The sequence below is a fragment of the Balaenoptera borealis genome (assembly GCF_965194805.1).
Source record: "Balaenoptera borealis genome assembly, chromosome: 7".
Classification (NCBI taxonomy): Eukaryota; Metazoa; Chordata; class Mammalia; order Artiodactyla; family Balaenopteridae; genus Balaenoptera; species Balaenoptera borealis.
The window spans coordinates 12,529,106-12,599,884 of NC_138864.1; the positions used below are offsets into that span (position 1 = coordinate 12,529,106).

A 70,779-nucleotide genomic window follows, 5' to 3' on the forward strand; every position below is an offset into this window, starting at 1 on the left:
CGTGTTAAAGGGCCCCTTGTGGGGAGCTTCCTGCCAACAGGAGCCAGTGGACCACCTGGAATCAGAGCTTCCTCTCCTGGCAGCGCCACAGTGGCCGATAGATGCTGGTACTCTGTCTCCTCCACCCCGGCTTTCTGGGGGACGACCCCCCCTTCTGCTGTGATGACAGAACAGCGACTTTAGTTGTGATGCAAACCCACGGATAAAAGCTGGTATTCCTTGCCTTCAAGAGCCTTTATGAGCCTGGCTAGCTGTGGCATTTGGTCTTTTCCTAAGGATACACCCTGTTCACCTTGATTGGACTCCAGAAAACACTGCCTTCTCCATTACTCTTTCACAAACTGTCCCCCAGTGTGGGCCCCTGGGGAGGGATGCACCCACCATTCTGTAATCTTTCTCAGGAGTAGTTAGATTCCTCAGGACCCTTTTAGCTCCAAGTAGCACAAATTCAACTCAAACCGGCTTACACAAAATGACAAAGAAGAGTTACTGCTTCACGCTGAGGTGTGGACTTCAGGAGCTGCTGGATCCAGGGAACCAAACTCAACCAGGCTTTGGTCTTTCTCTCTCCAACCTTTGTTTTGCCAACTTCTTCTCTGGTTTCAACCCAGACTCCAAGCTCCATCAGCTCAAAGTTTCTAAACCAGAAAGGACCCCAAGGGGCCTACGTGCCTTCTGGGTTCGAAGAAACTCAAGCGGCCTGCGTGCCCCCAAAATCAAAAGTAAACACACCTGCTCTCGCCTGGCCCAGGGGACCTCAGGGATGCCTATCGGCCAAGGACCCACTGTCAAAAACTTCTGACCTTAGCAAAGTTTCGAGCCTTACACATGCCCTGTTTCAACCTGCAGAATTTTACAAGAGTAAAAAGCAGCTTCCTCTTCTGCCGGTCCGAGAGCTCCTGAGACCCTGTTTGGACGCAGTTTGGACAGGGCACTTGAGCATAAGGCCTGTCAGGGCTGCTCCTCCAGGTTCGGACCCAGCCATGGAGTGGGGAGAGGGGAAAAGAGGGCTTTCACACCAAGAACAGCTCCACTCAGGGGCGCACGCGTGTGGCCACTCCTGCTTTTAACTTGATCCTTTGACTCTGGGAGGCTCGTTTCCGAAACGTCTGGGAAGCGTTCAGGGTTTACACCTGCTGACCAGTGAGGGCTGATGCGTGTATCCCAAGCCCCCCTATCCCCAACCCACCTCTGCAGCCCCAGCCCTTCCCTCGCAACCCCTCACAGTGCCGGGAAGATGCACGTCCGCACGGCCGACGGGAGGTCACCCCAGGGCCCGCCAGCGTCCCTGCCAAGAGCTCAGGCTCCAAATGCTCTGGGACTGAGGGGACAGTGCCACGCTTGGGGGCCGTCTCACCTCCACAGCTGAGCCTCCTGCCCTCAGCCAGCCCTGAGCAGCCTTCCCCCCACCCTTGCTCTGCCTAGCCGGTCCCTCTGCCCTGAGGGTCACCCCAGTGTTTTCCAGAACCCGGGCCATGTGATGGGAAACCAGAGGTCCTTGTTTAAGGCATCCGGGCGTGCAGGCCCACCCTCCAGCTCTGTGATGGCGTGGCCCTGTTTCTGCTGCCCAGACTCCGCCTCTATGCTGGCTTACGGATCCTTCTGGCCTTTCAGCTGTGCAGCTGGCTTCATGCCACCCTCTGGCTGGTGCCAGAGCAGCTTATTATGTGCAAGGATGGGGGGGAGGAAGAGCAGCAAAAGGGGCCAGCTCCCCAGGTCCTTGTGCAAGGTGGTGCTGAGACGAGGGGGCCAGAGGACAGACAAGGCAGTGAGTGATGGGATACCTTGGCACGCGACAGAGAAGCAGTTCTGTCATCTAAAGGGAGGCGAGTAGAAGGCCTCACACATCCTCAAAATCCAGGAGGCAAATGAGAAAACACTTGTGATAGCCTTCTTGATCCAGTGAAGCGACTGAGAGATGGCAGCCCCTCACAATTGATCCCGGGGTCTGGGAGGACCACAAGACGTTCTGAAAAGACTTGTGTCCAGCCATAGCTCCAGCCTTGCCCCATGGCCTGTGTGGACACCTGAGGTCACCAGGGTCCCATGGAGGAGATAGCCGTCTTTCAGGGGAGAAGGTTCTGGGTGGAGGGGGGTGGACAGGGGTGGTGAAAGGCAAGACTGAATGGTGAGAGCTTTGTTCAGGGCCTGGGATTTCTTCCAAAGGGCATCGGGAGCCCTCAGGACTTGAAGCAAAATAATCACCTAATCAAGATGGCACTGTTTGTCTGTTATTTTTCCTGAAAGCAGAAAACTCTTTGAATATGCAAATCATCCTTAATAGGGAGGGCAGATTTTTTGGTTAAATAATATGAAATAGCAACAGATATTAAATTTGGCTCTCTGTAAAGTCTAAACTCCATTACTCAAGAAACTAAGAAAAACATTTTTTAAGATTTTCTTACCGGATTATGATTTTTCCCAGACTGCATTGGACTTCCTAAGTTCTTCAGAGTTTATTTTATGAGAGACCAGCTTTTTAGCAAGTATTCCAAAGAAGGGCCTTCCTGCAGGGGAAAGGTTTGGGATGCTATTAACATAGATTTTAGAAAAGGTTGAAGTTTTAGCAGGAAAGATAGCATCAGCTTTGTTAATATTTATTTAGTATTGCAAAGTCAGGTCTGACTTTGGAAGTAACAGTCCTGGAAAGGATGCTATTCTTAGAACTTCTCCTGGGACCTCTGCCCCTGAGGCCAGGAGCCCAGGAGCCCTGAGGCACCAAGAAGGCCAGTCCTGGGCGGGGATGGTGTCTGTCCGTTTATTACATGCAAGGATGGGGGAGGAAGGTCACCTGCCCTGCGGGGGAGGAGAGCCAGCTGGAGGCCCACTGTGAGGGTTACTAGGTGGGGACCAGGGTTGCCTCTAACCGCGCTGCCCCAGGGCCTGGCCGGAGCAGAGGCAGGTGTAGCTGAAATAAATGAAGAAGCAGCTTCTATAAGCCATCCCTTCTTCCGATGCGAAAACGAGGCTCAAAGAAGTAGGCTGTGCCGTGTGGACAGGCCGTTATGCTCTGGTCTGATCCCCCAGCGCATGGCCAGCAGCCTGTGAACAGGGCAGCTGCTCTGAAGCCCCACCTCCTCACCACAGCCCCATTTGGTCCCTGACCTGCTTCCCCCTCATGGGCGGGTTCTGCCAGGTCTGGCTCAGCCGGCACAGTGTTGGACCACCCCCCCGAACCACACTGGACAGCTGCAGACTGCCGGTCAAGGACTTACACTGCAGCGCCAGTCACTCTTTTGTAAATAAAATCTCCCTGGAGCCATTCCTGGCAAATGACACCTGGACAGCTGGAGTCTGTGTGGTTTCCTTTTCAGAGATTTCCTGATTGCTGGTGGTGGACAGCCAAGGCAAAATCCAAATTCCCATAATTTAGACACATGAGCCTTGTGTCTGTGTGAAGCTGATGGGACTGAATCCTTGAGTTCCTATCAAAGGGTGTGACTGGGCTTATCTTTGTCAATCAATCAAGAACAACTCACACGTGAAACAGGGGGCTTGCGGGTAACAGCTCAGAGACACACACCCCCAGCCTGGGGAGGGGATGCCTCCTCATTGCTTGCTTTTCCCAAGGTCACGGTCACTAGTTGTTTTCAAAAAATATACTTCATAGACTCCTTTCTTGTAAAACAGCAAAGAGGTAGGGGGATTCTTTTTCTTCTTTTTTTTTAGCAACGGCTAATGACTCAACATGACAACAGCGTTTCAGCCAGCATAGTTCTGTTTTCCTGATGAATCTTCTTGGTTTCATGAAATCGAGATTCATAATGTCAGGAAGGAACATGTAAAAGCTGTGAAATACATGTACTGAAAATGGACCCAGCTGAATGCCTGCATTTTGGGGTGGTTCTTTCACAGACCATTTGTGAGGATCAACTGCCCAGATCCTCCGATGAGCCCTTGTGGACCAGGTATGTGTGTGTGTCCCGGCTTCTCTCTAGGAGCACCTGCAGAGCTTGACAGACCCAGGCCAGTGACTCAGGGGGCCCTAGAGGACGTGAGGGGCCCACCCAGGCTCCTCCATCCTCCCTGGGTACATCTCCTTCCAAGCAAACTCACCTCAGTTCTGTATTTGAACGTGCTGAGTTGTTTCCTGCCTCAGGGCCTTTGCACGAGCTCTTGTCCTGCCTTCAGTGCCTTCCTTTGTTCTTTCCACGGCTGACCCCTCACATTGTTCAGTCTTAAATCGAGTGCCATTCTTCCGACAGTCCCTCCCATCCTCTCTATCACTCTGCCTTCATTTATCACAACCTAAAGTCACCTTGGCCATTTTGGTTTGGTCATTGCATCTCTCCACTCCACCCACATTAGAAAGCAAATTGGTTGAGGATGCAGGGCCTTCTCCTTCTTCCTGCCTCCTTCCTGCAGTTCATTCAGCAAACAAGCATTGAGTGCTTACTCTGTGCTGGTCCATGTCCCGGAACTGAGTGAGCCGGACCCTGCTCCCTGGAGCCTGTGTTCTGGGTGCTGTGGAGACCGGGGCAGGGCGGGGCAGCAGCTTTAGAAGGGGATGGGAGAGGCTGCTTTAGCGGGTGGTCAGGAAAGTTCTCTCCGGGAGCCCAGGTGTTGAGAAGCAGCCACAAGACCTGAGGGAGCTATCAAGGGGCAGAGGGAAGCCCTCGGGTCTTGAACCTCGGTACCTCCAGCACCCCCCCCGCCCCCCCCCCCAGTGGAGCCCGGCACGCGCCTGCATCACTCTCCAGGGTCCTGAGCCAAACTGTCCATTGGTACCGGGTCAGCTGGGCAAAGGTGGGGGCTGAGATGGACACAGAAAGAGTAGAGGCTTCAGGGGCTTAGATTTAGGCTTCAATCCCAGCTATTTCATAGCTGTGACCTTGGATAGTCCTTAATCCTTATACAATGGGGCCAACAGACCTACCTTGAAGGTTGCTGTGAGGCTAAAGTAAGGCGTCGACACAAAGTACACGAGGTACAGCCGCAGAGCCTCGTTCGCTATTACTGTCCCGGAAGAGCTGACTGTTGAGGCAGGAGGGAAGGTGAACACCAGCACAGCACCCAGCATTTTGCAGTCAGAAGGGCTCTTCGGGGTTATCTGGCTGCCTACCCGCCCGAGGCTTGAGTCCCACCATGGGCAAGAGCTACCCATCTCTCCCAGGCGGCACCAGAGTGTGGGGAGATGCTGCCATTAGGGCAGAACAGCACTTATTTGGGGTGGAATGTTTTCCTTAGATGAGCCAGTCTCTCTCCTTGCAACTTCTCCATCCTGGTCTTAATTCTACGTGCCCGTGACCACAGAAAAGCAGACAATGCCCTTTCTCAAGGTGTCTTCAGAGACTCTCCAGGCAGCTCCCATTGTCCCATGACCCGGAGGGTGACCGGTGTATATCACCCCCACCACCAGCCCCAAGGAGGGAGCCCAGGGACACTGGGCCGCCCCAGGGGTCACGGGAAGCACTGGGTGTTTGGGGGTGAGTGATGTTGGCAGGACAGGGAGGTGGCTGGAGACAAGGGACTGAGGCTCAGAGCTTCTTCAAGGTCCCTGAGAGTGATTCCCACGCCCCGTGCATGTCCATGACATCAGCTCCGCACTTCCCCTCCCGGGACCTTAATTCTCATCAGTTAAATGTGGCTGCATTAGCCCTCCTGAAACCCCATCCACCTGGGAGCCCGATGACATCATGCTCCTACGGGGCCTCCCCTACCCTGCCAGCATCTGCTGCACCTGCCCCTGGGCTGAATTACCCTGTGTTATTAAGCTCCTCACACAATGGAATGAGGAACAGCTGGTGCTGCGGTCCAGACCCCGGGGCATTGAGTTTCTGCGAACCCTGCCCCCAGCCCCCCCCCCCCCCCCCCCCGTGCCCCCAGCCTGTCTCCAGCCTCCGCCTGGGAACAGGAAGCCCCCTTTGGGAATATGCTGCTCTCTGCGACCCCACCCCCAAGGCCCAGACTCAGACATGCTAGAAATTCAGGCTCAGAACCTGGACACAGCCACGGGTGCCCACCAGATCCCCAGCCCGAGCCTCCCATGGGAGATGGTGGGGTCACGGCACCGGGCCTGCCTACTCGGAACACTTTCCTGGGGCACCCATGGAGCCTGGCGCTCTGAGGCTGGGCGCCCCTCACAGAGCTCTCTGGGCATCCCCAGTGCCCGGTCCTGCTGGGCTCTGGTGGGTGCTGCACTCCACACTGGTGGTCCAGGAGAAGAGAGAGACGGGGCGAGTGGGGAGCCCCAGAGGTGTCTTGAGATGAACCTCAGGTTTCAGATTCCTCGTGGCCAATCTCACTTTACACTTCCTCCAATGTTCATAAACCCTGACAAGGGCCTGAATACTGCCCCCTCACCACCAAAGGGCTCACACTTCCCTCCCCCATGGGCCTCATCCAAACCCATCCTCCGAAGATGTCTGGTAGCGGAGAGCGAGGCAGTGAGAGGGGAGACCCAGGGCAGGGAGGAGGCGGCCTGGCCCCCGAGGGCCTGGGGCACAGCCCAGCACTTCTCTGCCCCTCTGTGAGCTGTGGGCCTCTTGGCCGGGCCCTTGGGGTCTCAGCGCCTGCGGGAAGTACAGGTGGCAATGGACTGCCTCTCTGCCTTATTGGGGGTCTAGAGGCAAGGCCCGTGCATCCCACTGGCCCTTGGAAGCTCAGTGCCCCAGGGATGGGGGGGTGTGGGCCCTCCTGTAACAGGGAAGAGCCAAATCTGACTACATGCTGGATCTGTTTCTTTTACTTTAACCTTTGCTTTCTGCTGCTTTTGTTCACTGAAAGGATCCTGTCTCTACCTAATGGCCTGCCTCGGGGAACCCCACCCCCCTGCCTGAATGTTAAACCAAAGTGCCTTTGTTCAGGCAAACATCCGGACCCTGTCCCCCTGTGGATGGCTGCAAGAAAGAAGAAATTAACACATCCCCTCCCCGAGGCTGGCCAATCCTAGGGGATATTTGCAAGACTTGCCTTTTTACTTTACTTCCTCATCTCCTCCCCATCTCTGTGCTATAAGAGAAACTGGCATCCAGACCCCGATAAAATGGTTATTTTGAGTAACCTGCCATCTTCTCGGTCTGCCAGCTTTCTGAATAAAGTCGTATTCCCTGCCTCAACACCCGTCTCCGATTCATTGGCCTGTCGTGTGGCAAGCAGAGCGAGCTTGGACTCGGTAACCTTCCTGCAGGGTGGGGACCCTTTGGTGCTGTGGTCCCTGTGTGTCACAGAGCACACTCGATTTGGGACAGAGTTTTCACACCAATGGTCTACAGTGGCCGACCCGTCCCACCACCCCCCGACTAAAACATCAGTCCCTGAGGAGAAGGACCCCTCCTGCAAAAGGGGAGTCAGGCACCGAGGAGAAAGGCAGGTCCTGGGGGCCCCGACAGCTCTGAACCCCAGCTCTGCCATCCACTCGCTTAGCTGTGTGTCTGCAGAAATGGAACTGAATCTCTCTGAGCGTCAGCCTCTTTGTCTCTAAAAATGAGATAATGCCCACTTCAAAGGATGACTTTGAGAATGAGAATGCATAATGCAGGCTTGGAGCCCTTGGATGATGCCAGAAGGTGGTGAATCTGGATCCCAGGCACCACATTGTTTCTGGGAGAGATCAGTACCCTCGGCTCTGACAGCCGTAGCCGTGTGACCCGGATCCCTGTCTCTAGAGTAGCCGGGAAGCTCTAGGATCTCCGGCCGCCGCACAAGGCGCCCACAGAGCCCGCACTTTCCCCCCGGGCAGTGGCACCTAGTGGTCAGCCTGAGGCCCCATGTGACCCACAGCTCACACCGTGCCCTCCCCACGCACATGTCTTCAGGGCTCCACAGGGACAGCTGAGGTTCCCTCCTGTCAGCACAGAGGAGGCCCTGGAAAGCTGCAGAAATTCGCTGTCCTTTCCTGAAGGAAGATGGCAGGCTCTGCCCAGGCACACTGGGTTCCAGATTTAATTTCTGGCTCCTGGCTCCCCAGGCAGAATTGATGCCCCATCAGAACTTGGGGAGAAGGGACTTGTCCAAAGGTCACCTCCAGGTTGCCCCCAGCCCCTTTGGGCGCCCCCCCCCAACATTGATCACAACTGACAGTGCAGGCCAGGTGGTGACAAGAGGGTTCTGCACATGTGCAGGCAGAGAACCAGGGTGTCTTAGAGAGCTTGGGCCCCAGAACTAAGTCCCACAGGGTGGGCAGCCTCAGCATTGATTGCTCAGGGTTCTGAAGGTGGGAAGTCTGAGATTAGGGTGAGAGCATGGTTGGGTTCTGGTTAGAACTCCCTTCTTGGTTTGCAGACAGCCATCTTCACACTCTGCCCTCAAGTGGCAGAGGGGAGAGCGGGAAAGTGGGAGAGAGAAGAGGAAGCTTTCTGGTGTCTCTTCTTAGAAGGACACTAATCTGATCATGGGGGCCCCATCCTCACAACCTCATCTGACCCTCATCACCTCCCAAAGGCCCCACATCCAAATACCATCCCATTGGGGTTAGGGCTTCAACACATGGATTTGGGGGATAGGAATATTCAGCCCACAGCACAGGGTTTTAGGACACCACCTGTTAAGGGAACCCAGGACAGGGGTGCCTGTTGATACTAGGCATGGGGTGCAGTCCCCATGTGTTTTGCAATTCCCCTTTCACGACACAGGGCACCATGCCATGGGCACCACAGGCCCTGGCCCTCAGGAACTGCTGGCTGTTTTTATTCCCGTCTGGTTGAGACCCGAGGTTTGGTTCTGGGATGTATAGTGTGACAATAGGCTCCTAACTCCTCCGGGTCTCCCTGATGATAATAACAGAACCCACCTCAAGATGCTGCAGTCCAAGTGAAACAAGACACTGCAGCATTACGTTTCCTTCATAGTAAATAGTCTAAAGCATGACATTCACCTTACATAAAAAGACATATTACTGGGTAGAATAAAAAGTATGCACACACTTTTAAGGTAGACTGTGAACATTTGAGCTCTGTGCCCACTTCCCCAGGGTATGCGGGGGGGAGGGGGCATTCGAGAACATTCTGTGCACAGCTCAGGCCTCTGTGAGGTTAGTGAGCTGCTGGGGTCGGGGAGCCCAGGACCACAGGTGCTGCAGCCGTGTCTCAAGGCTCCTGCCTGGAGCCCTGCCTTCGGACCTGTGCTCTTTCCTGAATGGAGAAGGTGTGACTGCAGGAGTTGGGCAGAGCCAGAGTGGAAGTTTCAGAAAGTAACTGAGTTCCTTCCTCTTCCTCACCCCTCCTCATGTCCTCATCCTGGGTCTCTCCTCTGAATCAGCTCTGGGTCCCCTCCTCGGGGAATGACCCTGGCCTGGGTGTCCCCCCCAGTTCTCTTGCAGACGTTGACGGAGGCCCCAGCAGCACCCCAGTCTCCTCCTCCACAAGTCTCACCCCACACCCGGGGACCTTGTGACCAAACGCAAAGTGTCGACACCCTCACCTGCCCCCACGGCTCCTTGGGGCCCCACTATCCAATGACTACCACCCACGTTGGTCTGCTGAAGCCCACTCCCTGCATCAAGGACTTGTACTGTCCTAGGTGGGTGCTGTGACCTCGCACCCCACAGCCCAGCTGCAAAGCCCTCTACTCTGCTCGCTGGGTGTCCCCAGCTGTGTGCCGTCACCGTCCTTCCACTGAGGTCCTCCACATCCAGGGCTGGTCCAAGGGGATGGACTTCCTCGGGCTCTCAGTGTCCAGCCTACTGGTCCAACTGCACAGGAAGAGACAAAGGTGATATCCTCCATTGGGAAGGTTACAGATGAGGCTGAAGTTGATAAATCAGAGAGCAGGTGTGTCGGGGGCAGGAGGGACACAAATCAAGCGTCCAGAGGGCTTTTCCTAAAACTGGGTCTTTGGCCTGGGACCTGTGGAAGACTCAGCTTCGAGGTCCCAGGCCCAACCCAGCTCTCAACACCTCCTGGGCCCAGATGTTATGTGTCCCTCTGTTCCCAGTTCCAGGTCAGTGCCCCCAATTTTACTACATTTAACCTACCCTTTGGGGCAGTGAAATGTGGGCATGATGAAAAAGAGACAGCTTCTGGAGCTCTAGGGGGACACACGAGAAGGCGCTGGGAGAGTCAGAGCCAAGTCACTTCAGGGACAGCAGGATCCAGGGGGACCCACCCATCCCACACTCACTTGTGTTCATTCGGCAGCTTCTGTGCCCACCCTGGGGGACCAGTAGCCGGTGGGTCCCGGACAGGTGGGCTCTCACAGCACTGACCTCCTCGTGGGGCAGAGAGCAAATCAAAAGGCAAGTATGGAACGGAGTGAGTGTTTTAAAGGAATCGCTGGAACTTCATGATTCAGAGGGAGGAAGGGGCCTCCCTAGGGCAGCCGGCCTCTCTGAAGAGAGCTGGGAAGGGCCGAGATGCTGCCTCAGATGCTGGGAGAGGGCCTGGGGTGTCCGGAAGTGAGGGCGGTGCCGTGGTCCCAGGATGATGTGCCCCACTGACCATGAGAGTCCAGATGCCACATCACTTCCACAGAAATCCCCTGAAGGGCACGGCAGCGCAGAGGATCCACAAGTCAGAGGGAGCAGGGGAGGGGGCGGGTGAGGGCAGAGGACACAGTGAAGGGACCAGGAGGAAGGGAACGGGCCTCAGGCGTAAATGTGGTCGGGCCTCTATTTCTGTTTCTTTCTCTCCTTGTTTGTGATGGATCATTCTCTCAGGGAAGTGTTACCGAACTCAGGTTCGGCTGCTCGCTGCTCAAAAGCCAATACTGAGAGACAAGTGTTGGGTAAAAAGAAAGATAGCTTTATCGAGGAAGCCGGCAATCCTGGGGAGAAGCTGGACTCATGTCCCAAAGAACCAACTCCTCACTGTTGATCAGGGGCAAGAACTTTTAAAGGGGAGTTTCAGGGATGCAGAGGCTGGGGAGTGGCCACGTACAGAACAACTCCAAAAATCACCTTGATGTTAGTCATGCAATGGTCTGATCGATGTCATATTGATGGTTTTAAGTACATTTAACCTTCAATTCCAGGGTCCGTTTGTTCCCATTTCCTTGAGGCCAGTTCTTGGTATTGTGCAAGGTGGAACAGCTTATGTCATGGCTACAGTCTGGTGATCATGTCGTTAACTTTTTCCACCTGATGGGGGCTTCAGTATCTGCAAAATATCTCAAAGGATATAGCTCAGAATATTAACCATAGCCCTTGAGGAGGAACTAAAGGTCCTTGACTTTGTTTAATGGCTAAACTATTATTATTTTGTCTTGTTTGACTATTTTCCTTTGTGTCTGCACTTCTTCACTTCTCTGATTAAATTTATTCCCTGATAAAGTTTTTCTACAGACAAGAAGCAGGTGGAAGACATGGGGGGGTCTGTCGTGAGATGGCCCCATAGGGTCCTGCTCCATTACAGAGGGAGTCTTTCACCCTCTTCCACGAGGCTGGAAGCCTCTCCAGGTCTACAACCTGCGGCTTTAAGACCACAGAGGACACCTGTCTTCCCTGCCAGCTCCACATAGAAAAATCCCCCGGGAAGCGCTCCTGCTGGCCGGGGTGGGTCACACATCCATCCCTGGAAGGACCCATTTGCCTTGTGGCATCTGACTGAGGGATGTAAGTGCAGCCCCCATCAAAAACCATGCTTCTAGACATGGGGAGAGGCATTCCCTCAAAATAAAAGGGCTGCTTTTCTGTGAGAGGACACTGTGGAATCCCCAGAAGTCCTAAGGAACCTGAGAGCAGGGGACAGGAGCCCGGGTACCCGGGAAGATGACTTCAACGGTAGTGCAGGCTCTGTGGGTACACAGCTGTCAGTGAATTTAAATGAGAGGTGACCCAGGATATTTTCTCAGAAATAAGAGAAACAGGATGAGGGAAGTGAAATAAGAAGCAAAGCAAACAGAATAGAGGAAGGGAGGCGAGCTTCGAGCCAGAAGGCAAAGGAGAGGGACGTGGCAGACCCCAGGGTCACCGCTCTTGTCATTGGGCACTCGGGGCTACTTCTATCTAATGTCAGCTCCCAAATCATCAGCGGGTCTCAGCTAGTTCCCTGCGCAAGAACAGAGTGTTTCACACCCACAGAGGTCTTGCGGTCCATGCCCAACGTTTCCCCTTCTGAGCGGGATGAGAAATGCACACAGCCGCCCAAACCCGTTAGCCCTTCTGGTACATTCCGAGGTGGCAGACTTGAATCCGGGCAGGAGTGCCATCCTGGCTTATGAAGCTTCTGCAGAGGGTCTGCAGCTCTGGAAACAGGAACAGAACTGGCCCCGAGGAAGAAGCCTGCGAGGGCAGCAGCAGTCAGGCCCTCAGGCTTTTACCACAAGGGGCTAGAATAACAGTCCTCTCCATTTGCAGAAGTCCATCAACATGTCCTGCCAAAATGAAACAAAAGACAATAATACAAAAATTCATGGCAGCAGGGTATGAAAATGAGGGTCACATGCAGTGCAGGCCACAGAGGGGACCACCCACCGTCTGGTCCCAAAGTGCCCCCAGACTTGCCTCCTCGACCTCACAGAATTCTCCCCCGTCCCAAACATGTGGCCTCTCGGGGCTTCCTGCACCTCTGCTCTCTCCACCTCTCCTCCTTGCAAACTCCTAGTTACCGTCGAAGCCACGCCCAAACAGCGCCTGGTCTGGGCCGCCTGCCCCGAGCCCCAGGCACCAGCAGCCACAGAGGCCTCCCCTGTACTTCTCACCTCCCAGCCCTGAAATCAGGTCCCCAAAGCCCATGACTCTTCAGGAGGTGGGCCCCTCTCCACCACTCTGTGCTCAGCCCCTGTCTTGGCACCTGGCACCCTTCACACTCAATAAATGTCAGGTACCTGTTTGGTGATTGATACAAGGCCTCTGGCTTAAAGGGAACTGCCCTCAGGTCATTTTCCATTCCAAAAACAACTCTGAAAGGCCAGGGGCTCCAACCCACACCTTCTCCTGCTGCGAAAACCGATCTGAAAATGAACACAGCACCTGGGAATCGACTCACGCTGTAGAGTTTCTAAACAGCAGTGCTGAGCTCTGAGAATGCCTTCCCGGGGAGGGGAGGCTGCTGGTGGCCTCACTGTCAATCCCTGGAACAGTACGAGGCCACGTCAACTTCAGAAACAAAGCAGTAAGCAATGGACAATACACTGCTGCCACAAAAACAGCAGGGTTTTAGGAGAGGAAGTTTCCTCTGTGGATTGGGACACTTCAGACATTTGCGGGAAGATGCCCAAGAAAACTGTCACGTGAGAAAACTTCCACCCATCTGGCTTATTTAATAAGGCGCCTCCTTGCCCCTCAGTGGGGCATCTGATGCCTCTTCTTTGATGGCCCAGGAAGGCAGCACAAGACCGCTAGGTCCCAGGAGGTGGCAAACACCTGCACAGACAAGTCACCTGCAGTGACTGGAGGTTATAACCACTCAGTCACGGCGATCCTTCTGGTCAATGTGGGCGAAGCTTCAGAAACCTTCTCCATCTGAGCCATGGACGCTCCAGGTCCTCAATGAAATAAAATATTTTGTGTCATGCATAGGATGAGGACAGGCAGATAAAGCCAGAATGTTAACCACTGATACAGCTTTGCACTATTTACGGTCCCCTCAGATGTAACAGCCTGATCTGCTGTGTCACACGGCACACAGGCTCCGAGTTGAAAGACTCTGTACTGACTTGAGAAGCTCCTCCAAGATGCTTGGGGTCCCTTCCTGCAAAGCCTTTGGGAAAGTGAGACGAGCTCCACGCATGGGGGAAAGGTACACAAAGGGAGGAGAAAAGCAAAACACAGAACACCATATAGCCTCATCTCCTTGCAACTAAATTTCCAAAATGGTCACCTGGACACTGCTAAGTTAGTGAGATTCTTCATCTAAAGAGCATTGAGTTTTCCTCACAATCGAACTTTTATCAGAAAAAGGTGAGGCATTTCTGTAACAACCTATATGGGAAAAGAATCTGAAAAAGAATGAATATATGTATGTGTATAACCGAATCACTTTGCTGCACCCCTGAAATTAACACAATGTAATAAATCAACTATACACCAATATAAAATAAAAATTAAATTTAAAAAAAAAAAAGAAACAGTTTAGTCAGAAGGGAAGGAAAAGTTCACTTGGGAAGCTCAGCACACAACAGATACTTCTGCTGATTTCCAACGCCAGTCCCATTGATGGTTAGCTGATTAAAAGCTTCACGCCCTCAATCCACTTCATACTGTTGAGTCACGGAACACTTACCTTCCTGAATAAAGGGGAGAAGTTCAATATTATCAAGTCATCCTCGCAGCCATTAAAAGGATGAAATAGAGGTATGTGTGCTGGCATAGAAAGAGCTGAGGACCTGCTGTAGGGAACAAGCTGCTGCACAGCCCCAGGTGCATCACGACCCTGGCTAAATCCTGGTTAAATTCTACACATCACAGAGGTGCGTGGGGAGGTCCTGCGCGACACTCACCAATCAATAGCCACGTCCGCCTCTGGGAGGAGAAAGAGGGAGCCGGTGAGGGCTGGTGAGGACATGTGAGCACAGGTGAGGGCGGGTAGGGACAGGTGAGAACAGGTGAGGGCAGGTAAGGGCAGGTGGGGGCTGGTGAGAGCAGGTGAGGACAGGTGGGGACCGGAGGGGGCAGGGCAGGGCAGGGCAAGGCAGGGCGGGTCAGGCGAACTGGCACATCCCACTCTACACTTCCATGTTGTTGGAGTCTTTCTCTGAAAAATGGAAAGGGGAGAGAGAGACTGTGAGCTCCCCGTAATCAGTGCCCCTCGATCCAAGGAGCAGGCCTTGCCCGATGCCCCCATGTGCACCCTGGAAGAGAAGGACGATGACCAATCTGGAGGAGCTGCAGGCGCGGGGGAGTGAGAGGCAGGCTGGGCGCAGCGCCCTCGGGAGAAGGGGCAGGAAGCTGCCTGACACCCTCTGTGGGTCGAGGGGGGCAGGGGGTCCTGGTAGGATCTCCCTCGTGTGAGCCTGACAGGCCAGACAGCCAGGTGCCTGGGGGAGAGGTGGAGCCTCACCAGGGACGAAATCAGCCTGAGCCCCCAACCTCAGGGAAGGGGCAGGCGTTCGGAGGTGCCCATTCCTCTCTCCTAACGTTAAGTTTTCAATAGCGAACAAGGGGACGTGGGGAGAAGCTGGTCCCGGCCAGAGAATCAAGAGCTGGCCTGCACATTTCCCCCCTACGGCAGCCGAGCGTAAGGTCACAGGTGAGTCATGCGGGCCACCTGGGTCACGTGAAACCTCTCACCTGTACCGAGAACTAGACTTGGGTGCAAGACCACCTGGTCAAGTTCAAGTCAGAGAGAAGGGCCCATGAGTCCACTTTGGAGGCGGCAAGCTGTCGGTGGTTTGCCAGGGCAGCTGGGTTTTCCTGGAGCAAAGTTTCACTCATCCTGAGGGGACGGCTACAGCTCAGCCAGCTGTTCTGAGGGGAGGGATGCCTTTGCTCTGGCCTTCGGGAAGCTGGAGAGTTCAGTGTTCTATTAGGAACAGTAAAACCATAGTCCTGCAGGCTAAGGGCTCCTTTTCCGAAAAAGTATGAATTTGGCATCCCCCATGTCAGAGAAGGAGGTTCTGTTCTCTTGGTCCAAGTCCTCTCTCACTGAGGAATCCAGACAAGACACTTAGGGAGATGTGCCAGGCCGGTCCCTCCACCCTCGGCTTTAGGGGAGGCTGCAGGGAGCGCTGGAAAGAGACTACCTGTTGGAGGGGACATGACGCGTAAGAAAGACCGAATTTGAAATGTGAACTCGTGTTTTTATGATGATCCTCTTCCCCAAGTGGAGGAATGAACTTGGCAAATTCCTTCTTTCAACGGGCTCAGTGGATCCTTGTGTAGTAAGGAACTATATCCCAGTTTAAAAAAGAAAAAAAAAAAAGATGCAGGCAGAAGGCTAAAAGGAAGCCCAAAGGTGTGTCCTCTCTGTGGAAAACCGCAGTGCACCCTCTTTGAGGTCATGGGAACCCTGAGCTTGGACATTCCCTAGGCCCTTGGGTTGCCTGGCATAACCGCAGCCTCCATTCTCGCCAACAGGTGTGCACAGAAGTAATTCATGCAGAAGTGGGACTGTGGCCTGGGAGCAATTCCAACGTCACTGAAAAGAACAACCCTAAATGATGCCTAAACCACAAACCAGAGGACCTGCCTTGTCTCACCCTGGACCACCAGCTGTATTTGCCCGCTGACTCAGCCACTGTACTGAGTCTCCTCCTCAGCCTTCAATCTAACTAAAGCACAGTCATCCTTCTAAAAGCTTCTGTAATAAGAAGAGTAGCTATAAAAGCAATAAGACTTGCCCTTTTGGACTTAGAAGATAGCGTTAACAAGACTGACTTATGCGGGGATGGGCTTCCATTCCACCAAGGCGAGATATTTAGCAGATATTCTAGTGAGTCCAAATCTGTTAATACCTGGGGAAATCTCTGATCACAGGAGCAAATTACCTTCTGGAAAGGTACTACTTTGATATAAAACGATTATATATAATTGCACTTATTACCTTTCCCTAAATTTTCTTAAAGGTAAATCAGCATTTTCATTTCTTTGAGGTGAACCTACGTGATTACATAGTACTTGGTATTTCCAAATAACCGCGTTTCCACATCCTGTAGGATCACAGGAAGGGACTCATTTTTTAAAAAGAGTAGAAAAAGCCTTGTTCTGTTATTTCTGCTCAGTGTTTAAGCCTGTCGCCTCATCTGTACAGTCCTTCGCAATCTTCATTCTTCATTTCAAACTGGCAGCCATCAATGAAGATGGACAAAGAACTCCATTCATTCATTCAAAGTTTTTCGATCCTCAAATCACAACAATTTAACCAGCTTAGTTGGTCAGGTTGCACCAGGCGGACTCTACTTTGGATATTGCTGTGGCTTCCAGCTTCTAGTGAAGCTGAAAATCCCTCACAGTGGATTTTCTGGTGGGTTTCCACCCAATGCTAATAGCACCCCTTGGAAATAGTTGCTGCAGAAAACGAAGTTGTAGCCACTCACCAGGAATTTAGCGGTGTTTTTGGTCTGTGAGCAGAATTGCCTATTTTCCAAGAGACACGTTCAAGACCCCTGTAGGGATCTTACAAAGGAGTCAGGGGCCAAAAAGTGTGTCTCCAACCACTCCCTGGGGGCAGAGAGAATATGTCAGGTTCGCAACATGTTCTAAAACTGGTTCTATAACCAGTTTTTTGGTGGATCTGATTAATAATTAATGTATTGTGCTATTGGATTTTATTATAAAAAATATATATTTGGTCTTTATCCCCTTTCTGGCACAGATCAACTAAAACCCTTGTAATGTCCTGTGATGTTGTTACCGAGTCCAAGCTCGCTGTGCTCACCGAACGACAGGCCAATAAATCAGAGACGAGGTGTTGAGGCAGGGAATACGACTTTATTCGGAAAGCCTGCAGACCGAGAAGTTGGCAGGCTAAAGTCTCAAAATAACCATCTTATCGGGGTTTGGATGTCAGTTTCTTTTATAGCACAGAGAGGCGGAGGAGATGAGGAAGAAAAGTAAAAAGGCCATTAAGTCTTGCAAATATCCCCTAGGATTGGCCAGCCTCGGGGAGGGGATGTGTTAATTTCTTTTTCTTGTAGCCATCCACAGGTGGACAGGGTCCGGATGTTTGCCTGAACAAAGGCACTTTGGTTTAACATTCAGGCAGAGGGGCGGGGTTCCCCGAGGCAGGCCATTATGTAGAGACAGGATCCTTTTAGTGAACAAAAGCAGCAGAAAGCGAAGGTTAAAGTAAAAGGAACAGATCCAACATGTAGTCAGATTTGGCTCTTCCCTATTACAATGTGAGCTGTAATGGTACAATATCTCTTATTATGTTAATGAGGTGATTTTGAAAAGCCCCTATGGATGGGGGCTGGTTGCCAGGAGAACAAACCACGTGATTAGAGGGTTGGAAGTTTCAGTTCCTGACCTCCAGGGAGGGAGAGGGGCTGGAGGTGGAATCAATCACCAATAGCCAATGATTTAATCAAATGTTCCTATGTAATGAAGCCTACATAAGAACCCAAAGGACAGGGTTCAGAGGCTTCCTGGTTGGTGAACACATGGAGATTTGGGAGAGCGGCGCTCCTGGAGAGGGTGTGGAAGCTCCACACCCTTCCCACATACCTTGCCTTATGCGTCTCTTCCATCTGGCTATGAAATAAAATTCATATTTTACGGCAAGCCAAGAAAAATTGTAACATAAAATTTTTCTCTGCTCTTGGCCTCCTCTCTCCCACCACTGTATATGTGCAGTATGTATGGACCTAACCTTCCCATCAGCGGGAATACCTGCTCAACCATAGAGCAAATTTCCCCTAGCCTCAACAAGACAACTCCTTAAAATAGAACCTTCCTTCTTGATCTTGTAACGGGTCACGATGTTATCGAACCAGACTTGGGTCTGCTTGCCCACACACAGTAAAGCCAATCTACTGACACCAGGTTGTGGTGAAGGAAAGTGCGGTGTTTATTGTAAGGCGCGGTAGGAGGAGAACCGGTGGTTCAAAAACCCCAAACTCCCTGAAGGGTTTCAGCAAAGAATTTTTAAAGGCCAGGCTTTGGGGGGGGGGGGTTGGGGGGTCGCAGGGAACGTGATCAGCTCGTGCACAATTCTCTGATCGGTTGATGGTGAGGTAACAGGCTGGTGTCACAGGGGTTAGCGTTATCAATCCTTAGTCTCCAGTAAGCCTGGGGGCTATATGCTCAAGGTCATCAAGTAGTTAACTTCCATTTGAGGGGGGGGTTTTAGCATCTGTAAAGCAACTCAGGAAATGTCCGTCACATACTATTATCTAGGTACCTCAGAGGAGCTACAGCAGAGGATATGGGGGAGGGGTCTGTCCCGGGAAGGCCCCATAGGGTCCTGCTCAGTTACAACGATGACCCACCACTTTGTACTTGCAGATCTGGATTGTGTAAACTGTCCATAATATGTCATTTAATGTACAGCCCTCTGTCTCAAAAACCTTATATAACTGTGCTTTGACTTCTAACGGGCTGAACAGTTCTCGGAGCTTTCTGAGATGCTCTCCCAGGGCTATAATCCTCAATTTGGCTTGAATAAACCTTTCCATTTCTTTCTTAGATCAACTGATTAATTTTTCATCAACAATGCCCTTTCCCCATACCTTGTGGTACAAATCTCTTTCATTTGGCTATTCCTGAGTTTTTTATGCCTTTATAATCTGGTGACCTAGTGAGTAAAATGTTTCTCTGAGTTCTGAGAGTCACTCTAGCAAACTAGTTGAACTCACAGAGGGGGTCGTTGGAACTTCCCACCTATAGCCAGTTAATCAGAAGCACAGGTGACAACCTGGAACTTGTGACTGCCCTCTGAAGTTGGGGGGGAAGGGGTACAGTCTCGTGGGATCTGATGTTACCTGAGCGTAGACAGTCAGAATTGAGCTGAACTGCAGAACACCCAGTTGGTGTGGGAAAAACTCCCAACATGGGAATTTGTGATCAGAAGTGTAGCTGTTGTCAGAATAGTACATTAACATTAATTTGCATTCATATATTAATTAACATACTAATGACTTTTTTGACTAAAAAAATTGCGACAACGTAAGTTACTAATTATAGGATTACTCCTCCTTAGAGTATTATTTTCTTCAAACTGGTTAGCTGGATAAGTAACCAGTAGGGTCACCAGAGCGTCTTCTACAACGTGACGACAGAAGCCTGAACAGGTGGAAATCCCAAGGTTGTGAACACCCTGGCTGACAAGGGCTCCCACCATCAGGACAGATCAGGAGATGAGGTCTGTTCTAAGGATCGGCCTGTAAAGCTAAACCCTCCTTTACAGGCTGTACGGACCCTGATAAGAAAGGGGGTCAGTCCCAGGACTTGTAGGGAAACAATCTCTCCAGGACTCATGTCCTAGAGGCTGGTGCCTGTTCATAGCTCCAGGGAAAAGTCTTTCTCAGGAAAGAAGCCACACCAGGTCTTTCAGCATGAACATGTCAACTGAAAAAAAATGCACAACCTGGAAGTTGAGAACTACGTTTTATTCTAGGACCTTACTGAGGACTGTAGCCCAGGAGACAGCCTCTCAGCTAGCTCCGAGAAACTGTTCCTAAGAGGTAAGGGAAGAGCCAGGATGTATAGGAGTTTTTGCTGGGAAAAAAAAAAAGTAGCCAAAACATCAAAAGATTACTGCTGGGGCTTCCCTGGTGGCGCAGTGGTTGAGAATCCGCCTGCCAGTGCAGGGGACACGGGTTCGAGCCCTGGTCCGGGAAGATGCCACAGAGCAACTAAGCCCGTGTGCCACAACTACTGAGCCCATGTGCCACAACTACTGAAGCGCATGCGCCTAGAGCCCGTGCTCCACAACGAGAGGCCACCACAATGAGAAGCCTGTGCACCGCAACGAAGAGTAGCCCGTGTGCAGCAATGAAGACTCAATGCAGCCAAAAATAAAATTAATTAATTAATTAAAAAAAAAATTTCTGTGATTACTGCTAATCACAAAAAAACAGACATCTCAAGTTAATGATTTTAGTGCCTTTCTATGTATGGGGAGATGCAAGAGTCTGGGCTCATTGAAATTATTCCTGTGATATATATCTCAACTCTCTAGGGCCAGTATCCTGTTTTTCTCCATCCTGGATCCCCTCAGGGTGCACCTTGGGGGGGAGGGGGAGGGTGGGCCATGGCTGCAGTGGCTGATGGCTGCCGACATTTGCTGTGCCTCCCATGGGGGCCAGAACCCAGGTCCAGCACACACAGGCCGGGCTCAAAGTCCTGATAAGACTGGCTCCTGAATTGAGGGAGGGAAGGGGGGAGGGCAGTAGCACCCGGAAGTCCCAGTGGTGCAGGGCAGAGTGGGGGAGGAGAGGAGAGATCAGGCCCCCAACCCCATCCCACCCATACACACACCACATGGATGGCCTGCTCCAAGACTCTACCTTCACTTCTCCTACCTGGGCCAGACCCTGCGCCCACCCAGCCTCACCCTGCAGGAGCAAGGCAAGCTGCTCCCACCAAGAAGCCCCCAAAGACGCCTATAGAGCTCTCTTGGCACAAGGAGCCCCCATTCAAATGGTCACACCATATTCACACTTTGCCACACTTATCTGAGGGTTACTCTTATTTTGAATACCCTTTGGCTAGGTAGAGTGATTAGGACCCTAAACCCATCAATGTGTCTGGGCTGGGAGACTGCATCACACCAGCCAGAGCCCTGGACCCCCAGCAGGGAAATTCTGTAAGGGGCCATCTGCCCCCCAACCCCCGGTCTGGGAACCCACCCCTCCCTCCCAGGAGAGGCCATATTCAGGGTCTAGCACAGCCATTCGGGTTTTTTTGTTTTTTTAATTTATATATTTTTAATTTTTATTTTTTGCTGCGTTGGGTCTTTGTTGCTGCGCACAGGCTTTCTCTAGTTGCGGCAAGAGGGGGCTAGTCTTTGTTGCGGTGCACAGGCTTCTCATTGTGGTGGCTTCTCTTGTTGTGGAGCATCAGGCTCTAGGTGCACAGGCTTCAGTAGTTGCAGCACGTGGGCTCAGTAGTTGTAGCACACGAGCTCTAGAGCGCAGGCTCAGTAGTTGTGGCGCACGGGCTTAGCTGCTCTGCGGCATGTGGGATCTTCCCGGGCCAGGGCTTGAACCTGTGTCCCCTGCATTGGCAGGCAGATGCTTAACCACTGCGCTACCAGGAAAGCCCCAGCCATTTGTTTTAAAGTACAACTTTGGTCTTCAGAGCAGTGGGGATTTAGATTCACCTGACTACCTTGCCCTGGTCACACAAAGTAGAATCCAAAAGGCTCTCAAGTTTGGGATTTAGGCAAGGTTTGGAGGCTTCTCCAAAGCCCTGTCACTTTACTCAGGTCAAGCAACATGCTGTAAATTTCACACAGGAAATAGGCTGCACTATTTGGGGTTTACTTTTATATGGCCTGCCTCTGTGGGGCTGGGAATTTGCTTATTTGTTTGCAGTTTTTTAGAGAAGTTACTCACTCTCATTCTTAATTTACTTTATATATTTCAATGCGTTTCTTTGAGTGCTTAGAAGCTGATGAATTTGTGAAGCTTACAATGACCATGTTTTAAATAAATTTCATATTATGCCAGGACTTTAGCAAAAGTTTGGGGCAGGGGGTGGGGCTAATCAGAAGTCTTTACACAGGTTTTATTTTTTTTAACTCCCTCAACCTAAAATTAATGAAAATTATTTACTGCATTTCAACAAAATACAACCTATTTTGGCCATTAAAATTGTTTTTAACTTGATGCTTGCACTTTTGCCAATCTTGATAATTATTGCTTCATTATGGCTTCAGCTAATACTTCGTTAAACTAAAAACAAGTGATAAAATCGGCAAATGGGGATTTGTGTCCGCATCACACAGGCACATACTCACGCAAAAACACACATGCAAACTCCCGATCACATACACTTGCACACTCACACGTGTGTACGCACATACATACGCACAAGCTCACACACACATATACAGTGCTGGGGAAGGCTGTTTTACATGGAATGAGGAAAGTATCGGAGGTCAGAAATCTTTCCTATTGCCTCACTGAGAAATGGAATCTTGTCCAACGATAAATATTCCACCAACTCTTTAAAAGCAGCTGATGTGCCCACGCAACAGAGGACTTTTTTTTTTTTTTTTGAAGTCTCTGGAATATTTGACCAGGACAGCCTCCTTCTATTCTCCCAGGTTTTCTCTAAACTCCAGGTTCTGGGTTCAGCCCAGACTCCACACGCAGGAGATGGTCTCCCCAGAATCCAGGATGACTAGACTCTCCCAACCACATATGGCTGCAACCCCCAATGCATTTGCCATGGGGCGTGTGCCGCTCTGGAGAGCCCCTCTCATGGTTCTGCATGTGTGCTTAGCTAAAAGACGTTCCAGATTAATACAAATTATTGAAATAATATGCAAAGTAAAACAAATGGATGACTTGCCACCTGTCGGGTACCTGTACTTTTGTTCTCACGGTACTGCTGGCCCCGGGTACCCACGGAGTCTAGGCCGGGGGTCTGCACGGTCTGGAACTGCTGCATCTGAGCTCCCCCCGTGCCCAGGCCGCAAGCAGGGACCGCAGGCAATTCCCACACAGGAAGCGCAGGCAGGGAGAGGCCGTGCAGGGTGGCACACTGTGGACTCAGGGCAGAACTCCATCTCCCACTCTGTGCCAGTCTGGCCGCACAGGAGCCCCTCTGTCTGCCCTGTCAGGGACAGGCTGTGCAATTAAGAAATACACCACTTTTTTACAAGAAGGTGCAAAAAGCAGAACATGTATCTTCCTGAATAACCCACAGTGGGTAAGATCCCACCGTGCAGCTGTACTGGCGGCATCCCACTGCCTTGATCACTTGCCTCCCAACACATTGCCAGGTTTCACCCTGTAAATAGCTGGATTCTTTTATCCTATGTCCGCAAACTCAAAGAGTAAGAGCACGGTTCATCTATTTGGTGAATAGCAATGGCCTCTGCGTTGAGAAGTCTTACTAGAAATTGCATTGGGAGACAATCTTAAATGAAGGCATGATCCTATGGTTGAGAATGGCACTCACTTCAAGCTAGGAAAACAGAGAATGCACCCTTAGGGTCACCACCACCCACTTTGATGGCCTCTTCAGAGGGGCTCCCTGAGTCTGATTCCTGGTCTGAAGAAGTCTTACCAAATAATTGCTGCAGGGACTGAATGTTATAAGCTGAGGTGCCTAGCACAGAGAATGCCACAGAATCAGTGTCCGAGGAATGACTGATAGTGCTTTTACTTCCCACATCTGCCCCCTCCCCCTGCGATTCAGCTGCTAGATGACCACAGCAGCAGTCCATCCTGATCCTGACCCCAAATCAAGGCCCCTGCCTTTCCTGTAGTTACCTCTGACTTTTAAATACCCCTACCCCTGCTTCTGGTCACTGAGATACCTGGGCCCACCATCATGGGTTAAAACCCCTGACATCCTGATTGCCCAGGAGATGCAGCCAAATCCTAAGTCTTTCTCCATCTTTAAAATATTCATTGAGTACCCGGGTTCAGGACCTGGGATTTGATTCGGGATTTGAGTAAGACCTGGTCCCTGCCCTGAAGAGGAGAAACAGGCATGTAATCAATTTTCTTAAAAGCAGAATAAGCTCTCTGATGGGAGCACGGGAAAATCACAGAGGACAGCAGTAAAAAATCTGGAGGTATCAGCGAAGGCCTGGCACAGGTGGTAACCACTCAGCCTTGTTTTGAAGTTGCCAGAAGGGAAAGGCACTGAGCGTCTAAACAAAAGGCATGAAATAGTATGGTGTCTTTAAGACATAACTCAGTGTGGCCAAACCACTAAAGGGGATTATTAGAAAACTGAGATGTGTGAAAGAAAACTTTCTGGGATCCTGCGGCAAATCTACGTTATAAGTGAAAAATATCTGATGAGTACAATTGTGTCTGAAGTGACTACTGAGGCCTTCAAGAATCAGACTTCTAGATGGATCTTCAAAAGTCTATGCAAAACATTAAAAGGACAGAAAAAAATTAAAATGTAAAATATTTGCAACCTACATCACAAATGATTAATAACCTTAAAATACGAAGTTTCTTACTATAGAGAAGAGAGAAGAAAAAGAACAAGAAATTTACAGAGCAGTTCACACACACAAAAAAAAGAATTAAAAATGACCTTTAAACATATGAAAAGATGCTAGATTCACTCAGAACAAGAGGAAAGCAAATTCCAAGTATACTGAGTTACCATTTCTCACCTATCAGATGGGCAAAAATTCAAAAGGTTGACCACATATAATGAGGCAAGACTAAAGAAAACACTGTCTCCCATAAACCCAGGGGGAATGCGAAATGTCACAGTCCCTGTGGAGGGCAATTTAGCTAAATCATGCAGGCATTTACCCTTCAACCCAGCAATGTCACTTCTAGGAATTTACTGGCGAGAATTTTAAAAAGATATATGCACAGGGTTACTCATTACAGCAGTATTTTACAAAAATACAAAAAGATAAAAAGAAAAGAAAAAGAAACAGAAAACAGAAAGCTGCAAACAATCCAAATCAATAGGATTTAGTTGGGCAAGTGATCACACATCACCTGATGAAATGCCACACATCTGTAAAGATGACTGAGATGTCTGCTTCAAGGCAGAATACAGAAAATGGTAAAAAGCCCATCCCTCCCACCAAAACAATGAGAAAAGAAGATAAACTTAAAACAAAATAAAATGTTACTTAAACCTATCAGAAATATGCAGATGTAAAGAAGTCCAAATTTACTGAATTCCAGAAGAGTTCTAATCCCTCCCCAGGTAAGAAAAGACCAATGGTCACTTTCCTCCTTGAGATCACTGCAGAACAGAAGATGAACAACTTGGCCGAGATGAATAGATTTAATGGGTTGGAATCTGGAGGATCCCCAAAAAAAGAGCTAGCTCACACATGTGCCAATTCTCCCACTTGAGAAGATGGAGGTTAGTCTACAAAGAGAGAAAGGGATATCTCCATAGTTTTGAGGTATTTAGATCCAAAGCTTTTACTCCAGAGAGGAATCTGGTGTCACCCTCAAGATGTCTGAAAACAGAAATGAATTGCAACTACTAACAGCACAAACCAGCCATGGCCCAGCTTAACTCCTGATTGGATCAAAGTGATGAGCTCCTGACTCTGGCCACACTCTCCACTGTTCTTTATAGTCAAAGTCAAGTACAAAACCAAAATTATCAGATGTTTATAGAAACAAGGAAATGCAATTCACAATAAAGGGAATAACAGGTAATAAAGGGACACTGAGAGATGACATGGATTTTGGAATTAGCAGAAAAGGATTTAAAATAACTTACAAGTATACTAAAGTAATCAAAGAAGAATATGAAAATGAATTAAAAGATGGATAATTTCAGCAAAGAAATGAAAAACTATGCAAAAGATCCAAATGGAAATGCTAGAATTAAAAAGCCTTATAACTGAAATCAAGAACATATTCAGTTGGTTTACCAGGGGGCTGAACAAAACAAAAAGAATCAGTGAACTCAAGATAAGTTAATAGAAAGGATTCACATTGAAGCATAGAAAGAAATAAAATAGATACTGCATCACATCATAGATATGTAGACAATATCAAACAGTCTAATAAGGATGTAACTGAGTTCATAGGAGGGAGATAAAGGAGCAAAAGAAACATTTGAACAGATGATAAGTGAGAATGTCCCAACCTTGTCAGAGTCATCAGTCCAACAATTCAAAAGCTCAACAAATCCAAAGAAGGATAAACACAAACATCTATACCAGGGCATGCCCTAGTCAAACTTCTGAAGACCAAAGAAAAAGAGAAGCTGGGTAAAAGCATGCAGAGAAAAGAAACAACTTATGTTCAGGGTAACAACAAAAAGAAAGGCAGGTGACTTTTCCTAAAGCACAATAGAAGCCAGAGTGATGAAAATGAAATCATCTGTTTAAATGCTGAAAGAGGGCTTCCCTGGTGGCGCAGTGCTTAAGAATCCACCTGCCAATGCAGGGGACATGGGTTTGAGCCCTGGTCCGGGGAGATCCCACATGTCACGGAGCAGCTAAGCCCGTGCGCCACAACTACTGAGCCTGCGCTCTAGAGCCCGCAAGCCACAACTACTGAAGCCCACACGCCTAGAGCCCGTGCTCCACAATAAGAGAAGCCACCGCAATGAGAAGCCCATGCACCGCAACAAAGAGTAGCCCCTGCTCGCCGCAACTAGAGAAAAACTGCACTCGGCAATAAGGACCCAACTCAGCCAAAAAATAATTAATTAATTAATTTTTCTAAAATGCTGAAAGAAAAAGATTTCCAACCCTAAATTCTAGAGTTAGCAAATATAGACTTTAAAAATGAAGATGAAATAAATCATTCCCAGAAAAAAAAGAAAGCTGAGAGAAGGCATCAGCACCCTGTCAACACTGAAAGAAATACTAAAGGAAGATCTTCAGGCCGACGGGGATGATCTGAGATGAAACACGCGTCTGCAGAGAGAGATGGAGTCACCCACGTGAGTCGACACGTGGCCAAAGACAAAAAGATTTTTAATATATTTAAGACTCTTCTTTAAAGCAAAAATAATAGCATGTGTTGTGTGTTTCATAGCATGTGTGTAAGTAAAACACATACCACAATAGCACAACAGTGCAGATCCTGGTAACAGAATTACGTTGTTCTGAAGTTCTCACATTGAGAAGTGGTCTGATAGGAACTCCTGGTTTCCTGAGAAAACGTTAGTGGGGTCACTGTAATCTTAAAGTTAAGGATAAAAACAACACACACACACCGAAAAATCTTAAAGTTAACAATGAAAACAATACAAAAAGCCAACAGAGGAAAGAAAGTGGAATACCAAAAGATATTTAATGAAACCAAAGGAAGGCAGAAAAAGAGAAGTGGGACAAAGATTCAATGGAACAAATAAGCAAAAAGAAAAGAGGAAAATCAGTACCATTTACAAATAAAGTAAATAGGAAAATGGTGAACACGACCCAATCAAAGGAATAATTAGATTAAACATTAATTAACAAAAACACTCCAATTAAAAGACAAAGATGATCAGATTACATTTAAAAATCAAAGAAAGACCCAACTACTGGCTATTTATAAATGATGCACTTTAAATATAAACAAACCATTAGGTTTAGAGTAGAAGAATGGAATATATATACCAAGCAGACACTAATTATAAGAAAGTTGCAGTGGCTAAATCAATATCAGATAAAGCAGACTTCAAGAAAAACAGTACCTTCAAAGATAAAGAAAGAACTCATTTTTTAAAGAAGAATCAATTCATCAAGAAGACAAACAATGTTAAATGCATAGTCACTTAGTAACAAAGCTTGAAAATACATGATGCAAAAACTTACAGAATTAAAAGATGAAACAGATAAATCCACAGATGTAATTGGAAGTTTATATTCTTCCCTCAATAATTAATTGATTGGTATTCCTTCTTTAGGAGACAGAGCCTGATTCCCCTCCCCTGAGTATGGGCTGGTCTTGGTGACTTGCTTCTAATGAATAAAGAAGTGACAGTTTGTGACTTGAGGAGTAGGTCATTAAAAGGAATTGTGGCTCCTGTCCCGGTTGCTTTCTATCTCAGATGACATGATCTGGGGAAGCCAACTGCATGTCATGCACGAGCTGCTTGATGACCCACGTGGCGAGGAACTGAACCCTCTTGCCAACAGCCACGTCATTAAGCCACCCTGGAAGTGGGTCCTCCATCCCCAAGTGGCACGTGAGTGGGAAGGACCCAAAGCAGCATCCCAAATGCTCTGAGAACTGAACTGAGATTTAGACCAGAGCCCACATCACAGAATAACCCCTGTGTAATTCAGGCCTGAGGCAGACCCAAAGCAGCATCACAAATCTTTAAAGCAGAACTGAGATGAGAACCACTGGCCACAGACAGTGAAACAGAACCTGTGGTTGGACCTAACCAAGGTTATATCCTGCTAAAAAATCAATAAATAAACAAACAACAGCATCAACATTCCCCGTAAGATTAGAAGAGGACCCTGCACCTAGAGTCTAAAGAACATACATTCCTTGCATGGAAGACACAGAAGAAAAGCTGGGAGAGTATGAATAATTCTCCAGAGAAAAGACAGTCGACAAAGGCCAACCTCCGGACAACCCAGACGTAGAAATGATCAAAAACGTAAAGTAGCTACTAGAACCATGCTCCATGAGGCCAAAGAAAACAACCTCCAAGTGAAAGAAAAGTGCTCAACAGAAAAAGGAAATGTAAAAAATAACCCAATGAAAATTTTAGAAGAGAAAAATGTAATATGTGAAATAAAAATTCACTGGATCAGCTCAATAACAAAATGGAGATCATGAAGAAAAGAGTTAATGAACTTGAAAATAGATTAATAGAAATTATCCAATCTAAACAACAGAGAGAAAAAAGATCCAAAACAAATGTGCTCTGACCAGAGCACCAGAGATGTACACAACAATCTCAATGTAACATGGAAGACGATAAGAAAAGATTGGCACAGAAAACAGAATTTGAAAAATAAGAGCTGAAAACTTCCCCAAATTGATGAATAATGCAAATTTACAGATTCAAGAAGTGAGAAAACTTAAAGAGGATAAACTCCAGTGAAATCATACCCAAACACTTCATAATCAAACTGTGGAAAACAAAAGATAAAGAAAAAAATTTAAAAGCCAGAGAATATAACACATTGCATAAAAGAGAACAGAAATGTTCTCTAAGGATTTTCCTTCAGAAGTAGGAAGCCATAAACAGCTTAGGAAGACAACCACGGGAGGTTTGTCAAGTAGCCAGGTGGTCGTCCAGATGTTTGCATGCAGACTTTGAGACCTGTGGCCGGTCACTAATGGGGGAAAGTGGAACATCAAGGTTCATCCTGCCCTGGATCTGAGCCCACGGACTTCTGATGGCCTCCGAAGTCTCCATCAGAGCCAGGAAACCAGTGTCTATACAATGTTTGGAGAAGTTGCCATCTCCACCTGCTGACTAGATTGCCAGGGTGGGGAACCGCAGCCTAACTGCAGCTCAAGGTTAAAAGCCACAGATAACCATGCCTGTTCTTTTTTATGGGGCAGTCATCCCAGCAGATCTTGTGCTGATGTCACTTTGTACCTGCTTTCAAGAAAACCTGTTGATTCTCTGGACAGCCCCAGTGGAGACAGTGAACTCTGTCTATAGTATAAATGTTTATATTGTGTTTCTAAGACATTCTTTGAGGCATATTATCTGTATGCACATAGGTTAACTTTTATAAAAACTCTTCACAAATTGCATCTTATAAAATGGACACAAATACTAGTGACAGTTTACCCTTCATACAGCACTGACAACTCTTTCGGTGAACACTTTGTAATTATTTTAAAAGTTTGATTGGTGATGATAGAAAACTGCTTGAATGAATTAAGTATCTGGGATCAGTCCTTAAAAAACAGATGTACCCACACTTTTTAAAAAAGAATGACTTCATTGTCTAATTCTCAACTTCTTCTAAAAGAAGAACTGTCTAATTCTTAAGTGGGCCAATTAAAAAAATAAAAGAATAGGAAAAGGTATAGCATGCAGACAATAATCAGAAGAAACTGGAGTGTTTAGATTAGCATCAAATAAGCAGACTTCAGAGGAAAGAATGTTAACAAGATAAGGAGGAACACTGCGTGATGATAAAGCATCAATTCACAGAATTCCGAAATATATGTGCCGAACTCAGAGCCTCAAAATACACGAAGCAAAAGCTGATCAAACTGAAAGGAAAACTGATTTTTGTACTTAAAGTCTGTGGCCACTCATAGCCCGCCTGTCTCAATTCCTGGTCCATCTCCCCTCAGCTCACCCTCTTGGGGAAACCACTCCCTGTTAAGTCCAACTGTCTGACAGCTCTTTGCACCTGTTACTGAATAGAGCTGGAGAACAGGACACGGTCATGCTAATTAGTCTTATTTTAAATTCATGACATTCCAGTGGGTCCTTAATGCTACCATTTTCCCAAGCCATTCCCCTTCCCATGCTTGTGATCTCTATTTCCCCCTTTCTCCTCCCACCTGTGTTGGTTTTTCTCCTTTCCTCGCTGATAACTCAGGCTTTTTTTTTCCTTTTTAGTTTCTCATGACCTCACTCACTGCTTTGGTAATTTCATCCAATCTCATTGTTTCAAGTACAAAATATATTCCTTTCTTTAGGCTGCCTAACAAATTACCACAAATGGGGTGGCTTAAAATGACAGAAATTTATTACCTCCGTGTTCTGGAGGCCAGAAGTCTGAAAGGAAGGTGCCAGCAGGGCCAGGCTTCCTCTAAGACATTAGGTAGAATCATTCCTCACCTCGCCTGCCGTATGGTGGTGCAGGCAATCTTTGGCGTTCCTTGGCTTATAGCTAGATCTCTCCAAATTCTGCCTCTCTTCACATGGCGTTCTCCCCTCTGTCTGTGTCTCTCCTCTTACACGGACACCTAACATTGGATTTAGGACCTACTCTCATCCTGTACGAGCTCATCTTAACTAATTACATCTGCAAAGACATTTAAAAATAAGTTCACATTCCATGTGTACATGAATTTCAAGGTAACACTATTTAATTCAGTATATTTTGCCCTCTGCCCTCCAAAAATTGACATCTGCATACAAAATACATTCACCTCATCTTAAAATCTTCCATTCCAGAATTATCCCAAAATCTCATCTAAATATGATCAACTCAAAAAGTTCCAAATCCCATAATCTACTTGCCTAAATGGCCCAGATGGGTGATACTGAGGGTATGACCCATCCTGGGGCAAAATTCCTCTCCATGTGTAGACCTTTTAAACTAGAAAACATGTTATCTGCTTCCAAAATGCAATGGTGGGGCAGGCATAGGATAGGCATTCCCATTTCAAAAGGGAGAAATTGGAAGGAATAAAAGGGCCATGGGTCCCAAGCAAGTCCAAAACCCAGCAGGGCAAATTCCACTAGGTTTCAGGACCTGAGAATAATCCTCTGTTGTTTGATGCTCCACCCTTGGGGCCTGCAGAGAGAAAATCAAAACAAAACAAATCAAAAACTTCCTATAAAGAGAACTTCAGGACCAGATGGTTTCACTGATAAATTCTACCAAATATATAAAGAAGAAGTAATATCAAAGACTCTATACAAACTCCCCCAGAAATAAGATATTACAAGGAAAAAGAACTACAGATTAATATCTCTCATGAAAACAGATGCAAAAATTCTGAAAAAATATTTTAGCAAACCAAGTTCAGCAATATATAAAAGAATAAGACCAAGGGGCTAAGGGAAGAGATTGGGGTGGTGTGTGCTATCCCAAGAATGCAAGGCTGGTTTAACAGTTGAAAATAATTCTATGTAATTTACCACATTAATAACCTAAGAAAGAAAAGCTATATGATCATTTCCATAGATGCAGTAAAGGCATTGAACAAAAGTCAACATCCATTCCTAATAAAATGCTCTCTATGCAAAATAGGAAAAGAGAGGAACTTTGTCATCCTGATAATTGGCATCCGTGCAAAACCGACAGCTTATATCATACTTGATTATAAAAGTCTGAACGCTTTTCCCCCAAGATCAGAAACACAACAGGATGTCCTCTTTTACCATTCCAATCAAGCATCATTCTAGAAGTTCCAGCCAGTGTTACAAGGCAAGAGAAAGAAAGAAAAGGCATCCAGATTGGAAAAAAAAGTAAAACTTCTTTATTCACAGATGACATAATACATAATAGAACTACTAGAACTAAAAAAAAAAAAAAAAAGAACCACTAGAACTAATAAATGAGTTCTGCACATTTGCAGGATACAAAATCAATATACCAAAATCAATTGTATACTAGCGATAAAAACTTAGAAATTTAAATCTTAAAAATATACCATTTACAACTGCATCCAAAAATATGAAATACTTAGAAATACGTATGACAAAACACATGCAAGACTTATATGCTGAAAAATAAATGGACATATACACTGTGTTCATGAGTCTGAAGACCCAGTATTATTGAGGTCAATTCTTCCCAAATTGATCTCTAGAATCAGAGAAATCCTAGCCAAAATGCTGGTAGATATATACAGATATAGATATAGATATCTAGATATATAGAGATAGATCTATCTATATTGAAAATTTGGTTCTAAAATTCATGTGAAAATTCTAAGACTTAAAAGAGTCAAAACAATTTTTTTTTAAAAAAAGAATAAATTTGGAGGACTAGCACTCTCTAATTTTAAGATTATTATAGAACTACAGTAATGAAAACAGTGTGATACTGGCATAAAGATAAATAAATAGAGATGGCATAATAAATTGATCAATGGAAGAGAATAGAGAACCAAAAAATATACCCACACATATATAGACAACTGATTTTCAACAAAGGCATAAAAGCAGATAGTCTTCAGAAAATGATGCTGGAAATAGGATATCCATATAACTTCAATCCATACCTCACACCAAATCTGAAAATTAACTCAAGATGGACCATAGGCCTAAATGTAAGAGGTAAAATTATAAAACTTTTAAAAGAAAACAAGATAAACCCTTGGTGTGTGACCTTGGGTTGGGCAAAGATTTCTTAAACATAACACTAAAAGCATACTTTATAAAAGAAAAAAGGATAAACTGCACTTCATCAAAATTTAAATTTTCACTCTTCATAATATCGTTAAAAATTTAAATGACCAGCCATAGATTGGGAGATAATATATCCAGCAAATAATATATCCAGTAAAGAAGAACTTGTATCCAAAATGTATAAAGAAATCTCAAAACTCAATAAGAAAACAAACAGCCCAATTTTTTAAATGGGCAAAAATTTGAACAGACACTTCAGAAGAGAGAAGATACACAGATGACAGATTAGCACAAGACAAATGCTCAACTTCTGTAGTCATTAAGGCAATGCAAATTAAAACCAAAATGAGATACCACTACTTAACTAATAGAATGGCTAAAATTAAAAAGACTGCCCATCCCAAGTGTTGGCAACTGTAACTCTCATATACTGCTGGTGGGAATGTAAAATGATACAAACGTTCTGGAAAACAGTTTGACAATTTGTCAATTTCATAAAACATCAAGTATATACATATATATATACACACACACACACACACACACACACACACATATGTGTATACATATTCTATATATGAATATATATAAATGTCTGGGCATATATGATATTTTATATATTATATATATATATGATTACATATCATATAATCCAGATATTCCACTACTACTATTTATCCAGGAGAACTGAAAACTTGCATCCATACAAATATCTGTACATGAATGTTCACAGAAGTTTTATGTTTAATAGCCAAAAAATGAAAACAACTCAAATATACATCAACAAGTTAACAGATTTAAAAAACCAGGGTTGTATGTATACGATGGGATTCAACTCAACATCAAAAGAAGTGAACTACTTATTCTTCCCTGCCTCAACAGGGATAAATCTCAAAATAATTATGCTGAGTAACAGAAGCCAGACGAAAAAGAGTCCATACTGTATGATTCCATTCATATAAGATTCTAGAAAATGCAAACTAGAGTAACAGAAAGGAGATCACTGGTTGGGAGGTGACAGGATTGGTGTCAGCGCCAGAGGCAAACCAGCTGAATGGAAAATGCCCCCCAAATCTTCCTTGCTCCCTATTGGCCAGGGAAAGACCCTGTTATGCCCATGGCCAGTTTGACCGCTGCATACCATCCCCAAAGAGAGCAGCAACTGGAAACATGTTAACATTTGAACTAACGAGTCAGGAATCTGGAGCGGGGTGGGGCTCTGGTTTGGAATCCATTTGAGAATAAATCCTCTAAGGTTTGTTCAGGTGGCTCTGTGAATACAGGGGTAAAATCTGACTTCCCACGTGGCATTACTGTGTCCAAGAGCTGCTCCTTCCATGAATGCCACGAGATACACAGCAGTGATCTTTCCTGGTCTTGGAATCAAGGTTCAGAACCTGCTCCGGGTCAGAAGCTAGCAAGGGGAGGAGTGAGCCAGCAGGTGGGCAAACACTCAGGTCTCCTGTGATCAAGGTCCCAATCTCCCTCTTAGTTCCCGAAGTTCCAGCCTTGAACAAAAGCTGGATCTGAGACAGACTCAGGAACTGGCCCCCTGTGAATGACCAGAACAGAGAAACAGCCCTTGCCCTGTAAATGACTACACGGGCATGGGTGCCAGTGCCCATGGGAACAGCAATGCTATTGTGAGAGAAAAGGCTGCGGACAGGGAATCACTGTGCTGAACAGAAACCTGCCTTCCACCGGGTGGGATCCCAGAAGGCTTGTCTTCTGCTTACAACGTGCCCAAGCCCTTTCTCTGGAAGCCCTTCATCCATCTCCAAATTGTCAGACCAAGCAGGATGGCACTAACTCTGAAGTCCCCGGCTCTAATGCCACGGGTGCCACTTTCCCAATCCACTTTATCAAGCGTCCCTCTCAGAATTCCACCTCCTCTGGAAGACACATGCCAACACTCATGCTGTCCATTCCAAGGCCTCCCTCATCCCTCCAGGCACACAGAGCTGCGGTCCTTGCATGCTCTCATACTCCTCCTTACGACTCAACTCACCTCTCTGAAGCTCCTTTCGACCACATAGGAGAGTCTGTGCCCCCTCCCCTGGGTCACAGACACACTTGGTCAACCCTTCTGTGTTTCTCATGGTCACACTGCACACCACTGCCTGGTCCCCATAAGTCTCTCCAGACAGCCTGTGAGACCCTGTGGCCAGCAAATGGAAGTGCTCAGTTTGTGGACAGATAAACTCTTAGTGGTGTCATTTGTAGGTTAGGGTCATTTCTAGTGTTCTTCTCAGCAGTAATGTCCTCATGCATCCCCAAACTCAGGTGACTTACCTAGCAGGCCATCTGATGGAGGGGAAATTAGGTTCCCTTTCCCCACCCACACCTCCTCTAGCGGGAAATGGCAAAGCTTTAGGCAGAGTGGCACCGATCCCTGAAACTAGGTCCATAACATCACTCCCCTCTAGGAATTAGGACATTTCTGTTCAGAGTCTACTGGGGTAGGTAAACCTGACAGCCAGACCTCTGGGACGTAGAAGAGAGGGCTTACTGCTAGGGGCAGGGAGAGAGACCATAGGGTGGTGTGTCCACCTAGGGCAGAAGAGAAGCAAGGGAAGTGGACGTCATATGGAGACAAGGTGCCTGTGAGCTGCTCCAAGAAATGAGTGGCTTCTGTCATGAGGTGAAAATAACCAGGCTGACCCCAGCAGTCACCCCTCATCATCAGGCCAACTGAATTTTGTTAGTGAAAAGGGATACATCCCATCCTGTCGCCTGTCTGTTATGCCAATGGCTGTCTGCTACTTTACAATTATTCAGCAATTTATGCCAAGTACCTTCACCAGGGGAAAAGTCATCTTGCCTACCGACCACTTTATGTTAATAACCACAAACGCCAGATAAATTGGTAGTTTGACAAAATTAACTAGAATGCCACAAAATTAAGTTTTAGCCCATCCAAGTCCCCAAGTCTTCCCTGCAACAACTATATTCCATGGTGGGGGGAGGAGGGGATTGTGGTTCCCTGCAGTTTCGTGAAATAAAAATGACTAAAAATTGAAACACAACTCTCCCCACATCACTGCCCCAGATTTACTTTGCAAGATTTCACGAGAAAGGTCATGAGAGTCTATAAAACGCTGTTGTGGAATGTTATTGCAAGTTACAGTGTAACCTTTAGTTTTCTTGGTCTCTGGCTTGTTCAGAGACATCCTGACGCTTAGGCGCCCCCTAGGGACTCCGCGCAGAACACTCACCTTTTCTCCAACTGCACGGGGAGGTCTGCGACTTTAGACATTCTCCCTGGGCTTCCCTTGTCCGCTACTTAGATGATGATGCTGGTAGGGGCTTCCCCCCCGGTGGTGCAGTGGTTAAGAATCTCCGCCTGCCAATGGAGGAGGCACGGGTTCGAGCCCTGGTCCGGGAAGATCCCACATGCCGTGGAGCAACTAAGCCCGTGCGCCACAGCTACTGAGCCTGCGCTCTAGAGCCCGCGAGCCACAACTGCTGAGTCCGTGTGCCACAACTACTGAAGCCCGCCCACCTAGAGCCCGTGCTCCCAAAAAGAGAAGCCACTGCAATGAGAAGCCTGTTCACCGCAACGAAGAGTAGCCCCCGCTACTCGCCGCAACCAGAGAAAAGCCCGTGGGCAGCAACAAAGACCCAAGGCAGCCAAAAATAAAATAAAATAGATAATGCTGATAAAAAGTGTCACACTGACCAAAGACCAGCTCAGCCCCGGGTATAACACTGTGCTAAACAGAGGCGGACCTGCCACCCCAAGAATCTTCTGATGTAGAAACCGACCGGAATATCAGAGTCAAGTTCCCCATGGTTAGCTATTAAAGAACACATGTTTTGTTTCAATTTTCCAATGAAATTGGAGACCCTGTTCTTGGCTGTCAAAGCAGATAACATACAGGTACAAGGAGTGGTACAGGAGAAAGGGAATAGACAGCGATGGTTATGGCACAGTTCACAGTAAACAGGGCAATCTAGCCTGAGTGCTGGGGAAGGAGGTGGGGCGCGACAGGGACATGAGGGGCTGTGCCTTTGCGGGCCGGGGGAGACAAGACCCTCTCTGTTTGCCTTTCATCTGTTCTCCTTTGTAAAGCCTCAATTATTACTATTATTTTATTATTTATTTGTTTATTTGCTAGGAGTAAATTGGCCTTCCCAATTTACTAAAAGGAGGCGATGTATGGTTATGTATATAGATACACACATACACGGACACACACAGAATAGAGACCACGTTAACTTCACCCACGGCTGCGCAGAGCTCTGCCCGGGGTGGAAGAGGGAATGCAAGGAGGTCCTGATTTGCTGTGTCTACTGCAAACTGCAAAAGGCTCCTCCTAGACACCTATCCTCCTCCTGGGGCAAGTACCCGTTTTCTACGTGGTCTCGCCGCTTCCCACCGCTGATCCACACGCTCTTTGTAAGAGCCTTGAAAGTGTAATTCCAAATTCAATCCTGGACCACTGGCGTCCTCTGTTGGTCACCTAGGGAAGGGGCGCGCAGACACAGTTGAAAAGACCCGCACGGAGCCGGCCCACCAGATTCACCGAGACCTCCCGGCGCAATTGTGCTCTCGGACTTCCCCCCACTAGTGCAAAGTGTTTACATTTCACAGATGAGCGAGAATCCCAAAGTCTCCACTTCAACGCACCGCAGGAAACTTAGTACAGGAATACAAAGTGACAATAGTGAAAGTCACCAATTTTAAGGACTTAGGTTATTAATCACGCTTCAGCAGTGCTGGCTTTATTGTTTTTTATATTCTTTTGTGGTGAATGTAAGCTCTATTTGAAAACACTGCCTAAAACAAGAACAGGCGTGATGTCAAATCTCTGACAAGCCCTGCTAAGGACCCACTCGCCGCCGGCCCACTTTGCTAACCAGGTACTTGCGTACAGACGGCAAGTGTGAGCCCTCACCGCTTTGAGAAGTTACGTGGAAAGGACGAAAACCACGTGCGCACCTGCAGATGCGCATTTGTGGGGGGAAGGTAGGTGCTAATGATAAAACCCCGAGTCCTCGGCTCCCTGAGACCCCGATGCGAATAGGGTATCCTCATTCAGAAATTCATCCCCCGACCCAAAGAATTAAATTTTGCAAAGCTTTGCCAAGTACACACGGTGAAGAGCTGCGCTCACCAGTTTCCCTGACACCATCTCGCCACGGATCGATCTCAACCTGGGGCGCAGAGGGAGAAGGGCGGCTGCAACCGGGTGGCCAAGGTCGGGGGCGCTGGGGTGGCCTGGGGCGCCGGAGATGCCGGGGTGGCCGAGGCGCCTGGGTGGCCGGAGGCACCTGGGACGGCGGGATGGTGGTGCTGCCGAGTTCCCGGGGACCGAGGGGTGGGGGGGGGTGGGGGGGGCGCCGGGCATGAGCGAGCGAAGCAGGTGCGCGGGCGGCCGCGCGCTACGCGCCCCCGCACTCGGCCAGGCCGCACAGGGCGAGGCGCGGGCCCGGGGAGCCGGGTCCGCGCCGGCCCGCCCCCGCCCCCCTCCCCGCAGACGGCGCGCCGTTCCGGGGCGTGTCCTCGGCCACCCGGCTTCTATATAGCGGCTGGCGCACCCAGGCCGCCCAGATGCGAGCGCGGCTGCTCCGCGCTGAGGATTGGACTTTTCCTGCTACGCTCCCGCATCCTCGCGCCGCTCGCTGTCGATCCGTCCCCGCGTCCCCCGGCCGGCCCAGCATCGGGCCTCCGCGACGGGTGCCATGCTACGGGCGCGCCCCGCGCTCTGGACTGCGGCTCTGACCGCGCTGGCGTTGCTCCACGGGCCGCCAGCGGCACGGGCCGGCGCGGGCGCTGCGGGCACCGGCCCCGTGGTGCGCTGCGAGCCGTGCGACGCGCGTGCCCTGGCCCAGTGCGCGCCGCCTCCTCCTGCGCCCCCGTGCGCCGAGCTTGTGCGCGAGCCGGGCTGCGGCTGCTGCCTGACGTGCGCGCTGCGCGAGGGTCAGCTTTGCGGCGTCTACACCGAGCGCTGCGGCTCCGGCCTCCGCTGCCAGCCGCCGCCCGGCGAGCCGCGCCCGCTACAAGCGCTGCTGGACGGCCGCGGGCTCTGCGCCAACGCCAGCGCCGCCGGCCGCCTGCGCGCCTACCTGCTGCCCGCAACGCCCGCGCCAGGTGAGCTACCCACGCCAGGTGCGCCGCCGAAGCCCGCCCCTCGGCCAAGGCCACAGGTGGTACCTCTGTGGAGACTTCGCTGCTCTTCCCACCCCAAGGGTTGTACGTGGGGAAGCTGAAGCCTCGCGAGGCGAGGGCGCTCGCCTGAGGGACCCTCCGCAACCGGCCCTCTACTCGCTCCGTTCTTTGAGTGCAGAGTTCTTGTAAATTATAAAGCGCTTTCAGCGAAAATGGGTTATAGATTTCCTGGGCAGGGAGAGAGGGGATGCAGAGGTTAACGGTAAATGGAGAGATCCTGGACGGAGGAGATTCTCAAGCCATTCATGCAGGCGCCGCGCCGAAACGTGGGCGTGTACTGTGCGGCCCAATTCCGGACCGCGACTTCTCTTTCCCACGAACGAAGAGCGAGCGTGTCCATGCCGAGGATGCTTGCGGGGCCGGGGGCGCAGGGAATGGGCCAGGGCGGATTTGGACGGGGAAGGTGGGCAGGTACGTTGTAGGAAATGGTACCTGGCTTTAAAAATACTGATTTACACAGACTTACGGTTTGCAAAGCAGTTTCAGGCCCGGGGGTGTCCCAAAAGCAGCGAGGTGGGAACCGGGTCGGACAGCCTGACGTTCAGAAAGAAGTGGCTCTGGAGTTGGCAGGTGTTCCTCTAAATTTCAAGCATGCTTAGCCAGCCTCACTCAGGTATGTGAATGAAGTTCCCGCGTCGCTGAAGGCTAGGAGATAAAGCCCTCACCTCCAGCCACCAGCTGGACAGACCATCGTGAGCTAACCCCCATCTGGGACTAGAAGGATGGAAATCCCCTTATAATTTCCCTACCTGCAGATTTCCACTCCCAGGTGAGGCTATTTCCTTTCAAGACTCGTGGAAAGGTAAAATTACAACTGCCTAAAACATATACTGGCTCTAGTAGACGGTTAGAATTGCTGGATGCCTTTGTCTCTCAGGGCAGTTGGGGCATTTGCTGTGTGTGTACTTCATTGTTACCGTTCATTTTTGGATCTTCAGAAAGTGATCTTAGAAGTTTTTATAGATATTGTAAGTTTTGGCTGGACTTTAATGGGAATTATGATTACAGTCGTAGTAGCTCCATACTACAGGTTGATGTGGTTTATTATAAAATTATGAAAAGATCTAAGTGACTTCTAAAATCCACTTGGGGGGGGTAAATTTAAATAACAGTCAAAAGTTTAAGAAAATTATCTGTGGCTTAAATGGGACGGTTTTCTTTCCCTCTCTCAGCAGGCATTAGAAAGAAACCAAGGAAGTTTAAGAAATTACTCAGAGTTCTTGGAAAAGAAATGCAAATATATTCATTTACATATTCTTAGCATCCCCTTTGCCCCAGTACTTCCCTGAAAAAGAAAACAAAAAAATAAAACTAAGATTAAAGGAAATTGAAACCAAATTCTACCAATTAAAAACTTACTCTGTGGGTTGCTGGGCTGGATGAATTTGTGCTTCTCCAAACACCAGACCCCTTGGGAACTTTGCAACTTCTCCTCCTCATGGAACTGTTTCTTTTCCCGGGTGAGGAAATCGAAACCCAGAGAGAACGGGGACTTCCCCAAACACCCCTGTGAGCGCACCTGCCCGAGATGCCTGCAGGAGAGAGCGGGGCTTCTGCAACAGAAGCAGAGTATCTTTCAGCCCTTCTCAACTCTCCAGAAGCATTCTCCAAGCCAGAGCTAGACATTTGCTCCTCGGAGCCTAGAGCCAGAGGCCTTGGCAGGCTTCCAGGCAGGTGAGCGTGCTGCCGCCTTGATGGGCCAGATCTCGGGAGGGTAGAGAACAGGTCAGCTGGAGCAGTGCGCTTGGCACCCCAGGGGTAGTAGATGCGGGATCAGATAGCGAACTGAGCCCCACCCGGGAGGGGGAGACATCGGGACTCTGCTCATCAGGGTGAAGCCATCCTATGACAGTTCCCTGGCTGCGTAGAACCAGGCCAGACGAAGGGGCTCCCCACTGGCCCTTCTCCCTTAGGCGGCCCAAGTTCATCCTGGAAAAGGAACAGAGAGCATTCTGCTTCCATATCGGCTGCACGTTTAGTCAGTATACTTCAAATCCCAGTGACGCTGTGGACATTGCAATATCAATAGCAAGTGTGTCTTCATTAGTTTGATTACAATCAGAGATCTGCAGGAAGTGGCTTCCTTTTCAGAGTGAAGCTCTTTGGCACAAAGGATTGTAAGCCTTGTTTGGTGATGTCCTCATCCCGTTTGCTCCTGTGCAAACAAGGAAGGAAGGACTCACCCAGGACAGTACCCCAGGATCCTCAGGGTCCGTGCAGGTCTTCTGGGTGTTCCAGACCCTGCACGGACAGTGAAGAGATGTGACAGCGAGACCTATGAAACACTACCAAACATGCCTCATGAGTCCAGGGGCCTGAGGCAAAGGCGCTCTGTGGAGAATTCAGTTTACCCATCTGAGCCCTTTGCCTGGTGGCACTTAGGATGGGCTGGAATCAGAATCCCTGGGGCTTGCTGCCTCCCAGGTTTCTGCCATCGCCCCAGCGCTTCTGATTCAGCAGGGCCGGGTGGGGCAGAGGATGTGCTTGTCCACAAGTCCACACGTGGGAGGCCCGCACTGGGGCATCCCTGAGGGATTTCTGAGTGGGCCACGGAGCCTTCCCTGGCTCGGGTCTGCCCCCTCCTGGTGGAGGATGAGAGGTACTTGAAAGCTGAGAGCATGAAAAGCATTTTTCTTCAGCTGCACCTACTTTGTAATAGCACATGTCAGTTTTCATTTTTTATTATTATTTATTTTTTTTTTTTTGGCTGTGTTGGGTCTTCGTTTCTGTGCGAGGGCTTTCTCTAGTTGCGGCAAGCGGGGGCCACTCTTCATTGCGGTGCGCGGGCCTCTCACTATCGCGGCCTCTCGTTGCGGAGCACAGGCTCCAGACGCGCAGGCTCAGTAGTTGTGGCTCATGGGCCCAGTTGCTCCGCGGCATGTGGGATCTTCCCAGACCAGGGCTCGAACCCGTATCCCCTGCATTGGCAGGCAGATTCTCAACCACTGCGCCACCAGGGAAGCCCCGCAGTTTTCATTTTTAAAAGATGCCTTCTTGAGACCAAGGGCGTACCATTCACCACTAGTATTATGGAATAATACTTTACCAAGGTGTTTTTCTAAACTTACTCGGAATTGTTGAATCACATTTCCATTTGGCTCGGACTTGGTCAAAATGGTAAGATTTCATCGTTAAGTGTCAATGACCCTCAAGTCTGTATCTGCCTTGTGTCTTTCAAGGAAATGGCAGCGAGTCAGAGGAAGACCACAGCATGGGGAGCACAGAGAACCAGGCCCTGACCGGAACGCACAGGGTGCCCGACTCCAAATTCCACCCCGTCCACACCAAGATGGACGTCATCAAGAAAGGACACGCCAAGGACAGCCAGCGCTACAAGGTCGACTATGAGTCTCAGAGCACAGACACCCAAAACTTCTCCTCCGAGTCCAAGCGTGAGACGGAATACGTGAGCGCTTTTCCTCTTGCTGATGGGGGTGGGGCTGCCCGGCCTGGGCATCTGGAGGTCACAGGGTTGCCCTTTACTCAAGAGCCCCGGCAGTTACTCCACTGGTCCTGCTGATTCAGCGGGCAGCCAAGAGCCCCTCCTTACAGAAGGGATATTGACCCTCCCCTATGGCAGAGGTCTCCTGAGAACCAGTGTGCTGCCCTCCAGGCCCCTGCAAGGCAGAGAGGTATTCTCACAAGAGGTGTTCACTTGGCCTCTGAGTGTCCTGGCCTGTGGGTCCCTGTCCCGGTTCTGTGCCTTGCTCTGGGGAATCACAAGAGAGACAGGGAACCCTGGTGGGCAGCTGCGTGCGAACGGTGACTGCTAAGTCGGGCGAAAGATGCTCAAGAGCACATGGCCGGTTCTCTGGGCGTTGCAGGGTTTTGTCAGGCGGGCAGTTCCCAGGTAACCCGTGTTTTCTCCCCAGGGGCCCTGCCGCCGGGAAATGGAGGACACGCTGAACCATCTCAAGTTCCTGAACATGCTTAGCCCCAGGGGTATCCACATTCCCAACTGCGACAAGAAGGGCTTCTACAAGAAAAAGCAGGTGAGCGCTGCCCGCGCAGCTCCCTTCTCTCCCACCAGCCACTCATGCGGAGGAGGGACCAGCCCTCCACCAAGTCCTCCGGCTGCAGCCGTTGCTTCCGGTTCCTGCCACACCCACGACCTCTGAGGGGCTTCCCCTAAATCCCTGAATCCTGGTATCTTCCCGCTGTCCGCTCCTCCCTCCAGACCCACAGCGCAATGCCAGACCTCCCTGGAACCTTTTACTAGCCATAGAGGGACCCAGACACGTTAGCACTGCTCCGTGGAGGGATGTTTGTATTAACTATTGTAGAGAATTTCCCAGAAGCCTGACGTGAGGTCCTATGGCAGGAAGCTTACCCTGAGGTCCCATGCTGGTCCCTTCCACACCCGTGCCTTCCTGATGGTGACCCGCTGTTAAAGGATCAGATACATTGTTATTTTAAGGCATAGTGAGTGTACCTCTGTAGATTTCAGATCACGCTCTGGGAGCATCTCAATGGACTTTCTAATTGGATGACTCCTACCTCAGTATCTACGGAATTAGTCACAGAACACAGGGCCATGTTCAAAGTGTTGGTGGGAGTGGCCTCGGTTAGAGGGCCCCATCCTGTTCAGTGGCCACTGGCCTCTTTGCCTTTTCATATATTTCTGTCAGTCACTTATTCAGCAAACTCACCCTGAGAAGGTACCATATACACAGCTCAGGGTGTGCTCTGAAAGACCCAAATGTGACAAGCACAGGGCAGATGGGACATTATCATTCCCCCCATTCAGCAGATAGACCTGTAGGACCAACAGGGTCCAATGTCCACCCCAGTGAGACCCTGAGGGACACAAAACCACCAGGACCCCTGCTTTCTTGGGGCACTCATACCTGCCCAACACGCCCCCAGACACACACTGTGCACACAAGGCCTTGGTCAGTTGTGCTTCCTCAGCATAGCAGAGGCCGTGCTGGGAAACCATCCTGGGTGCTGACCACCTGCCCCCGTCGTCATGACCCCCTCGGCGGGGCCTCCCCGGGGCTCACTGGATCATTTGTGCTCTGCCCACAGTGCCGCCCTTCCAAAGGCAGGAAGCGGGGCTTCTGCTGGTGCGTGGATAAGTACGGGCAGCCCCTCCCGGGCTTCGACGTGAAGGGGAAAGGGGACGTGCACTGCTACAGCATGGAGAGCAAGTAAACTGCGGCCACGTAAGCCCTGGGCACCGGTGGGATCCGGGGGGGCGTGGGACCCAGCCTGGTGCGAGGGGCATCTATAGATCCCAGGGGCTGGCGAACCAGAAGCGGCACTGGCCTGGAGGACAGACCCACACGAGACAGGAGCCCTCAACCCGCCCAAACCAGAGCAGGAAAGAGGGTCTGTGGCCAGGTTGTCTTAGAGATACTTAGCCTCATTTTTTTTTACCTTTTTATTTTACATTAGAGTATAGTTGATTAACGATGTTGTGTTAGTTTCAGGTGTACAACAGAGTGATTCAGTTATACACATACATGTATCTATTCTTTCTCAAATTCTTTTCCCAGTTAGGTTGTTACAGAATATTGAGCAGAGTTCCCTGTGCTATACAGTAGGTCCTTGTTGGTTATCCATTTTAAATATAGCATTGCCTCATTTTAAAGATCTTAGAACACTTAAACATTCATACACAACGTAAGATTTCCAGAGTTAAGCTTTTCCCCCCATGAGCCTGATGGTTCATTTATCTTCACATGTAAACTGTTTTCATCGAAAAGAACTTGTTAAAGGAGTATGTTTCTAAAAGATGTGGCTTTTTCTTTCCAGTAAAATACATTATGGCTATTCTGAGAGTGTATGATAAATAGCATGTTAATAAAGTTTATTTAAATCTAACATGAAAATGAAATTTCAAACCATCACGTGGAAGAATGAAATCATATTTAAAAATCTTTTTTCATAAATGAGAGAGCTATTGGAAAAACGATAAATATATTTCATCGTCTCAAGACAAATTTAAGTAAACAGAAGAAACTGTCATTTTTAGTGATAAGTTCTGTTTCCTCGCAAGTTGGAAAAAATAATTGTAATTTCAGGATGATTATGTTAGTGAACACCGTGGGCGTCTCATGGTGTTCTCTGCTTTGTTATAAAGTGTGGAATGAGCCTCCACCCTGCCAGTTGCCTGGGTATCATGCCTGATGGTCCCAGCGTGGGCACTGAGCCCTTTTGATTTGGGGGGAGTTATTTCAATACATTCCTTTTTCTTTCTGTTTTAGTTCATGTGGAGCTCAAATATGCCTTATTTTGCACAAAAGACTGCCAAGGACATGATCAGCAGCTGGCCACAGCCTCGATTTCAATTTCTTTTTGTGGTGAATTGATTTTTTTTTTTTTAAACCAAAGTTTAGAAAGAGATGTTTGAAATGCCTAGTTTTCTTCCAAATGGTGAACTTGGCATCTTTCCACTTTCCAGTAGTCAGTGAAACGCAGTTTGATTCTTCTTGTTGCTTCCTATAAAAATACCTGTAAGCTCAAGCACGGCACGACCGTAGCTCACACCGCCCTGGAACCCTCCCCACGTGTTTGCCGACGCAGCCAACCCTCCACTTCATGCCTTAGCGACGGTGTTGCTTATGTAGACGCGCGCTTCGTCCCCACATGTAAGGTGAGACAAGGCCTCATCGAGAAGAGGAACGCCCTGCCCTCTGATGCCTGCACATCACGACGCACCCACCTGGAGCTACATCTTTGAAGCAAGGGCCAGGGTCCCTGGACCAAGAAGATATTTTGTATCTTCAAGGGACCTGCACTGCTTGGAAACTAGTGGAGAGAATAAGGTGGAATCTTGCACAAAAAAAATAATAATAATAATGACCAAGAATGTTCTAGGGAACTCTGGGAACCTACAGAGGTGGGGATTTCTGACCCTTCTTTGTCAGGCAGCTTCCTGAAGACACAGCCTTTGCTGAGGCCCCGTGGGGCAGGGGGGCAGGGTGACAGCCAGAGGCATCACAAATAATAGCCTGGTTCTCCAATGACTGCAGAAAATAGTGTTTTCCCACTCAACAATTCAAGAGCAAGTGTATTCTTGAGGATAAGCTCCTTAAAGACAAAAGAGGTTTATTTTCATCTCTCCCCTTTTGTCCTCCTTGGCACCATGTAAAAAATAATGATTCTATCTAACCTGGAAGACGAATGGCTTGTTGGGGAAGCCGGTCGAGGACACTGGGAGAACACAGAGAATCCCCCTTGCTTGCTGCACTTGGACTTCCTCCTTTTCTTTCTAAGTCACACGTACACGCAGAGAGAATACCCTCTTCATGACTGTTCACAGTGTATACGTCATCGTCCAAATATGATAGCACCTATACTAGATAATCCTAGACGAACTGTAAGCAATGCTAGAGAATATAAACACGGCCACGACGGAGGGAGGGGGCTCGTGCCCAGGGCGCAGCCACTCTCCCTGAGGCTACCCTCCAGGTCTGGCAGGAGAGTGGGGAGGGGCCCTCAGCCGCCTCACTGCAGCCTCTGGTTGGATGCACGCTGCACACGGCCCTCCTGGAGAACACAAAGGGATCTCAAGATGTTCTGCCTACCTATTAGCTTTCCTTTATTTTTTTAATTAAGTTTTTGAGAAAAAAAAAGGTATTTTTGAAAAGTTCGTCTTGCAATGTATTTATAAATAGTAAATAAAGTTTTTACCATAAAGAAATCCCCTTCCCCTTGTTAGTGACCGGTTCCGGGTTTTGTGTTACGAAATAATCCAGAGGGCAGTGATGTTCCGACTATAGTCGGAACTTTCCCTGCTTCCATCTCTGGCAAGAGAACCCAAGGAGCCAGCCTGCGGCCTTGCTGGCACCCGTCACGTCTGCAGTGAGCCTCCAGTTCTGGGCGGTCCTGCCAGGTTCACCAGCCCCAAGTCCCATGAGTCCGCGGCCACCATCCCCCAACGGCACAAAGAAATGAGTGATCTGGGCTCCCCACTCACCAGGGCCATAGGCCATGCTGTTGCTATGGCAACCGCTTACCAGGGTTCAGCTAGCAAATAAATGCACTGGAAAATTACCAATCATGGGTACTGACGAGGGTGTCGTGAAACGGGGCTTCAGTGATGAGGCAACCTGTCTAAGGCCATTTTCTCATACGGTCAAAAGTCCTTGAACCAACCATTTCTCTCCAGAAACGTATCCTAAAGGCACAATAGGGGATGTGCCCAGAGAGCAGGAGGATATTAAACAAATACATCCATAGAAAGGAATATTATGCCACCACTAAAATGTGTTTGCTGGTAATAATACAGAAAGATGCTCGTGGTGGGGTAAAGGCAGAGCAAAATGCAATTATATTGGGTACACGCACATACACATGCACACACATAAAACTGAACGGAAAGGCACCAAAACGGTAACCTGGTTACACTGTGAATGTAGATGATGTCCTTATTTTACGTCTGTTTCGTTACAGTTTCAACAACTTCCGTAGTGAACAGGAATGGATTCCTTTTTATTTAGAAAAGTGTGCTGCTTCCGTGTGGCAGAGGGGTGGCCCACTGCCCCGGGGGGAAGCATCTGCTTCCAAAGTTGGAGGGTGGGGTCTGCTCCCGTGAGCATCTCAGGCTCCCACTCCCACAGCTCGTCTCCGCGGCCCAGCCGTACCCCCAAACCTCGGGGGTGGCCTGGCCTCCCCTCCCGGCCCCACGTTCCACCAGCAATACGGCCTACGGCTTTTGTCCTGGCATGGTCTGCACGCAGGGGACAGAACACGCAGGATCACCGCTCTTGCAGAGAAACACAGTAAACGAGGCGAGCCAGTGGGACTCGCGGGCCCTGGGAGATGAGTGTGCGGGAGAACAGAGGGGGACGCGGAACGTCCGGCGGCGTCCTTGCTGCTGTTTTCCCTACCCTTTGTTACCGACGTGGGTCCTGGGACTCTTTTTCAAGTAACAGAAATTGATAAGAGGCCAGATGAGAAATTCAGGCTGGGGGCCCCTGCGGCAGGACAGCGAGTGAGCACAGCGAGTGAGCGCTCCCCAGGGCACGGGTGAGCTGGTCCCTTAAATGGGGTGAGAGTGGGGGCCGATGGGTGGGTCGGGCTGGAGGGGTGGCTTCGGTGATCTGCGCACCCCCTTGGTGGTGCTGTGTGCGGGTATCATGTGCAGCACCCTGCTTTTGCTCCTGGCACCAGAGAAAGGGCGGCTGGTTTGTGGCCTTTTTGTATCTTATTGGTCATACTTGCCCCCCAACTGCGCATGCGTGCAGTTATTTTTAGTCCCTTAGAGTTTCTTTGTATTCTATTGCTCGAGGAGACATTTGTGCAGGTGCAAGCACTGCAGCAAAGTGTCCCCGGTCCCAGGTCCCAGCCTGTCTCACTTTCTTCTTTTTTAGTGTACCTCTACGTTTTTTTAATGCACTCACAATGTCTGTCTCAGGGTGAAACTTATCATAACCTCTTTACCATTCTCAGCATCGGACCTGAGAACCTGTATGTCCCCTTTTTAATATTAAAAAGCCTGCAGTGAATGTTCTTTTGTTGTTATTGATGTTGGCGGGGGGGGGGGAGGCATACTTTGGGGATTTTGTTTAATTTGGAAAAGCTAGTGAAGGAAGGCCTAGCTGAGAGGGGACGCGGGGCGGGGGGGGCAGTGAGGGAGCAGGCCCTGGGAGCCCGAGCGGGGAGCCACCCGGTGTCCCTGTCAGAGGCAGGAGGAGGGGGGTGGATGGGGGGGGATGGAGCTGCAGCCGGAGAGGGGCAGGTCGGGACCCCAGAGCCCTGGCATTTGTGCTGAGCGAATGGGGGGCTGGGAGGCAGCAGAGGGGGGTGACCTGGTTGAGCTGTGACAGGCTCGTCCAGCGGGTCTGCAGAAGCCGAGGCCTGGGAGGTCTCCACCTGGAGACTGTGTGGGTCAGACCAGCGCTGCCCTCGGGGGCTGTGGTGTGGCCCGGTCAGCGCATATTTTGCAGAGAAGGCATGGACTGGATGTGAGGGTGAGAAGGTGGAGGTAGAACGTCAGGAATGACAGCAAGTCTGAGCAACTAAAGCAGCATTGCCACTGAAGAAGCAAACAGGAGAAGACAGTCTGGGGGGGACTCGGGACCTCTGTACAAGTTCAGGTTGAGAGGCACATCAGACGAGCCCCGGAAACACCGCAGGCACCTCCAGTAAGGGGGCTGTGGATTCCTGAAGGAGAATTTCAAGCTCATTGCAAACAGCGAAGCCCCTGGGGAGACAGATGGCAGCCAAAGATGATTTTCAGGGGGTGGGGCAGGAGGCAGCCGGCAGTGCTGCAGCATAAACCAAAGGGACAGGCTGCTGTGGCCCTGTCCCCACTAGTGCCCTCAGTACCTGCCCTACACCTACACAGACACCTGGTCCAGGTGTCCTGAGGAGTGAAATCCAGGCAGGGCAGACACTGACAGACACCAGTGATAACGTACCAAGTTCAGATGATCCCTTCCAGGTCTCGCTCTCTACCCTGGGCAGTGACCACCAGGAATGTCCTCCCCCAGAGCTCCTCCCTGGTCAGGGGAGGGTGAGAATGACCAGACGCAGGCTGCTGGTGCTGGACTCTGTCCATCTGGCTCATCCTTCACCTGCACCTGTGTTCTTGAACTTCAGATGTAGACACAGACCGTCACACATCATCTGAGAGAGTGGCCAGTACCCTGGGACATTATGAATTCACAGTTGTAACAAAAAGTAAACAAAAAAAGTAGATTAGTTTCCTTTGGAAACAAAAATATAACAAGTAGGTTTGAAGAGAAGAGGAAAGGTATTGTATCACTTCAATAAAAACACTGACTATTCTGTGACCCTTGCAATTCCATATGAATTTTAAAATCAGCTTGTCAGTTTCTACGAAGAAGTCACTGAGATTCTGAAAAGGGTTGTGCTTAATCTGTAGCTCAGTTTAGGGTGTATGGCCATGTTGACAATGTCAAGTCTTCTGATCCATGAACATGGTGTGTCTTCCATTTATTTAGATCTTCTTTAATTTCTTTCAAAAAGATTTTGTAGTTTTCAGAATATAAATTTTGTATTTCTTTTGTTAAACATACTACTAAGTATTTTATTCTTGTTGGCACTATTGTGAGTGAAATTTTCTTAATTTCATTTTTTGATCGTTTATTGCAAGCATATAGAAATACAATTAATTTTTATATATTGAGCTTGTATACTGCAATGTTGTTGTACTCATTTATTAGTTCTAATAGTCTTTTAGTGGATTACTTAGAATTTTTTATGTATAAGATCATGTCATCTTCAAACAGATATAGTTCTACTTCTTCCTATATCTGAACGCCTTTTCTTTTTCTTGCCTAATTTCCCTGGCTACGGTGTTGAAGAGAAGTCATGAGAGCAGACATGCTTGTCTTGTTTCTGATCTTAGGGGGAAAGCATATAGACTTTCACCATTAACTATGACATTAGCTGTGGTGTTTTCCTAGATGCCTTCTGTCAGCTTGAGGAGGTTTCCTTCTATTCCTAGTCTGTTGAGTGTTTTTATCATGAAAGGGTGTTGGATATTATCAAATGCTTTTTCTGAGTCTACTGAGATGATCATGTGATTTTTGGTTTTTTATTTTATTACTATGGTTTATTGCATTAATTGATTTTAGGGTGTTAAAACAACCTTGCATTCCTGAGATAAGTCCCACTTGGTCATGGTGAATGAGTATTTTAATATGTTGCTGGACTTAGTTTGCTAGTATTTTGTTGAGGATTTTTGTGTCCATATTCATAGGAGATTTTGCTCTGTAGTTGTCTTTTCTTGTGATGTCTTTGGTGTGGAATCAGGGTAAAACTTTATGAATGTAGGCTCATAAAATGAATTGAGAAGTGTTTTCTCATCTTCTAAATTTTAGAAGAGTTTTAAAGAATTAGTATTCTTTAAATGTTTGGTAGAATTCATCAGTGAAGCCATCTCGGCTTTTATTAGTGGGTAGTTTTTTCTTTACTAATTCAATCATTTCACTTGTCTAATCAGATTGTCTAATTCCTCTTGTGTCAGTTTTGGTAGATCATGTGTTTCTCGAAATGTTTCCATTTCATCTCAGTAATCCAATTTGTTAGTGTACAGTTGTTCATAATATTCCTTTATAATCCTTTTTATTTCTGTAAAATCAGTGGTAATGTCCCCTCTTTCATTTCTGATTCTAGTTATTTGAGTCTTTTCTCTTTTCTTGGTCAATATAGCTAAAGGTTTGTCAATTATGTTGATCTTTTCAAAGAACAAGCTTTTGGTTTCCTTGATTTTTCTCTATTGATTTTCTGTTCTCTATTTCATTTATTTCCACTCTCATTTTTATTATTTCCTTCCTTCTGCTTGACTTAGGTTTGGTTTGGCCTTCCTTTTCCAGTGTCATAAAGTTTTTTTGAGATTTTTAATGCCCCTATTAGTAAATAATAGGGGCATTTAATAGCTGTAAATTTCCTTCTAAGCACTGCTCTACCTGCCTCAGATTTGAGAGTTTCCCAAGCTCGGAAGTAGGGAAGTGCTGTCCCAGTTGAGACCCACAGAGGCAAAAGCACGAAAAGCAGGATGATTTTCATGGGAGGGGTTCCGTTTGGACCTTCTGCTCCTGCTTGCTGTCAGGACTAAGTGCAGCAATGCTCTGGGCCTGACCCGGCCACAGAAACCATCCTATTAATAACGCTTATGGCCTGGATCAGACATGGAATAGACTCCAAACGTGGCTGGAGCAGAGATCCTTCTGTCCCACCAGGAGCTGTCCCCAGAGCCCATTTACCCCCAGACCTGTGTGAACCCATGGGACTTGCTGTTGTTGACTACATACTCAACATGTGGGTGCATGACTTCTACGTGTAAGCAGAAAGAGCTGTCCTCTCTATGAATAGGACTGACCCAAGGGAGCTGCTGAGAAGTTGCTGGAGAATCAGGTGGACACAACAACAATAAAAGATGGGGGCGCTAGAATCGTGAAGGACTCTTAACTCAGATTGCCTCCCAAATGCCCATCAACTCCTGATTCCTTTGAAAGGAACCGGAACTAGAAATATGAGACACTGTTGCCAGTCACGACTGCTGCATGAGAGCATGTCCAGAAGCCCTGGGACTAGACAGAGCTGCCCCCCCCCAACCCCGGTCTAAGACCATATTGATACTTATATAGTTTAACTGATACTTTTGACTAACCACCCAAACATGCCATGGTCAAGGTGGATGAATACCCCCAACTTCAGCTGAGACTGAGAACCCTCTGTAGGCGCTGCTGTGCCAGTGCCTTCAAGTTTAGAGTTGTGTCGCTTTAATTTTGCCCAGAAGTCACCTCCTGCGCGTCGTGGGGAGGGAAGTCCACCTTCCCCAGCTCCGCTCCTGAGCCCACACCTGAGGGGTAGTTGCAGTCCAGACCCTCAGGCTGGGTCCTACAGGGCCCTCGTGGGGACCGAAGTGCTGAGAAAAGCTCCCATTGCCATCACAGGATAACGGTGACCACGACGGTGACCATGAGGTTATTTTTAGCAGGGTGGGATGGGGCCGTGGCTGACCCACATCGGGCTGATATATTTTATATGATGCAGCTGAGGGCTGAGTTCACAGTGAGTCCTGCGGGCTCGGCACAGGGAGGATGGCAGCTGTGGGGGTCAGGGGGTGAAGGGGGAGACCCAAGATAGGGAGCTGGAGCCCAGACCAGGGAGGGGCCGGTTGGGATCCGCTGGGATGGATGAGATGCCCACCCAGGGGGAGAAGAGGAAGGAGAGGTCAGCAGGGCAGGAAGGAATGGGGGTCAGGAAAAGCGAGCAGGGAGCAGGGTAAGAAAGGAGGAATCCACGTTGCAGAGGACCCATGTCTTGGGCTCAGGTCTTAGTCGTGCAAACAGAGGGGCAAGCAGGGTGCTGCCCTGGAGGGCGCCACTGAAGCCCTGCAGGGGACATAGGCTGGGCAGAGTCAGAGAGGAGACGGGTGAGGGAGAAGTTAAGGAAGTGATTCTGTCTTGCATTTAAGATAGGAGAAACCCTGGCCTATTTACAAGAGGAAGGGGAGCAGCTAGTGGAGAGGTTAGGGCCCGCAGAGGGAGGGAGGGGTGCCCTGGGCGTGGGAGCCCTCAGTGGGCAGGGCAGACCTGCCAGCAGTGGGGACCAGGAGCCTGCAGACTGGACGCCCCAACGCCGCATGAGGAAGGGGAGGTGACGGAGGGAGGGAATTCAGGAAGGGAGGAGACGTTATGTTCAACAAAGGTCCATGACAATAGCAATGTTCCAGTGTGCTGTATTTATTCCAATGTGTTTACACTGTGTTCATGTGTTTGACCATATCTCCAATACATATTTTAACACGTAGCAATATCATCACGTGTAGCTTTGACTACATAATCAACATTTAAGTTTCCCTGCAAATTTACGCTAAACACGGATCCATGGAATAAACAGAGTAGATCATTCCTAAGCACAGCATAACCATCCTCCATCAAACCACTTAAAAAAAATCACTGCTACACATTTGATTTTGCATTTTCTAGGCAGTATTTTCCTGTGCTCTTTAAGACAGAAGCATGAACCTCTGAAGAACTGAAATACAAGTATTTACACACAACAGGATGGGAAGTGTTTCATGATATATAAATTAATATAACACAAGTTACTGTGTAGAAAAAAATAAACTTATGGTGAATAAATAAACTACAGCTTTATATATCAAGTAATATGTGGAGTATAAAAAGTAATTCCTATATATATACATACACATCTATATATATATAAAAGTGTGTGTGTATTCCAGAGTATAAATATCGTATGTACTTAAATATTTCATGTGAAGGAACAGATCATATTGCATCTGTTTTCAGTTCTGTAAGTTAAAATACTGATGGCATTTGGGGTCCCCTCTGATTACCACGGACCCCAGGATCTTCTTCCCGCTCCAAGGGTAGACACACCAGCAGAGCCCAGGCTCTCCTTCCAGGGATGTCTCGCACTGCGAAGAAAAGAAGCAAGGTCAAGAGCAGCCCCTGTGAAGCTGAGAGGGAGGTGGGGCTCCGTGCTGCCCAGTGCCACGTGGAGGGCATGGCAGCTGAGATCCAGGCCGTGGGCACCCCCAACCGGCCGTGGCCATGACTGAGGGCAAATCCTACACCGTCCTGGTTCTCCTCGTAAAATGGAGACTAAGGGCAAGTGCCCAGTGCAATAAGGATGTCACGCGTGTGTTGAACGGTACAGCGTGTGTACAACTGTCTGCTTCACGGCCCCTACAGCAGAGCTGCTGAGCCCGGAGGGAGCCTGCCCGTGTGTGGCCAACCTTGCTGTCGTATCCCCTGCCAAATCCCTTGTTTGTTATAAAGCACTTCCTGGTCCTCAGTTTCCCCCAGAAATATCCACAGAACCTAGGCTTCACTGAGTCCTAAAGGGCTCCTCAGAATTAGGTCTTGGTTTACTTAATCTCACTTATTATCTGGCAAGCCAAAAAAATGCTATTGTATTTAATTATAAAGTTCATTTCCCTTTGTAGGGAGAAAAAAAGTAAGAGATGTCCAAACAGATACTCACTTTCCTAAGTAGAATTGTCCCTTTCCTCCCTATTACAGTGAGACACTGAGATCCAGAACGCGAGGGGCCTGTGAAGGTCCCCACCTGCTCAGAGTTGCTAGGTGATGGGGCAACACTCGGCTCAGGGTCCCCGAGTGCACACTGGCTTTGAGCATTGAGCTGGTCTTCAGGCTACCAGGAGGCTAGTGGCTCCTACTCCCAGAGGGGTGGGTCTTGCATAATATGATCGGTTATGTGGTTTTACGTTGCTTACTGGAGCTGGGCACCCTGTTTGCTGAAAGGCTGGCACTTGGCAGGGCTGTGGGCATCAGGGGCTGTCGCGTGAGGATGCACATACCTGTTTGCTGTGATAGAATCCATTCTTGTTGCAGTTTGGCAGATAAAATTTGTAAAGTTTGTCTCCTGCCTTCTGCTGCTCCCTGGCTAATCTGTCCAGCACTTGGTAGAGTTCTCGCTGGCAGGGCTCCTGAAAGAAAAATTTGACATTGGGGTAAATGACAAGAAACAGTGTATTATTAGCCTAAAAGGGGAGCGGATGTAAGAGGTTCTGTGTGGGCTCTGAGAACAGGCCTGGACCCACTTTCCCTGGGCCTCACTCTCTCACCTATAAAAGGAGGGTGGTTAGTCTCTGTTCTGAGCTGTTAAGATAAAGGATGGGAACCCCATGCCCTCCCTCACTGAACATTCACTAAACACTTGCAGGAGACCAGAGCATGACCAATGCCATGAGCTCTCCGACTCTCCTGCCCCCCGTGAGTAATTCTGGCACCAGTCATCTGGTTGAAAGGAGAATGGGCACAACTCTGTGAATGGAGAACTTAGTAGCAGAGATTTCTAAATTTTGAACAACGTTCCTCTGTAATCTACAAGGTCAGTTCCCATGAACCAAATTCGTTGAGGATTAAGGCATTCATCTGGACAATCTGAGATAAGCATGAACTTTTCTCTATTTGTCATCATTTCAGGATGAAACTCTGAAGTGTCTAGAAAATGGTTCAATCTCCACTTTTCTGGGTATGCATGTTCGTAGAAGTGATTTTCTTTCTTTTTTTCACAAATGAACCCAAGTCACTCCAACTTTGATTCTTTGTCGCCCTCAAGTGGTAGGACTAAAAACATACATCAATTAAGATGCTACAAGGGAGTTAGTGCTTAATGGGGACAGAGCTTCAGTTTGGGAAGATGAAAAAGTTCTCAAGATGGACGGTCGTGATAGATAGTGGCAGAATAATGTGACTGTACTTAATGGAACTAAACTTTAAAATGATTAAAATGCTAAATTTTATGTTATGAATATTTTACCACAATTTCTTAAAAAGTGGGGGGAAGATGGGACGGGGGAAGAGGATGTTAAGAATAGCTCAGTGCTCCTTAGACACTGCCAGTCTGATACCCTTATTTTAGAGATGAGCTCAGAGATGTGAAGTAATGTATCTAAGGTTGCACAGCACAAACTTCATTTTCTTTCCATCCAGAGGGCTCCTCTGCTGAAAGCCCTTGGGTTAAAAGCTCCCAAAGCTAAGCTGAGAAATGTCTGTTAGGCTTGGGGAAGGAACTTGTTTATATCTAGGGCTCAGGACCGGACCTGCAGGGCCCAGCAGATTCAAGCTAGAGGCTCCACCTACCCCGAGGCTCTCACCTTCCGGTTTTTGATGTCGGTGGTCTCCAGAGCCTTCATGCTCTCATAATTACTGATGGCGTTCCAGAGGATGGGCAGGTCCTCACTGGACTCAGCCATCAGGTGGAAATTGTCCAGAAGCTGCTCCTGGGTCATCTCTGAGCTCTCAGGGGACACGTTCTCTGGGATGGCAGGGTCCTCTGCCTCTGAAAATGGAAAAACGAAAACCCATGAGCCTCCCACCGAAGCATCTGCACCTGTGCCCCCCTCCCCTGAAGCTGCTTCCCTTCCCACAAAACCGGACTGGGTCATGCTGACCCAGAGTTTTGCCTACTCCCTCTTTAAAGGAACTTCTGATGGTTTCCAGGTAGAGGGATGACCCAACAGCAATACCAATGGCAAGAGTGCCCTGTGTTTCTGCTTCTAAAGTAGCCAAATGCACATTTGTCAAAGCCCGGGAAGAGCTCTGAGAAAGCCATGGATTACAATTCAATTCCTGACGCCATCCTCAGCTTTCCCATCCATAAAATGGGCATTTTTAGTAATTCCCTGTGAACAGGTGGTAGGGTTTGTTTAGAGGTGGGGTCTAGATTGCAGCTCTACTCTCTTCTTTTCCAGGGGCTCTGCCTTCCCACAGAGTGACTTCTTTGCAACCCTGGGAAAAGGGAGGGTCACCAGATTTCTTGCAGAGTCCTAGGGTTTGGATCTGGTGCATGGACAGAATGATGGAGAACTGGCTCTCCTGAGGGAACCCGGGGGGACACCCTCTCCTTTGAGGACCACAGAGATGACTCTGAAGGCAGAGAACCAGGAGGAAAACCGTCCCCACCTTGGAAGGGTGACGCGCTCCAGCAGATCCCTATCAGGGCATAGAGCCACAAGATCCCTCCAAGAATCACGGAATCACTGGACATACAGCTGCCCCGACAGGGAGGTAGGGAGAGGGGGTAGAGGAGGGTGTATTTCCTCTGCTTCCCACTACAAATAAATCACTGCTAAATTCAGGAAAGTTCTGATTGTCAAGTTCTGAGGAGGCAGCACACACATCGACCACTGTTTTTCTATGGCAATGAACGCAAGTGAAGTTTTTAGCCTGAACTTTCACATTATGTTCTGTAAACATCTGGGAAGCACATACTGTCTGCACAGGACATATATTTCAAAGGACATTCCAAACACCTCCCAGGAGGCCAGCAGTACAGGCTCCCACTGCAGGCCTTCCCGGAAACTAATGCATTGGCAGGGAGGAGAGCAAGGGGCATCTGGAGTGGCACCCCGCTGCCTGGGCACCCCATCGCCTCCCTCTTCTGGGTTTCTATAGATCAGTGGGCTGCCGAGGTGGTCTGGGCTCCCTCCCCAGCTCTCCCACCAAGTTGTGTGTGTCCTGCCTTACCCTAAGCGCCCCCTGCAGGACCACACAACGATGGGGTTCATCTGGGTGACAAATCCTTTCCCCTTACAGGTTTTGGCTGCAAGCTCTGAGCCTGGCCAGGTTTGCTCCCCACTGGCTGTGGGCTTTGGTGGAGCCCCCGCCCCTGCCCGCCCCAGTCCCCCACCCCATCTGTCCCAGGGGAGGGCCCCGGGCGGGGAGACGGTTGGTACCTGTGGCCTCGGCGCTGGGCGCGGGCATGCAGGCGCCGTGGCCGCGGGTGAGGGCGTACAGGGGCCGAGGCTCCCCGGGCAGGGCGCGGCAGCTGAGCCCATGGGCGCAGCGCGCAGTGGCCACGCCGCATGCGGCGTCCAGCGGCAGGGCGCACGTGGGGCAACAGCCGCAGCCGGCGGGCCGGGTGAGCTCCGGGCACGAGGCGGGCACGGGAGGGCAGAGCGCCAGCCTCTCGGCGGAGCAGGGCGCGCAGCGCCAGGGCTGGGGAGCGCCAGCGGCTGAGCCGAGCTGAAGGGCCAGCGAGAGCAGAAGCGGCCAGGCGCGGACAGCGGGGACTTCGGGCATCGCCGGGCAGCGGTGGCGGGCGGGAGCCGGTGCTCGCTAGGCGGTGGCGGCGGCGCGCTGGCCGATGCTGGCTGAGCGGAGGCTGAAGCTCGCTGAGCGCCGGGGCGCCTTATGAAGGGCGCCGGCCGGGCCGCCTGAACCAGCGGTTAATGATTGGCGGCGCCGCGTGCTCGCGGCCGGTGTTCAAAATAAGTTTGTTTTGGTTGTAGGCGCACTGCCCTACGCAAACCGTGGGTAGAAGGAGGGCAAACGGTCCAGGTTTCAGACTGTGTTTGTCCTGTTGTTAGGGTTTCAGACTGTGTTTGTCCTGGAGCCAAAGTGCAATTCCAGCCAGGAGCGCACAGCCACGTGGAGGGTGGCGCTTGCTTGTTTCGTTCAAGGGGCATCTTCAGGCTGAGTCTGCCGGCGGTGCTCGGAAGACCCAGGGAAAGCAAGAGAGATGAGCTGGGCAAGGCCAGCGCCTTGGCCAGTTTGCAGGTGGGGAAATCAAGGCCCAGGCAGAGGAAGGAAGGATGGGCTTAGATAGAAGCCAGGTGTTTGAAAGCCCTGGCGGGTTCTCCGTGGCAAAGCCCAGAACTGTTTCTCCCTCTGCAGAAAGAAGACCAACAGGCCCCTTAACTGCTGTCTTGAGAGCCTTTCGCAGGAGGAGAGAAGGAAGGAAAGGGACAGTTCCTCCAGGGCTGATGCCGCGCTCGCTGATGTCACCTCAGCCCCCAGAGACCCACCTTGTTAACTGAGCTTCCAGAGAGGAGAGGGACTCAGAGACAGGGCGAGGGTGCAGAACCAAGCCCAGACCCCAGCTTCCTCTGACTTTCAGCCTCCGACCAGATTTTTATCAGCAGTTGATGACCAAGGTTTTCTCTTTAGTTAGAATTCCTGTTTCTGAATATCCTCCTGAGTGGAAAGAAAAATGTCGCTGTACCTTCAGAGACAGTGAGATGTGGCCCTGCCCTTGTCCAGATGCCGCAGGTACTCTCACTGGCACCCGGTCCCTGGAAATCAGGCAGCTATTGACAAGAGCAAGGCAGCTTTATATTTACTGATGGAGAAAAATCTCCAAGGTTTGTAATATTATGCAAGTTAAGTAAAATTTCCAAGTGAAGTAAAACTAAGGAGGCACAGAATATGCCATTGTTTGTGTACAAAAAAGTAATATGAATGTGTATGTCACTGTGATTCTAAATGTATTGAATATTCTGAGAAGAATATGAAGAAACTGATACCACTGCCTGCCTCGGAGGGGAGGTGTGAAATGAGGTGACTGGGGAAGAGACTGGTTTTCCCTTCCCACTCTTTTTTATCCTTCTGGATTCACATTATCGAGTAAATACTATGGTTTTTGGGTATTATCAGGTACTTACATTATCAGTTATATTATCTATCTCAAAAAGAAACAAATTGAAATTAAGTTACTAGCTTTTTTTTCTAGTTACTTCACTGGCTCTGTGGCTTTGGGAAAGTTACTTGCCTTGTGTTCTGCCACTATTATATCAATAAATTGTCACCCCTGCCCCCCAGCATGTCCTCAGGAACAATCAAAATAAGGTTGGTGAAAACAGTTGCAGTTGGATGTTCACTATCATGTTGGCCATTATTTTTACAAAGCAAAGGTCAGTGTCTGGTTCAGGAGCAGACCAATGGTTTTGACTTTTTTAACTTTATTTTTTGAGGTGAGTTCCTAAAGGATTTCATTTCCCCAAAAGAACTTGTGCTCTGACTTTTCTCTCTGGACTTCCTCAATTTAGAATCAGCGTGCCCACTTGAAACGTTTTCTTAATGACACACATGAAAGAGAGAATCATCTGGGGCCCACCTACTGTGTGCCTGGCAATTTGCCAGCCCTGTACAGTTCGCCCAGTTGTGCACTCGCCTGGTGAGGTCCCTCCCCCCCTCTCTGAGGTCTCCTTCACCCTGCACGTAGTGGAAATTCCTCTCCTGGTGAACCGATTTCCCAAATGTTTCATAGGCTTGCCTCATAGCAGCAGCAAACCAAATGGCCACCAACGCAGAGAGAGCTCTCCCTGCTTCCAACCCCGTCAACGCAAACGGACAGGGCTCTTCCTCGAGGCCTGTGTGGGCCGTCTGTCCCCTCTCCCCTGTGCGAGTGAGCTGCCCTCCCCTGGAAGGTCAAGAGGTGGCTTCTCCTGTGCTCATTTCTGGGTGCAACCTGAATCCCAGGCCCCGCCGCCCACTGGCTGGCACCCACAGCCTGGCCTGGCCTTCCGTGCCCCCCGTGGTCTGACCCCAAGGTCAGGCCCCTATTAGCATGAGGGGGCGCTCGTGCTGGGGGCACTGAGCTACAGGGTGGGGCGGAGAGGGAGCCCCTCCCTACGTGTCATAGACTCGGAGCCTCTCCCGCCTCCCCTAATCCCAGCCCTGCAGACTCCTGCTCATTTTCCAGGCTCAATGTCCCTCCACCCCAACTCAAGAAGAAAAAAAACCACTGTCATACCTCCATGACTTTCTTCTTGCTGTTCTCCATGAGTGAATTTTCCTCACCCTACCGTCTACATCTCCCCACCATCCACATCTCCCTACCATCCACATCCCCCTATCATCCACGTCTACCTCCCGTCCACGTCTCCCTACTGTCCGCGTCTCCCTACCGTCCATGTCCCCCTATCGTCCATGTCCCCCTATCGTCCGCGTCTCCCTACCGTCCGCGTCTCCCTACCGTCCACGTCTCCCTACTGTCCACGTCTCCCTACCGTCCACGTCTTCCTCCCGTCCGCGTCTCCCTACCGTCCGCGTCTCCCTACCGTCCATGTCCCCCTATCGTCCATGTCTCCCTATCGTCCATGTCCCCCTATCGTCCACATCCCCCTATCATCCACGTCTCCCTACCATTCTTGTCTCCCTACCATCCACATCCCCCTATCATCCGCATCTCTCTGTCATCCACATCTTCACGGTGTTGGTGAAGATGTTCTGCCCCTTTTCCATCCCTCAGGATCCACCTGAAGTTCCTCTCCCCTGAGAAGCCTTCCCAGCAGCTCCCAGGTAGAATGAGGTGCCCTCTCTGCGTTCCTGAAGAGTGGGACAATGGGTTAGGGGCATGCTGAAGAGCTACATAAACCTGCATTTACCTGTGTGTCTCCTGCCAGGCTGGGTGGGCAGGGGACAGGCTCACAGAGGCCCCTGCCCCATCCATGCCCAGGGCACTAATGGTGCCCCAGCCCATCCTCCTAAGGACTATAGAGTCCAAGAGCCAGGCACGCCTGGGTGCAGAGCATGGGGAGCGGGGGGTGGCGGGGGGATGGGGAGCCGTGGTCTCCTACACGTGAACTGTAGGTACCTGGCACCTGGCTGTGCTCGCCAGACTTGCCAGGGGTCCTCCCCAAGAGCTCAAGAGGTAGGGCTTATCACACCAGCTGGGGGGGAAGCCCCCCTTTGCCCAAACCGAAGCTGGTACCCTTCACGCTGAACCACATAGACACTTGAGGTAAGGAAGGGCCAATATTATCTGTGTGTGCAAGGGCAATTGGGAGTATATTTGGGGGGACAGGGCTGAAAAGTAGCTTTGGGGGTACCTATGGGAAGTTTTCAGTGCCAGCTACAGAATCTGTATCTTACCAACTAGGCAAAACAAAGCATTACACTCGTGGAGCTCCAGTGACACAGAAGATGCCTGGTACTCTGCTTCCTCAGCCCCCATTGTAAATCTTCTGCCTGCAGAGGAAAGGAGACCGCTGTTGCCGTCACAGAAAAGCAGAGGAGCTGCATGTAATCCGGGCGGTCCCTCTGTGTGGCCCCAGGAGACACGACCTCAATGGGGCTGCACACAGCGTCTTTGCTGCTAATTTCATGACGCTTCACAGCACATCACCTCTGGTTGCAGCTCCAAGAACTCAGCTCCAAGAGTTACATCAACCCCTAAAGGGCAGGCGTGGGAGCTCCCCAGCAAGACGGCCTGTGCTGGCACCTTGGATTCCACGTCCTGCATATTACGTAACCTCCCTGCGCCTCAGTTTTCGTGTCTATAAAATGGGGATAATGCAGAGGCTGGCACAGTCAGCCCTGCATAAATGTGAGCTGTCACCACCATCCTCAGCCACAGGGTGCGCTCGCAGAGCAGAGGATGATGAAACTGCGTGGGGCCTTCCGTCACCTGCTGTTTCCAATTCTGCCTCCGTGTTACGAGCTGCTTACTCACCACCAGCTGGAAAATTGGGCAATCGCTGCTCCGAAAAACAATGCAAAGGTCAAGGGCAAAATCAGATTTTCAAAGGGAGAGAACGCTGCAATCCAGAGGACCCTCCAAGGGAAGTTGTTTTTAACCCGGGGGAAAAAAACAAAAAGATGTTCTGCCGTGTTCCCCGATCGATGGACACAGCGAATGATGCAAATCTTGCAAAGGCCTGGCCTGCTGCCCGGCTCCTGAGCGATGAAGGACACCGCTCCGCAAACTGAGGGCAAGTCTACTCCCCCTGCTAATCAAAGTGGAAAAGCAAACCTCGCTTTTGTCACGTCAACACAACCCAGATCCTAAACACAGGAGCTCAAACAGTGTGCCCGGGGCGGGGCCGGTGCCCGAGGGCCCCGTGGAAAGACCAGGGTTTAATCTCTACTTTGGCAGGTCACCCACCCTGCATTCCCATTTGGGGTGCCACTGGGGTTGGGATACAAGTGCCAGACACGTGGATGGTGCTCAAGGATAATCACTCCCTTGCCCTCCTCCTGCACCAGGGGCCTCAGTCGTGGTCTAGACCGGCCTCACATCACCTGGGCCTGGATAGAAATGCATATTCCCAGGTCCCACCCAGACCCTTGACCCAGAAGCTCGGCGATGGGGGCTGGCCCTCTGTTTTCACAAGCTCTCCAGAGGACCCTGATGCTCGTTCAAGTTTGAGGGCATTTAGAAGACTCAGGCCATCCCACTCCCACTCAAAACCACACCATAAGAAGCTGGCAGCGGAGAGTTCACGGCAGGGTAACGGATAGAACAGTCGTTGCCTTACTTGGGTGGGGTGGGCAGCATGAGGCGATGGAAAAATCTTGGAAGGACACAAGAGACCTGAGCCCTCCCGTCTCGATTCTGCTGCTCACCCCAGATGAACTGTGTGAGTCATTTCCAGCCAGAATTCACTGCCCCATGTAGCAGCGAAGAGTCTGCCCATGGGCTACGGGAAATCCCTAGCCTCTCTGCTACGTTAGGCATAATGTTGTATGGTTAAGCGTTGATGATCATTTTTTGGTGATGAGTTCTGTGGTTTCATAGATGGTTAAAAGTGTCCATGACTTCAATGAGGAGAAAAGACTGCTGCACCAGACTGGCCCCGTGATGTCCCCCAGGAAGTCCACACTCTCCAGCTCTCTGCACAAAGACCTTAATATGTCTATGGACACATCAGTCAACCTCAAACGTCCGGGATCCCCCTCACCAAGCCCCATCGAACCCACACAGGGGCAGCAGGGTGTCTCCCACCCACAGAATTTCAGCAACAATGTAGTACTTTATTCATGCCTTCCAGGCATGAGGTTACACAACTCTGCTAATTCTCTGACCTGGGCAAAGGGCAGGGACTCTGGGCCGACAAGTGGGGGATTGCCTCCTGCATTACAATTTCTAGTCCATCACATAGGGCGCTGTCACCTACATCACGTGTGCACATCATGGGGGCATCTCACCCACATTACAGCGTGAACATCTGTGGGTGCCATCACCAGGCAGAGTGAATAAGTGTTCTTTTGCTCCACAAACTTTTCATCGGTTGGTATTGTCAGTATCTGGATTTGGGTCATTCTAATAGTTGTGTGCTTGTATCTGTGCTGTAATTTGCATTTCCCAGATGAAATATGAAGTGGAGAAGTTTTTCATGTGCTTAGCTGCCATCTGTTTATCTTCTTTAGGGATGTGTCTCTGAAGTCCTTTGACCATTTATTAATCAAGTTGTTTGTTTTCCTATTTTGGGGTTTTAACGGTTCTTTTAGCATTTTAGCCAACAGCTCTTTATTAGATTTGTCTTTTGCAAATATTTTCTCCTGGTTTGTGGGTTTTCTTCTCATTCTCTTAACATGTTCTTTCACAGATCAGAAATTTTTCATTTTATGGAAATCCAGCTTATAAATTTTTGTTTCATTGTGTCATGTGTTTGGTGTTGTATCTATAAAAGTCATCACCATACCCAAGATCATCTAGGTTTTCTCCTAGGTAATCTTCTAAGAATTTATAGTTTTGCATTTTACATTTAGTTCTGTGATCCATTTTGAGTTAATTTTTGTGAAGAATGTAAGGTCTGTGTCTAGATTTTTTTCTTTTTTTTTTTTTTTTGCTTGTAGATGTGTAGTTGTTCCAGCACCATTTGTTGAAAAGACTGTCTTACTGCAGTGTATTACCCTTGTTCCTTTGTACAAGACCAGTTGATGATATTAATGGGATTCTATTTTGGGACTCCCTAAACTGCTCCACTGCTCTATTTGTCTCTTAATTCATCAATATCACACTCTATGCTATAGAATTATACATTTATATATTATCTATTTACTATAGATTTATAATAAATCTTGAAGTCATGTAATATCAGTCTTCCAACTTTGTTCTTCATCAATATCGTGTTGGCTATTCTGGGTCTTTTGCCTCTCCATATAAAATTTGGAATCAGTTTGTCAATATCTACAAAATAACTTAGTGATTTTGATTGGGATTGTCTTGAATCCATATTTAAGTTGGGAAGAACTGAAATCTTGACAATATTGAGTCTTCCTAACCATGATTGAATTCCATTAAATTTATTAAATTATTTATTAAATTCTTCTTTGATCTCATTCATCAGAGTATTGTTTTCCCCATATAGATTGTGTACATATTTTCTTACATTTATACACAAGTATTTCATTTTGGGGGGTGCTAATGTAAATGGTGTTGTGCTTTCAATTTCAAATTCCACTTATTTATTGCTGTATTCAAAAGGGATTGACTTTGGAGATTGGTTCAAGATGGTGGAGTAAAAGATGATGTGCTCACTCCCTCTTGCGAGAGCACCGGAATCGCAACTAACTGCTGAACAGTCATCGACAGGAAGACACTGGAACTCACCAAAAAAGACACCCCACATCCAAAGACAAAGGAGAAGCTGCAGTGAGATGGTAGGAGGGGCGCAATCACAGTAAAAACAAACTCCACAACTGCTGGGTGGGTGACTCACAAACTGGAGAACGCTTATACCACAGACGTCCACCCACTGGAGTGAAGGTTCTGAGCCCCATGTCAGGCTTCCCAACCTGGGGGTCCGGCAATGGGAGGAGGAATTCCTAGAGAATAAGACTTTGAAGCCTAGGGGGATTTGATTGCAGGACTTTGACAGGACTAGGGGAAACAGAGACTCCACTCTTGGAGGGCACACACAAAGCAGTGTGCACTTCAGGACCCAGGGGAAGGAGCAGTGACCCCATAGGAGACTGAACCAGACCTACATGCTAGTGTTGGAGGGTCTCCTGCAGAGGCAGTGGGTGGTTGTGGCTCACTGCGGGGACAGGGACTCTGGCAGCAGAAGTTCTAGGAAGTACTCCTTGGTGTGAGCCCTCCCAGAGTCCACCATTAGCCCCACCAAAGAGTTAGGTAGGCTTCAGTGCTGGGTCACCTCAGGCCAAACAACCAACAGGGAGGGAACCCAGACCCACCAATCAGCAGACAAGCAGATTAAAGTTTTACTGAGCTCTGCCCACCAGAGCAACACCCAGTTTTACCCACCACCAGGCCCTTCCATCAGGAAGCTTGCACAAGCCTCTTAGATAGCCTCATCCAACAGAGAGTAGACAGCAGAAGCAAGAAGAACTACAATTCTGTAGCCTGTGGAATGAAAACCACATTCACAGAAAGATAGACAAAATGAAAAGGCAGAGGACTATGTACCAGATGAAGGAACAAGATAAAACCCCAGAAAAACAACTAAATGAAGTGGAGATAGGCAACCTTCCAGAAAGAGAATTCAGAATAATGATAGTGAAGATGACTCAGGACCTAAGAAAAAGACTGGAGGCAAAGACCGAGAAGATGCAAGAAATGTTTAACAAAGACCTAGAAGAATTAAAAAACAAAAACACCTAGAAGAATTAAATAACAAACAGAGATGAACAATACAATAACTGAAATGAAAAATACACTAGAAGGAATCAATAGCAGAATAACTGAGGGAGAAGAATGGATAAGTGACCTGTAAGACAGAATGATGGAATTCACTGCTGCAGAACAAAATAAAGAAAAAAGAATGAAAAGAAATGAAGACAGCCAAAGGCATCTCTGGGACAATATTAAAAACAACAACGTTCGCGTTATAGGGGTCCCAGAAGGAGAAAAGAGGGAGAAAGGACCCGATAAAATATTTGAAGAGATTGTAGTCAAAAACTTCCCTAACATGGGAAAGGAAATAGCCACCCAAGTTCAGGAAGCGCAGAGAGTCCCAGGCAGGATAAACCCAAGGAGAAACATGAGACACATAGTAATCAAACTGGCAAAAATTAAAGGCAAAGAAAAATTATTAAAACCACAAGGGAAAAACAACAAATAACATAAAAGGGAACTCCCATAAGGTTAACAGGTGATTTCTCAGCCGAAACTCTACAAGCCAGAAGGGAGTGGCACGATATATTTAAAGTGATGAAAGGGAAGAATCTATAGCCCAGATGACTCTATCCAGCAAGCATCTCATTCAGATTCGATGGAGAAATCAAAAGCTTTACAGTCAAGCAAAAGCTAAGAAAATTCAGCACCACCAAACCAGCTCTATAACAAATGCTAAAGGAAGTTCTCTAAGTGGGAAACACAAGAGAAGAAAAGGACTTACAAAAACAAACCCAGAACAATTAAGAAAATGGTATTAGAAATATAAATATCAATAATTACCTTAAATGTGAATGGATTAAATTCTCCAAACAAAAGACACAGGCTCGTTGAATGGATACAAAAACAAGACCCATATATATGCTGTCTACAAGAGACCCACTTCAGACCTAGGGACACATACAGACTGAAAGTGAGGGAATGGAAAAAGATGTTCCATGCAAAAGGAAATCAAAAGAAAGTTGGAGTAGCAATACTCATACCAGATAAAATAGACTTTAAAATAAAGAATATTACAAGAGACAAGGAAGGACACTACATAATGATCAAGGGATCAATCCAAGAAGAAGATATAACAATTATAAATATATATGCACCCAACATAGGAACACCTCAATACATAAGGCAAAACTAACAGCTATAAAAGAGGAAATGGACAGTAACACAATAATAGTGGAGGACTTTAACACCTCACTTACACCAATGGACATATCATCCAGACAGAAAATTAATAAGGAAACACAAGCTTTAAATGACACAATAGACCAGATAGATTTAATTGATATTTATAGAACATTCCATCCAAAAACAGCAGATTACACTTCCGTCTCAAGTGCACACAGAACATTCTCCAGGATAGATCACATCTTGGGTCACAAATCAAGCCTCGGTAAATTTAAGAAAAATGAAATCATATCAAGCATCTTTTCTGACCACAACAGTATGAGATTAGAAATCAATTACAAGGAAAAAAAACATAAAAAACACAAACACATGGAGACTAAACAATATGTTACTAAATACCCAAGAGATTACTGAAGAAATCAAAGAGGAAGTCAAAAAATACCTAGAGACAAATGACAATGAAAACATGATGATCAAAACCTATGGGATGCAGCAAAAGCAGTTCTAAGAGGGAAGTTTATAGCAATATAATCCTACCTCAAGAAACAAGAAAAATCTCAGATAAATAATCTAACCTTACACCTAAAGGAACTAGAGAAAGAAGAACAAACAAAACCCAAAGTTAGTAGAGGAAAGAAATCATAAAGATCAGAGCAGAAATAAATGAAATAGAAACAAAGAAAACAATAGCAGGAATCAATAAAACTAAAAGCTGGTTCTTTGAAAACATAAACAAATTTATAAACCTTTAGCCAGACTCATCAAAAAAAAAGAGGGAGAGGAGTCAAATCAATAAAATTAGAAATGAAAAAAGGAGAAGTTACAACAGACACCACAGAAATACAAAGCATCATAAGGGACTACTACAAGCAACTCTATGCCAATAAAATGGACAACCTGGAAGAAATGGACAAATTCTTAGAAAGGTATAACCTTCCAAGACTGAACCAGGAAGAAATAGAAAATATGAACTGACCAATCACAAGTAATGAAATTGAAACTGTGATTAAAAATCTTCCAACAAACAGAAGTCCAGGACCAGATGGTTTCACAGGTGAATTCTATCAAACATTTAGAGAAGAGCTAACACCCATCCTTCTCAAGCTCTTCCAAAAAATTTCAGAGGAAGGAATATTCCCAAACTCATTCTACGAGGCCACCATCACCCTGATACCAAAACCGGACAAAGATACTACAAAAAAAGAAAATTACAGACAAATATCACTGATGAATATAGGTGCAAAAATCCTCAACAAAATACTAGCAAACAGAATCCAACAACACATTAAAGGGATGATACACCATGATCAAGTGGGATTTCATGCAGGGATGCAAGGATTCTTCAATATACACAAATCAATCAATGTAATACACCAAATTAACAAATTGAAGAATAAAAACCATATGATCATCTCAATAGATGCAGAAAAAGCTTTTGACAAAATTCAACACCTATTTTACAAAAAAAAAAACTCTCCAGAAAGTGGGCATAGAGGGAACCTACTTCAACATAATAAAGGCCATATATGACAAATGCACAGCAAACATCATTCTCAATGGTGAAAAACTGAAACCATTTCCTCTAAGATCAGGAGCAAGACAAGGATGTCCACTCTCACCACTATTATTCAACATAGTTTTGGAAGTCCTAGCCATAGCAGTCAGAGAAGAAAAAGAAATAAAAGGAATCCAAATTGGAAAAGAAGTAGTAAAACTGTCACTGTTTGCAGATGATATGATACTATACATAGAGAATCCTAAAGATGCCACCAGAAAATCACTAGAGCTAATCAATGAATTTGGTAAAGTTGCAGGATACAAAATTAATGCACAGAAATCTCTTGCATTCCTATACACTAACAATGAAAAATCAGAAAGAGAAATTAAGGAAATAATCCCATTCACCATTGCAACAAAAAGAATAAAATACCTAGGGATAAACCTACCTAAGGAGGTAAAAGACCTGTACTCAGAAAACTATAAGACACTGATGAAATAAATCAAAGATGACACAAACAAATGGAGAGATAGTCCATGGTCTTGGATTAGAAGAATCAATACTGTGAAAATGACTACTACCCAAAGCAATCTACAGATTCAATGCAATCCCTATCAAATTACCAATGGCAGTTTTTACAGAACTATAACAAAAAATCTTAAAATTTGTATGGAGACACAAAAGACCCTGAATAGCCAAAGCAATCTTGAGGGAAAATAACAGAGCTGGAGGAATCAGACTCCCTGACTTCAGACTATACTACACAGCTACAGTCATCAGGAAAATATGGTACTGGCACAAAAACACAAATATAGATCAATGGAACAGGATAGAAAGCCCAGAGATAAACCCATGCACCTATGGTCAAATAATCTATGACAAAGGAGGCAAGCATATACAATGGAGAAAAGACAGTCTCTTCAATAAGTGGTGCTGGGAAAACTGGACAGCTACATGTAAAAGAATGAAATTAGAACACTCCCTAACACCAGACACAAAAATAAACTCAAAATGGATTAAAGACCTAAATGTAAGACCGGACACTATAAAACTCTTAGAGGAAAACATAGGAAGAACACTCTTTGACATAAATCACAGCAAGATCTTTTTTGACCCTCCTCCTAGAGTAATGGAAATAAAAACAAAAATAAACAAATGGGACCAAATAAAACTTAAAACTTTTGCACCACAAAGGAAACTATAAACAAGATGAAAAGACAACACTCAGAATGGGAGAAAATATTTGCAAATGAATCAACAAAGGATTAATCTCCAAAATATATAAACAGCTCATGCAGCTCAATATTTAAAAAAACAAACAACCCAATTAAAAAATGCGCAGAAGCCCTAAATAGACATCTCTCCAAAGAAGACATACAGGTGGTCAAGAGGCACATGAAAAGCTGCTCAACATCACTAATTATTAGAGAAATGCAAATCGAAACTACAATGAGGTATCACCTGACACCGGTTAGAATGAGCATCATCAGAAAATCTACAAACAACAAATGCTGGAGAGGGTGTGGAGAAAAGGGAACCCTCTTGCACTGTTGGTGGGGATGTAAATTGATACAGCCACTAAGCAGAACAGTATGGAGATTCCTTAAAAAACTAAAAATAGAATTACCATATGACCCAGCAATCCCACTACTGGCCATATACCCAGAGAAAACCATAATTCAAAAAGACACATGCACCCCAATGTTCATTGCAGCACTACTTACAATAGCCGGGCCATGGAAGCATCCTAAATGCCCATCGACAGACAAATGGTTAAAGAAGATGTGGTCAATATATACAATGGAACATTACTCAGCCATAAAAAGAATGAAATTGGGTCATTTGCAGAGATGTGGATGGACCTAGAGACTGTCATACAGAGTGAAGTAAGTCAGAAAGAGAAAAACAAATATCGTATATTAACTCATATATGTGGAATCTAGAAAAGTGGTACAGACGAACCAATTCTCAAGGCAGAAATAGAGACACAGATGTAGAGAACAAAGGTAGGTACACCAAAGGGGGAAAGTGGTG

The 70,779-nt window shown here is 48.0% G+C and overlaps 2 protein-coding genes and 1 long non-coding RNA gene across 4 annotated transcripts; 1 reads left to right on the plus strand and 2 right to left on the minus strand.

The window, feature by feature from the left end:
* Positions 1 to 10,658: 10,658 nt before the first annotated feature.
* LOC309632573 lies at positions 10,659 to 38,352 on the minus strand. Of its 2 annotated transcripts, none has more exons than XR_014246984.1 (5): positions 38,005 to 38,352; positions 37,236 to 37,350; positions 36,103 to 36,230; positions 12,703 to 12,828; positions 10,659 to 12,249 (listed from the first exon to the last, which is right to left on the minus strand). It is a non-coding gene; the product is annotated as an uncharacterized lncRNA (long non-coding RNA). The 2 variants fall into 2 exon arrangements; XR_014246985.1 differs by lacking the exon at positions 38,005 to 38,352 and adding an exon at positions 37,473 to 37,993.
* A 90-nt stretch (positions 38,353 to 38,442) lies between these two features.
* Positions 38,443 to 46,707, plus strand: IGFBP3 (insulin like growth factor binding protein 3). The gene is made up of 5 exons (XM_082400242.1): positions 38,443 to 38,981; positions 42,239 to 42,465; positions 42,932 to 43,051; positions 44,088 to 44,224; positions 45,269 to 46,707. Exons 1-4 carry the CDS (start codon positions 38,573 to 38,575, stop codon positions 44,211 to 44,213), a joined length of 882 nt encoding a protein of 293 aa, XP_082256368.1. The 5' UTR covers positions 38,443 to 38,572; the 3' UTR covers positions 44,214 to 44,224; positions 45,269 to 46,707.
* A 6,504-nt stretch (positions 46,708 to 53,211) lies between these two features.
* On the minus strand, positions 53,212 to 58,167 carry IGFBP1 (insulin like growth factor binding protein 1). The gene is made up of 4 exons (XM_082400533.1): positions 57,718 to 58,167; positions 56,137 to 56,321; positions 54,835 to 54,963; positions 53,212 to 53,928 (listed from the first exon to the last, which is right to left on the minus strand). Exons 1-4 carry the CDS (start codon positions 58,061 to 58,063, stop codon positions 53,797 to 53,799), a joined length of 792 nt encoding a protein of 263 aa, XP_082256659.1. The 5' UTR covers positions 58,064 to 58,167; the 3' UTR covers positions 53,212 to 53,796.
* Positions 58,168 to 70,779: the final 12,612 nt, after the last annotated feature.

Coding starts and splice junctions, on each gene's coding strand:
- IGFBP3 (XM_082400242.1), top strand. CDS start 38,573: ATGCTACGGGCGCGCCCCGCGCTCTGGACTGCGGCTCTGACCGCGCTG. Junction 38,982..42,238: donor GCCCGCAACGCCCGCGCCAG/GTGAGCTACCCA, acceptor GTGTCTTTCAAG/GAAATGGCAGCGAGTCAGAG. Junction 42,466..42,931: donor CCAAGCGTGAGACGGAATAC/GTGAGCGCTTTT, acceptor TTTTCTCCCCAG/GGGCCCTGCCGCCGGGAAAT.
- IGFBP1 (XM_082400533.1), bottom strand. CDS start 58,063: ATGCCCGAAGTCCCCGCTGTCCGCGCCTGGCCGCTTCTGCTCTCGCTG. Junction 56,322..57,717: donor GCCCAGCGCCGAGGCCACAG/GTACCAACCGTC, acceptor TTCCATTTTCAG/AGGCAGAGGACCCTGCCATC. Junction 53,929..54,834: donor GATTCTATCACAGCAAACAG/GTATGTGCATCC, acceptor TTTTCTTCGCAG/TGCGAGACATCCCTGGAAGG.